At 35.7% G+C, this 68,159-nt stretch overlaps 4 protein-coding genes across 4 annotated transcripts; 1 reads left to right on the top strand and 3 right to left on the bottom strand.

Annotated features, from left to right (window-relative positions):
• Positions 1-4,382: 4,382 nt before the first annotated feature.
• Positions 4,383-17,891, bottom strand: LOC131955758 (DBH-like monooxygenase protein 1). The gene is made up of 15 exons (XM_059320004.1): positions 17,774-17,891; positions 17,190-17,278; positions 13,413-13,526; positions 12,753-12,844; positions 11,287-11,433; positions 10,797-10,982; positions 10,554-10,637; positions 9,334-9,513; positions 8,530-8,632; positions 7,000-7,166; positions 6,689-6,871; positions 6,418-6,477; positions 5,711-5,793; positions 4,976-5,132; positions 4,383-4,626 (listed from the first exon to the last, which is right to left on the bottom strand). The coding sequence occupies exons 2-15, from the start codon at positions 17,272-17,274 to the stop codon at positions 4,555-4,557; spliced, it is 1,713 nt and encodes a 570-aa protein (XP_059175987.1). The 5' UTR covers positions 17,275-17,278; positions 17,774-17,891; the 3' UTR covers positions 4,383-4,554.
• A 4,267-nt stretch (positions 17,892-22,158) lies between these two features.
• Positions 22,159-43,740, bottom strand: LOC131955763 (uncharacterized). The gene is made up of 31 exons (XM_059320008.1): positions 43,709-43,740; positions 43,158-43,231; positions 42,445-42,558; positions 41,943-42,034; positions 40,880-41,026; positions 39,723-39,908; positions 39,204-39,287; positions 38,638-38,814; positions 38,131-38,227; positions 37,639-37,829; positions 35,997-36,179; positions 35,159-35,218; positions 34,675-34,757; positions 34,181-34,340; positions 31,576-31,585; positions 31,247-31,313; positions 30,053-30,138; positions 29,677-29,766; positions 29,211-29,324; positions 29,019-29,110; positions 28,677-28,823; positions 28,279-28,464; positions 27,688-27,771; positions 27,165-27,341; positions 26,640-26,742; positions 25,593-25,759; positions 25,224-25,406; positions 24,982-25,041; positions 24,113-24,195; positions 22,949-23,102; positions 22,159-22,300 (listed from the first exon to the last, which is right to left on the bottom strand). Exons 1-31 carry the CDS (start codon positions 43,714-43,716, stop codon positions 22,232-22,234), a joined length of 3,528 nt encoding a protein of 1,175 aa, XP_059175991.1. The 5' UTR covers positions 43,717-43,740; the 3' UTR covers positions 22,159-22,231.
• A 962-nt stretch (positions 43,741-44,702) lies between these two features.
• Positions 44,703-56,444, top strand: LOC131955757 (tetratricopeptide repeat protein 16). Its single transcript, XM_059320003.1, has 15 exons — positions 44,703-44,843; positions 45,731-45,981; positions 46,212-46,402; positions 46,624-46,722; positions 47,046-47,191; positions 49,333-49,471; positions 50,020-50,210; positions 51,343-51,472; positions 52,022-52,236; positions 53,592-53,839; positions 54,103-54,254; positions 54,543-54,635; positions 54,939-55,102; positions 55,457-55,634; positions 55,967-56,444. The coding sequence occupies exons 2-15, from the start codon at positions 45,828-45,830 to the stop codon at positions 56,171-56,173; spliced, it is 2,307 nt and encodes a 768-aa protein (XP_059175986.1). The 5' UTR covers positions 44,703-44,843; positions 45,731-45,827; the 3' UTR covers positions 56,174-56,444.
• Positions 56,445-58,925: 2,481 nt separating this feature from the next.
• Positions 58,926-64,167, bottom strand: LOC131955760 (uncharacterized). The gene is made up of 8 exons (XM_059320006.1): positions 64,076-64,167; positions 63,192-63,246; positions 62,872-63,010; positions 61,057-61,259; positions 60,288-60,363; positions 59,782-59,830; positions 59,408-59,488; positions 58,926-59,230 (listed from the first exon to the last, which is right to left on the bottom strand). Exons 2-7 carry the CDS (start codon positions 63,199-63,201, stop codon positions 59,432-59,434), a joined length of 534 nt encoding a protein of 177 aa, XP_059175989.1. The 5' UTR covers positions 63,202-63,246; positions 64,076-64,167; the 3' UTR covers positions 58,926-59,230; positions 59,408-59,431.
• Positions 64,168-68,159: the final 3,992 nt, after the last annotated feature.

Here is a 68,159-nt window from a genome sequence, read left to right on the forward strand (position 1 = left end):
GATATTTATCAGAGCTGGGTGGACTCATGGACGCTGTATTGACTCTTACCCGAAATCCGACTCCAGATATTCGGGCTACCATTCGTGTGCTCTACCGCCCAACCACGCATGTTTATATATTTTGATATAAAAATTGTCCGTCAACTACTGATTGTTATTTTTGTCCTGTCTGACCACAACTTACATCAATTGTACACATGATTCCAACAGCAGTATAGGACCTAGCCATATAAAATGATATTTGGTTTTAGCACCATATCCAGCCCCACTATCCCCCACCCCCATCATCCTCGCCCTTTTTCCAAAAAAAAAACTAGGTTGCCACCCTATCATTTCTAAACCTGGTTTTATCTTCTTGACCGATTTTAATGGGGAAAACTCAAAGTACCACTGCGAACAGTAAAAGAAAACGTGTTAAGACGCTAGAGGTCAGACTTTTATTTTATCTGCAACATGTACAAGTAAAGAATTAATTAAAATTAGATTTACTTCAATTGTATAGGAATTCATGTAATTTAGAATGGATAGAAAATTTATTTTTGTTCCCAATCTTAAGCCACGAACCGCTGTTTTAGAGCATATTAAAATTTGAATTTAAATGCCTATTTTCTAAAAAAAAAAACTCAACAACGGATTCAGAAGAAATTGATAAATATACTTTCAATTTCAATTTCAGTACACACAAATCCATAAAAAATATTTTGACAAAGTTTTTCTGAAAATTTTCTATTAAATTGATTAAATTCACGAATGTGACTTACATGCAAAATTTAGCTTGCGTCTAGCTTGAGAACACGAAGCAGCTTTTAAACAAAGGGCAAACACATTTTCATTTCGTTATTGTGTTAGCCCTTGAAAAGTTGCTTCAACTTCCTCTAACCCGCTCTTAAGTTGTGTTAATGTGATCTGTGCCTGGTAAAACTGCTGTTTGTCGCGGTCTCAATTACACTTAATGTTTCTCACTTAATTTATTGATTTAGTATAAGCTTTTTCATCACTGTAAATAACAGCTTCTGCTTAGACATTTTGTTAATACATCAATAGTTTTAAACGCAGTATTTTTGTTTAGTCGCAGGGGCGGAACTACCATACCGCCAGACCCCGCAATGCGGGGGGGCCAGGACGTTTAGGGGCCCAGTTCCGACCAAAAAACAATGATTTTTTTTTTCAAAAATTATGTTTTTCATGCATCTTGAAAGTGGTTTTGTAAAAAAAAAAACAGGTCTACTATAGCAGAGATTGTTGAGTAGAAAAATATTTTAAAATCTACCAGAGCTATAGTTTGAAAGGTAGGTAAACATTCACACTACTTCCAAGCCTTACTGCCCTTCTTTAAAATAGGGATGCCCACGAAGCTCATTTAAATAGTTTTGTACTATGTATATTAAAAAGCAATTGATTCTCTGAATTGTTATTTAAATAAGACGTACTATACAATAGTATGGCTATAAAAATCAATGTTTTCAAAATTGATATTATAAAAGCCAAAAATGAAAAAAAAAATAAACATAACGCGAGAAACCATTCACGAGTCAAGCTAACGTCTTTATATATTTTTGACCAGCATGATGGTGATGATACTTTTCTAACTCGAACTGAGTGTGGACTAAATTTTTCTGTTTTGTTCACTCAGAATGGTTATATATTGGAATGAAGTAGACTAAATTACTCACTCAGGATATAGATTTTGTATATATATATATATATATATATATATATATATATATATATATATATATATATATATATATATATATAAATATATATATATATATATATATAGGGGGCCCTAGTTTTTTCTTTGCGGGGGAGCCTTTGATTTCTAGTTCCGCCACTGTTTAGTCGTACAAGGTATAACTGTACTATATATTTATTGCATATTACGCCTAACATAATTTTTACATTTTTTCCGTACAAGTTATAAATGTACTTAATAGTTATTAAATTTTACGGGAAACATTTTTACATTTTAGCTCTGTGAGTTATGCGACCATTTTTTTTTTTTTTGCTTTTAATTTTATTCTAGACCACCAATGAGTATTTAATAGTGTAAACATTTTTTTTATAAATAAAGTTCTGTCCCTGGATCAGAAGAGATATGTAGTGTTTGCTACTTTAGATTTTATAACTCTGCACACCACAGGCCACTAACGTGTTACAAAAATGTTAGCTTTTGTTATACTAAAAAGTCGTCACTGACAGAAGAGTCTAGCACAGCAGAGCAAAACTTATTTAATTCACACAAGCTTTTTTATTTCAGAGTATCTGTTTGCATAAATTAGAAACAATTTCATTCTTGCAAATAATTTTCTTTTTTTTTCTATTGATTTGGAATCGAACATTTTTTTATGTGTTTGATTAGTCCGAAATAGTTTTTCTATTACTAGAATCTAAAATTTCCAATCAAATAATTCTCTCCATTTAATTAAATACAATTTTAAAGTAAAAGAGCCTATTTTTGTCAAGAACAATCAACTTGTTTTATTCTTCATTGAGACTAGGGTTAGTTAATTTTTAATTTAACATCAAAATATTAAATATAAGATTTACTCCCGCATATAGTGTTTTGTTTAAATTTATTCAAATTAGGAAAACATTTCAAAGTATTTGATCTTTGGGATTAAGCTCGTGATTTATTGTTTAACTGCATTTACTCAAAATGTGATTAATGGATCAATGGCACATAATGGATTATGGCATTTTTTGTGGTGGATTTACAAGACCGGTAAGGATTGAACATGACAGCAGACAAACAAGGGTAATTTATTTTTACGGTTTACCTTTGTGTCTATCTCTTTGTAATAAGAATGCACACAATTTTATCGTCATGAAATTTTTTTTCAATATATTTGATCAGCATTATAAAATATACATATCATTTTTACTTTCTCGATTATACGAAGTATAGAGAAAGTCATGTAATCGTGCAAAAAAAATCGACATTTTTACAAATCTCGACGATTTACATCTCACTGATACGGAAAAACATAATATTGCAATCTTGTCCGTATGTCTGTGTGTCTGTCTGTGTGTCTGTCTGTGTGTGTGTGTAAACACGATAACTTGAGTACCGTTACAGCTAGGTTGATGAAATTTCATATATAAGTATTTTATCAAAATTGTAGATATGCATCAACTTTTGAGCGATTTCCGATAACCGGAAGTGTTACTTTTTCTACTTTGAATTTTTCAAAAGCCTATAACTTGAGTACTATTTCAGATAGATAAATGAAATTTCACATGTAAGTAAAAGATCTAATTTTCTACCTTCTTTCAAATTTTGAGTAATTTCCGTTGACCGGAAGTACTAATTTACGCTATTTCCGATTTCTCAAAAAACGCGTGTAAATTTATAAAGTACTAATAATATTGCGCACTATTATGCACTTTTTTAATTTGCGTTTACTTTGTGTGCAATTCTTTTGTCTACGAGATTTTATTCTATTTTTAAAACTTTAAGTATTTAAAATAGATTAAAAATCATGTCTATAGCCCGAGTTCCCACCCCCTGTTATTTTATATAAGAATATTCGAGAAAGTTTAGGGGAGATCACTCCCGGTTTATTATACCTATTACTCAATGAAATTAACGTATTAAAAATTATATTAACAAATGAAGTTTTGTTTTAGAACCTGTGTATATAGAATCGGAACAATTTGCTCTTGTGTCTGTTTCAAAAGTACAATCTATTTTTCTTTTTTGTTTGGACTTGCTTTATGTTTTTCTCTGTTTTATGTTCAATTAATCAGAACTTGGTTTCCTGTTATTGGTATCGACATTCCAAACGAAATGTTCATGTAAATTGTATTCAGATAACTGTCTCGTTTTTTTTAAATTCACTGCTTCAGCTTTTGTTATGTTGTGATGTATGTGCATATTTAATTAATGATGCAATAATTAAGCTGTTGATTTAAAGTTCTCTTGTCAGTTAATTATTTAGTGTTTAGAATACAAATAACGAAATTAAATTTTAAGTAAACACATTTGGCAACAAATTAGCCAAATTATCAAACTATTTGTAAAACAATTTACTGTATTTATTACTGATTATGTTGTATTGGGGTAGTGTTGTTTTATGGTGCTGTTGTATAAGGGCAGTGTTCTATTCGCGTAATGTTGTCTTAGTGTATTGCTGTATTAGGATAGTTGTATTAGGGTGTATTTTTAGGGTGTATTTTTATTATGGTATAGTTGTATTAGGGTGTAGTTGTATTAGGGTACGGTTGTATTGCGGTAGGGTTGTATTAAGGTAAATTGTATTAGAGTAGAGTGTATTAGCGTAAAATTATATTATGATTCAAGTAATTTTAAAGCTGTCAAAAGAGTTAATATATTTAACAGTGTGCACATCAACAATGAAGAGTGTAAGAATATATTTTTTAAAAGTAGTTTATTGTGGTCAAACTCCCAAATATAAAATGAGATAAAAAATGCAGATTATAAAATATATATGTTTAAAATGATAAAGAACCAAGACGTAAAAACTTTATAAAAAATGGATTGTGAAATAACAATATGTTTGTCAAGAAGATCAAGCTCCGGTGCAGCCAGGATTAGATCGCGCACGGGTTGGGTGGCTGAAATTCTTGAGTAACGGATGGTCGTGGGGCTTTGTTCCAAGTGTACTGAAAGAAAAGTTAAGAAAAGTATTTCATAGTGTTTCTGTACATTCATGCATATAAAGTTACTTTCATGTTAATATATATATATATATATATATATATATATATATATATATATATATATATATATATATATATATATATATATCCCACCTTCCCAAAACAATTTAAAGGCTCAATGTACCTACATAAAAAAATCTAGAAATCCTGATACTGATTATCAGATAAAATAATCTTTTTAAAGTTACTCTTTACTTTATAGAATACATATCGCTATACCACAAGTGCTACATTTACAAAATAACATGTTTTTATGTCCAAAAAAGCGCAAAGTGAAGTAAAATATAATTACATTGCTTTGTCCAGCAAACTCCAACAAACAGGTGTCAAGCATACCAAAGCTGTCAGTCAATCGCTTGAACTCTGACCTTACAGTAGCGTTAGTCCAGTCCATTTGGTTGATCTGATTGAAGTAGTTCTCATCATTGAAGGGTGCCATGAAGTCAGTTCTGAAGAGAAGTTCAACGTTTAGTGACACATACAGCAGTGCAATGTTTAGTGACATACAACAGTACAAGGTTTAGTGACATAAAAAACAGAACAAGGTTTAGTGTCACATACAACAGTACAAGGTTTAGTGACATACAACAGTAGAAGGCTTAGTGACACATACAACAGTACAAGGTTTGGTGACACATACAACAGTACAAGGTTTAGTGACATACAACAGTACAAGGTTTGGTGACACATACAACAGTACAAGGTTTAGTGACATACAACAGTACAAGGTTTGGTGACACATACAACAGTACAAGGTTTGGTGACACATACACAACATTGGTGAAATATTTAACATTAGATCAACAGAACATTACAACATTATACACATCTTAAATGTTTTATAAATCAAATAGATCATGTCAAACATTTAAAAAAATGCACATATGCACAAGCATGCATAATATATATATATATATATATATATATATATATATATATATATATATATATATATATATATATATATATATATATATATATATATATATATATATATATATAAACCATAGGTGACTTATTGTTGTACCTGGTTAAGCACCTTGAAATGGGAACCTTGGGATAGTACATCAAGAAAGATAAACACATCTCATATGTCGTCTTCAAACCACCCTACAACGTGTAGATAAAATATGATTAAACTTCACAGTAGACAACTTGCTGCTCACGGGATTTTTTTCATACAAAAGAAAACTACAGTTAGTTTTAATGGTCAACACACATTTCACACATCGCCACAAAATCTGACACCTCGGCATACCCATCTTCTTTAAATTACAAGTTTCGTTTTTTAAAGTAAATATATCGTTTTAGAATAGTATTTGAACTCTGATGACACTGAAATTTAACTATCAAAATTTTGTTATAATTTAGTTATGTCTTTAATATCTTCGAAACGACAGAAATAACTTGAGCTTCTTTCTAGTCTAACTTCTTAAATTGTCAAATGTTACAGCCACCTCGTAACACATGGTTAGGCAAGTCTAAATATTTATCAATACAAGCGTGACGTGCTTTATGGACGCCCTTACACAGTAGGTGTCATTGAAGTACTAGACTGCAATTAGTTCCTTACTTTAGTTTTCAAAGGTGAAACAGATTGCAAAAATTTCTTATTGTAATTTCAAGTGGCTACTGTCTTCTACAAATTACTTATTGTGATGTTACTGGACAACTGCCCACTACATCCTACTAACTGTAATGTTACTGGACAATTGCGCACTACACACTACTTACAAAAGTGACGGCAGTCCGATCAGAAGAGTCATAGTCGCACTCGACTAGTAGCAAGTCGCCCTAGTGGAGTAAAGGGACATTACTGTAGGACATTCTCGAAGGGAGATAACTGGTAGTGTACAATATTTTAAATATTTTAGAGCGAGGAAGGGAGCTGTTTCATTGACAGCGAATTGTAGTGGATTAATACTTCGACATGAATGGCTGTGGTGTGATTATACATAATGAATGATTATTTCTGTGGACTGATTATGATTAAACGACGCATTACTTTCTTAATCACTCGCTCCTCCTTCAACATCCGGGTCTCTTGATAGTTAAAATCGTAGCTGTTGTCTTCCATGATGGTAGGTAACTCCACGCCATTCCGGAAGTGACGTGTTCGTATTTTCCTCCCCAGAAGGTGAGCGTGTAGGAAGTTGGCGAAGACTTTTATCTCTGTATCTCCAACACCCTGGGATCGAAACCAAGTTGGGAGCATTTTCAATAAAAGTTTTATAATCGAAGATTGTACAAGTCGTAAAAATCATGTAGTGGAAATAATTTAACACAAACGTTGTGGATGTATAAACTGTGATATACCTTTCCTAAACATTCGGTGGAACAGTACCCAGAGGTGATGAAACTTTTTTCATAAGGTGGGATCAGCAGGTAAGGGTCAACGGTGTACCCTGTCATTATCTGTCCAGCATCGTACTGCCTCAGCTGTTTCGTCAAGTAGATCCTTATTCCAGAGTTGTCCACAAAGTCTGAGAGTCACAAAATGTCAATACCGTATTAAAGAAGTCGATCACATAATATTTTGTTTACTATAGATCTATTAATCTGTTAAAACCTAACTTAAATAGCTATTAAATTCATTGAAGATCATATATTTTGTTCAATATAAATGTTTGTGTTGTTCAATCAAGAAAAAAAACACCTAAATTCATTTAGACTTACAAGCCCTATTATTGCTTCACGAGCCGACCCGCGGCATATCATACGCCGCTATTTAGTTGTTGTTTTTTCTACTTTTCAGTTATTCATAATTTGTGAATTCGACACTACCAACGCTGCCACTGAAAATATTTCTTTAAAACACTATAAAGAGCTCGTTAAGGACGATAACCCCCCCCCCCCCCCTCCTGTAAAGTAAACTCAACTTAGTTACCCCCCCCCCTACGTTTAAAATCGTTTCAAACTAAATTATCTGCCCCTAATAGTCGTCATTAAACCCGGCTCTGTTTGTAAACATTTAGAGTGAACCACAGCTCACCAGACCATGTATGGGTGGGGGTGGTAGGGAGCGCGTTTACAGCTTGTTTTCTAGCGTCTCCCAGAAGAGAATTATATATATATAGATAGTTTAAAATAAACCGGGTGTGATCTCCCCTAAACTTTCTCGAATAGTCTTATACAACGTGGAATATATACATGATTTTTAATTACTTAAACTTTTAAAAATAGAATAGAATCTCATAGAAAAAAGAATTGCGTACCAAGCGAGAACGACAAAACAACATGTGCATAATAGTATGCAATATTATTAGTACTCTATAAATTTACGTGCTTTTTTTTTTGAGAAATCGGAAATAGCGTAAATTAGTACTTTCGGTCAACGGAAATTACTCAAAATTTGATAGAAGGTAGAGAATTAGATCTTTTACTTACAAGTGGAATTTCATTTATCTATCTGAAATAGTTCTCAAGTTATAGGCTTTTTAAAAATTCAAAGTAGAAAAAGTACCACTTCCGGTTATCGGAAATCGCTCAAAAGTTGATCAGGATCTACGATTTTTATAAAATACTACTATATGAAATTTCATCAACCTAGCTGTAACGGTACTCAAGTTATCGTGTTTACACACAGACAGACACACACACACAGACAGACACACAGACATACGGACAAGATTGCAAAATTATGTTTTTTCCGTATCAGTGAGGTGTAAAACGTCGAGATTTGTAAAAATCTCGATTTTTTTTTCACGATTACAAGACTTTCTCTATACTTCGTATATACGAGAAAGTAAAAATAATTATTCTTTACTTTTTATCAAACGGTATGTTAATTTCGTTTTATTTTTCTTATTATTTATTTAAATTTTATAACAAGGCAAAACAACTGACCTGATCTAATATCCGGGTTGTTGTAGTGAGTTTCGAGTCTGAAATAGACGGGATCATTGGGTGCACCAAGAGAGTAACCTACATTGTCTGGGAAGTTGAAAGTCTGGGGAATTAGAGTAAAAAAATTAGGTTCACGGTCGACCCTGACGGCCCACGGGGCAGGTAAATTAGAGTGCATCTATATTTGTGGCCTAGGCATCGGAATGGATAGTGTGGTCAGCACTATTCCCTAATGTGCACTAATCTTATCAGAAGAAGAATGTAGAGTGAGGTGTTATGTTGAAAGACAGCATCAACTTCCTGTGAATGACTTACCCGACCCCCCCCCCACAGCCCATGAGATCGTGACTTACCCGACCCCCGACGGTCTATAACTTACACTACCACATCCCCATCCCCCAGCCAATGAATGACTTATCCCCTCCATATTGCCCATGAGATCATGATTTACCCGACCCCCCCCCCACGGCCCATGAGATCATTTCTTACCCGAACCCCTACTGTCCATGACATCATGACTAATCCAACCCCTACAACACATGCGATTATGGCTTACCCGACCCCCCCCCCCTCACTGCCCATGAGATCACGACTTACTCGACCCCCCCCCCCCATCCCCCACATCCCATGACTTACCCGACCCCCCACAGCCCATGACTTACCCAACCCCCCACAGCCCACGAGATCATGACTTACCCGACCCCCCACTGTCCATGAGATCATGACTTACCCGACCCCCCACCCCCACTGTCCATGAGATCATGACTTACCCGACCCCCCACTGTCCATGAGATCATGACTTACCCGACCCCCCACTGCCCATGAGATCATGACCGGCTCGCATTTGTCCAGCTCCCTGTCTGGGGTCTCGTCATAGCACATGTAGGAGACGTCCAGAAACTTGTCGTCCAGCTTCCCCGGGCAGTAGTAGACCAGGATGTGGTGGACAAGCTGCTCGTGGCCGGCCTGGATGATGGGCTCGTACTGTAAGCAACATGTTCACATCAGGCAAGTAGTGGACAGTGGGAACATCAGGCAAGTAGTGGACAGTGGGAACATGTTGACATGAGGCAAGTACTGGACAGTGGGAACATGTTTACATGAGGCAAGTACTGGACAGTGGGAACATGTTTACATGAGGCAAGTACTGGACAGTGGGAACATCAGGCAAGTAGTGGACAGTGGGAACATGTTGACATTAGACAAGTACTGGACAGTGGGAACATCAGGCAAGTACTGGACAGTGGGAACATGTTTACATCAGGCAAGTACTGGACAGTGGGAACATGTTTACATCAGGCAAGTGGTGGACAGTGGGAACATGTTTACATCAGGCAAGTACTGGACAGTGGGAACATGTTTATATCAGGCAAGTAGTGGACAGTGGGAACATGTTTACATCAGGCAAGTGGTGGACAGTGGGAACATGTTTACATCAGGCAAGTAGTGGACAGTGGGAACATGTTGACATCAGGCAAGTACTGGACAGTGGGAACATCAGGCAAGTACTGGACAGTGGGAACATGGTGACATCAGACAAGTACTGGACAGTGGGAACATCAGGCAAGTACTGGACAGTGGGAACATCATGTTTACATCAGGCAAGTACTGGACAGTGGGAACATGTTAACATCAGACAAGTACTGGACAGTGGGAACATGTTAACATCAGGCAAGTACTGGACAGTGGGAACATCAGGCAAGTACTGGACAGTGGGAACATGTTGACATGAGGCAAGTACTGGACAGTGGGAACATGTTTACATAAGACAAGTACTGGACAGTGGAAACAACATGTTTACATAAGACAAGTACTGGACAGTGGGAACATGTTTACATCAGACAAGTACTGGACAGTGTCAAGAACATTTTTATATAAAATATCACACAACGTAAAACAACATTCATACATTAAACAACGCGAGTCCATCTTTGACTTCTATCTTGACTGCCTGGTCAAAGCTTCCTGCGGTCAATGATTGAGAAGAATCGTATTCAAGGGCAACAACTATTAAAAGTTCTTACCTTGAACATGTGGTGTTTCCCACCCAGGTCAGGTAATTTGACAATCGTACACCTGTAGTAGGTGTCCTTGGCTGGTACGGTAAACTGAAATTATTAATAATTAAAATTAATTATTTAAAATTCTTTTAGTAACGGGTTACACTCAACCCGATCCTAACTATACAAAACTCAAAATGAGATAACTGTATAGTCTCAAAGAACTTAATTGAAAACACATGTTTAAAGACTTGATAAATTACGAACATTATTATTCATGAAGTCAAAGGTCACAACGTCATCGGGCAGTGGTTTCTGGTTGGCCTCGCTTGAAGGCGGGTCCAGCATCAAAATGGACTTGACGCCTCGTCTGGACGACCCGTGGTACATGACCGTGGTATCGGAGGCTGGGTCGTTCGGGTTGTAGCTAAAAATAACCCGGGTAGTGCCGTTCTGTGGAAGTCGTGTTATACATACATTATATATAAATGTTTTCTCTCTATTTCTTTTTTAAAAATAATATACCTTTAACTAAAATTTAAAACCTAATTCTCAGAAAGCTCATCATTATACGTTTCACTTAGAAGCGGTTTATCAACAGTCACAATAAGCCCATAGTTACAGTAAGACCCTGTTCATAAAAACCTGTAGTTACAAAAACCCATACTCGCAGAAAGCCCATAGTGGCAAAAACCCATATTTACAGCACCATATTCATAGAAACTCATAGTGAAAGAAAAGTGTCACAAGTACGTACAGTGATGGGCAGGTCATCAGGGTCACAAGTGACGAGTTTCCTGACAAAGATCAAGGTCGTGTATTCCCCAGATTCAGCAGCTGAGACCAGACTCCAGTCCTGGATGGCATCAATAGCAGGCAAGAAGTTTCCTTCGGCGTGACGGTCCTGGGACACGAATACACAAATGTTAGTTTCACATTGATGCCATAAGTTAGAGATTCATAAAGATAAACTGTATTATTTCCATTCTTCATATATATATACACACTCATATATATATATATATATATATATATATATATATATATATATATATATATATATATATATATATATATATATATATATATATATATATATATATACTAGATGTATACCCAACACAAACACAAAACAAACACAACACAAATACAACACAAACACAGCACAACACAGCACAAACACAACACAACAGAAATACAACATAAACACATAACAATACAACAGAACAGAAACACACACAAAACATAACACAAAACAACACACACACACACCACAAACACAACACAAACACAACACAAACACAACACAAACACAACACAACACAAACACAACACAAACACAACACAAACACAACACAAACACAAACACAACACAAACACAACACAAACTTAACACAACACAACACAAACACAACACACCACAAACACAAACACAACACAAACGCAATACAAACACAACACAAACACAAACGCAATGCAAACACAAACGCAAAATAGCATAACGCTTTCCTAGGCATCCGAGCCCAGAGAGAGCTTTTCCAGCATTCTCTAAAAGTCTACTTTCACCATCCGTTTTAATAACACGGAAAAAAACAAAAAACAAAAACAAATAGTGATTTTGAGATATATAAACTAATTAGAAAATAATATAAATAATCTTAACATTTTTCTGTCTTAACTATGAACCTGAACATAAAATAATCAATGCGATAGTAATAAAAAAAAATAACTTAAATTATTGAGAGTGAATTGAATTTCATAATTACCTCCCCTGGCTAAATTATAAAATAATTTAATTTATTAGTTTTTTCGACCCTACTGTAATTAAAATGTATAAATTTTTCCAGGAATATAAACAAAAATAGTATTTGACATTGATTGGTATAATATATTTTAGCAATGTACGTTTATTTAATATTTTCTTCACGTTATCCAAAAGAGTAAAAGCTTTGTCAACTATACAAAAATTTTTAGTCGTTATATAAACAAACCCTTGTCTATTGATTTGTAATAAGTAATGTGGTGCAGTTTAAAATCAATGCATGGTACGATGGTTATTGTTATGGTTCCAAAATCCATAGCAATGACGGACTGACACACTACCTAGCCGCTTATATATATATATATATATATATATATATATATATATATATATATATATATATATATATATATATATATATATATATATATATATATATATATATATGCATGCAAACTTACAGCAAAATGGGATTGTCCATCTTTCACCCAGCCAATGACGACGTCAGAGTGTGTCATGGCGCCGTTTGGGGAAATCCCGAAACCAATGTAGCCTGAGAAAGCGAAAATACAATCAGATGCTGTGGTTTATTTTTAGTCATTGGGACGGCATGATTAAGTTAGATTTAGGTTCTAGTAGTCGAGTCAATTAAGTTAGATTTCGGTTCTAGTAGTCGAGTCAATTAAGTTAGATTTAGATTCTAGTAGTCGAGTCAATTAAGTTGGATTTAGGTTCTAATAGTCGAGTCAATTAAGTTGGATTTAGATTCTAGTAGTCGAGTCAATTAAGTTGGATTTAGATTCTAGTAGTCGATTCTTAAAATGTTAAGTTACTTACTCTTGACTGTGTGTGTAGGGGGGGGGTTGCTTGTCAAGCTAAAACATCTACTGTTAAATTTTAAAAATATATGCGAAAGTATTTTGGAGTTTAGCTTTACCAAAAGACGACCATTAAATTTAACTCCGTCCCATCACACTTGATTCACAATAAGAAAACAAAACCTTGTAATAGTCTTGACAAGAAAACCTACCATTAGAACTTACCATTAGAACCTACCATTAGAACCTACCATTAGAACCTACCATTAGAACCTACAATTAGAACCTACCATTAGAACCTACCATTAGTCCTGACCTGGGCCTTGAACAAGATGTGTGTAGAGTTGAAGTTCCAGTACAGATGGTAGTTGTCGTCTAGAACTTCGTGGTAGTTGTATGTGTCTGTCGCCAGCGGTCCTGTCAATCACATAAGATGAGTTTGTTAGTGTTAATCTGACGAAGACTTCAGATCAAAACACAGCCCTTTGTTTGATTCAGTGTTTCTTCATTACTTTTTTCTCTGAGAGAGGGAGCTTAAATTTTCGGGGAGGGGGGGGGGGGGCTAAAATTTTTGAGGGGGGGGGGCGGATACTGGTAAATCACTGCATAATCGCTCTAACAATCGTATAACTCTTTACAAAATCTCGTGTAATTGATTGTTGGGCAGTTTGTATACACGACACGGTCAATATAGCCCTTTACATATATCATATAACGATTTACATAGCCCATAAAACACATGATATGTCCCATATAACAAATAAGATGTCTTATATAGTAAAACTTTTCCCCATATAATACATTACATGTCACATATAACATTCTACCTGTCCCATATAACTTAACATGTTTTTATATGACATGTTGTCCCATATAACACTTTATATGTCCCAATTCACACTTGAAATGTCCCGCACGGTACGTTTAACCACATTAAGTCCACACATACTTACCATCAACTCCGCCATTGTCTGGTCCCAAGTCCAGAATGGGAAAGGAGGAGGGTTTTGGGTTTGGGCTAGCAACCCACCATGTAAAAACAAAAACGCTACAGAAACGGCAACAGATCTAAATCAAACCATCATGGGAGAGCAACCGAGGACCGAGGCAGCTTTGCCTGATATGACGAGTCTAGGTGAAAGCCGCAAGGAAGTCTCTACTCTGAAACAGTCCTTAGTAACCCCCAAAATTATTACACGAATAGGAGCTTGGAATGTGTGTACCATGTACGAAACTAGCAAAACAGCTCAAGTGGTCAAGGAAATGTCAAGATCAACATCTTGGGTATAAGAGAAATGAGATGAACAGACTCAGGCCTGACTACACTCGGGTCAGGAGAAACTATAATCTATTCTGGGAGATCTGATAACCAACACCAGGAAGGAGTTGGTATTATCATGGATAAAATATCAAGGAAAAGTCTAATAGGGTGGGAACCAATCAATTCTCGCATTCTTAGAGCCAGATTCTACGCCCCGACAGAACAAGCAAAGGATGAAGACACAGACATGTTCTACCACACTCTACAAGATCAAATCAACAGGACTCCACAACATGACATTCTTGTGGTCATGGGAGACATGAATGCAAAAATAGGAGCCAGTAACCAAGGATACGAGCTCTGTATGGGTAAGGAGGGGCTGGGAGAGGCAAACAACAACGGCCAAAGATTTAGAGAGATTTGCTTAGAAAATGGTCTGGCTATAGGTGGCAGCTTATTTCAGCACAAAGAAATGCACAAATCCACATGGATATCCCCAGATAAACGAACCAGCAATCAAATCGATCACATTGCTATAAATAAAAAGTGGAGAAAATCCATGAGGGATGTAAAGGCAATAAGAGGAGCTGACGTGGGTAGCGACCATTATCTAGTCTTGTGCAAACTACAACTTAAGCTTAAGAGAGTCGACAGGAAAGTAAACCACCAGCTATTTGACTCAGCTAAACTAAAAAATCCCACCATTAAGGCAAACTTCGCAATTGAACTAAAAAAATAGATTTAGTCTACTCGAGAACCTACCAGAAGAGGACACCAACACTCAATGCGAGAAGATCCTGGATGTATACACGAAAACAAGCCAATGCATACTAGGACACAGGAACAAACAAAGGAAGGAATGGATCTCAAACGATACTTGGAATCTCATTGAAAAGAGAAGAGAAGCCAAAATCAAAACACTACCTGGAACCATGGAAAGCAGGCTACGGAACGATGTAGAATATAGAAGACTGCAAAAAGAGGTAAAAAGGAATGCTAGGAAGGATAAAAGGAACTATGTAGACACAATGGCCACAGAAGCACAGGCTGCAGCTGATAAGGGAGATAGCAGAACAGTCTACAAGATTATCAGGACTCTAACGGGAGGAATAGCAAATAGATCATCTACTATCAAGGACAAAAACGGGAAAGTTCTTACAACGGAGAAACATCAATTGAAAAGATGGGCTGAATACTTCGAAGAGACCCTAAACAGACCAGACCCAGAAGAAACTGCTGACTTCACTGACATGAACATACATTTTGAAATGTATAGAGGACCCATCCTAGAACAAGAAATAATAGAAGCTATCCAAAAAACAAAAAGCAATAAGGCTCCAGGAGAGGACAGAATCACTGCTGTGATGCTAAAGGCAGACCCGAAAATAGGTGCAGAAACTCTATCAGGGATCTTTAATAAAGTATGGAATGAAGAAAAAGTCCCAGATTCTTGGAAACGGGGAATCATTATCAAATTACCCAAAAAGGGCGACCTTAATGTTTGTGAGAACTGGAGAGGCATTAATCTTTTCTGTCAGTACCAGGAAAAGTCTTCTGCAGAGTCCTATTACAAAGAATGAGGAAAGGAATTGATGGGATCCTTCGTGAAGAACAAGCTGGCTTCAGGGCCAACAGGTCATGTAACGACCAAATATTTGTCTTGCGCACTATAGTGGAACAGTCACTGGAGTGGAATTCGTCTCTCTACATCAACTACATAGATTTCGAGAAAGCATTGGATAGCATCCACCATCCATCATTATGGAAGATACTAGAGTTATATGGCTTTCCAGGAAAAGTCATAAACATACTTAAGGACATGTACTATGATAACCAATGCTGTGTGCGACACGAAAATCAGCAAAGTGAATGGTTCAAGGTAAAAACAGGGGTCAGACAGGGCTGTGTCATCTCACCTGTCATCTTTTTGGTAGTAATCGACTGGATTATGAGAAGAGCCACTGAGGATAAGCCAAGAGGAATTGTTTGGGAACTTACCAACCACCTAGAGGACTGTGACTTTGCTGATGACTTGGCTTTACTTTCACATGCCCAAAAAGACATCCAAGCAAAAACCACAAGAATAGAGCAAATTGCCAAAAGCGTTGTGCTAAAGATAAACTCCGGAAAAACCAAGCTAATGAAAATAAAAACCAAAAGTGCTCTCAAGACCTTTGCGAATGGAGCAGAGCTAGAAGAGGTCGAAGACTTTGAGTACCTCGGCAGCTATATATCAGCAAATGGCAGCATGGAGAAAGAAATTGCCACCAGAATAGCAATGGCAGCACAAGCTTTCAACAGACTCGCTAAGGTCTGGAAATCATCCTCACTGCAGCAGAGAACTAAAATAAGGATCTATAAGTCAAATGTACGTTCTGTACTCCTCTATGCTGCAGAGTCATGGAAACTAAACAAGAAAGGAGAGAGCCGACTCAGAGGCTTTGAAAGAAGATCCCTCCAACGCATCCTCAGGATAAAGTGGGACGACAAAGTCCCGAACAAGGAAATATGGCGAAGGACAGGATTAAACGACATTGTCTCAGACGTTCGAACGAGGAGATGGAGATGGCTGGGCCGTGTCCTACGCATGAGCAAAAAAAGACTCCCCAACATGGCGCTGAAGTGGAACCCACCCGGAAAGAGAAATAGAGGAAGACCACTGGGAACATGGAGGAGGGAGATGGAAGAAGAAGTACAGGCTACTGGCAAAACATGGCATGAACTAAAGTGGCTCGCCCAGGATAGGGTGGAATGGCGGAGATTTGTTGCTGCCCTATACTCCACAGGGAGTGATGAGGATTAAGTAAGTAAGTACTTACCATCAGCACGGGGTGCGGGGGGAACGTACAGCCCATGACATAACGTCACCACGGTGGTGAACAACACAACACAGTACAGCATCATCTCTCTGCAATATAGTTGTAGTATTACAACGTTACTGGCTGAGGTCATGGTATAATTACACATTCTCGGTTACTGAAATAAATGTTCTAAAATATTACACCAAACACATTTATGTAAACAAATATAAAGATTTATTTTCGAATATTTTATTTTGGTCATTTTTCCTGAAACTGATACTTGTACGAATTTTACGCATCTGTTCCTTTTCTGCATGAACCGACGTAAATCAAAGCGATGTTGCGAGTAAGAGTAAATTGAAACTGCGAGAGCTGAGGGCTATCTAAATACTGTTGTTAATCAGCCTCATCCTACACACATTTCGTCATAAAGACAATTTGTATTCTAAAACAGTTTGTCTTTAAGACTATTTGTCTTCAAGTTTTTCTTAAGACATTTCGCCATTAAGACATATTGTAATTGAGAAATCGTGTCTTTAGGACAGTGTCTCCTCAAGACACTTTGTCATTAAAGAAAATCTGACATGTATACATAAGCCTACCTGGTCTTCACTTTCGGGTAGAGCGAAGAGTCTGTTGTTTTCTGTAAAGGGTTTAGTTTAAATAGTGCTGTAGTTGCAGGGTAGCGGTTGGTCACGCCGGTACACTAGTGATGTAAGGTCTAAGTCAAGGCTAGGTCATGTTGTAACACCTTTATCTGGTGCTCGGAATATGGCCTAGATTGGATATTTTGACGTTTGTTGCTTTTTTCTGTGTGCGCTTTTTTCTGTGTGCGCTTTTTTCTGTGTGCGTTTTTTTCTGTGTGCGCTTTTTTCTGTGTGCGCTTTTTTCTGTGTGCGCTTTTTTTCTGTGTGCGCTTTTTTCTGTGTGCGCATCTCACTGGGAACCTAGTGGTATTATACTAGCATTTAGTACCGACAGCAGTGTTATCGAGTACCAATATCTTCAGCACTCAGTACCAACATCATTTACACTGAGCATTCACGGATTCAGCACTTAGTACCCACAGCAGTGATACTGAGTACTCATTGCTAAGACTGAGTACCCATAGCAATATTATCGATTACCAACAGCGCCAGTGCTGAGTACCCACAGCAGTGACACAAAGAACCGACTGCATTAACACTTAGAGCCACAACATCAGCACTCAGTAAACATGGCTTTACACTTAGCACCCATAGCAGTGGCAATGTGTAGCTACAGCACTGTCATTGGTAATCCATAGCAGTGTCACTCGAGTACAATAGCAGTAGCATGTAGTACCAAAATCAGAAATATTGAGTACAATCAACAATAGCAGTGGCACTGAGTACCCACAGCAGCTGCATTAAGCATGGACGAATATACAATGGCTGAACACTGTCATTATTTGACAGTATTTGTTCAGGTGCTTTGTGTGTATAGCAAATATAGGTCAAATGAGAAATATGCGTCTTTATTAGTTGACCTTGAATAGGAGTTCATGAAAAGGTCGTAACTATGGACAACTATAGATATACACATTTAAGGAAGTCCTTTCGTATGTAGTGTGTTACTGAGGTGTAGTAGAACCACGATAGCAAGGCTTCAAAGTAACCATTCATAAGAGTTAGTCAGTGAGCAGGTGCAGCAGATTTATGTAACTCTATGCTTGAGCTACTAAACTTTAGTTTTCATGAATTGTGCAAGTGAGTCTACATATCCTTGCATGTCCATGTGTTTAGTTTGTGATATTCTACTGTTTGTACGTGGATATTTAGAGAAACAGGTGACAGTGAAAATAGTAAAATGACCCGGACTAAAAAAAAAAAATTATCGTTTTGTCCATTAGTGCCTGTTGTCGCGAATTCGCGACATACCGTAATTAGCTTAAAAAATATGTCCGAATTTCAAAACATTAATATACCTCAAATTCAGTGTCAGTATGATGAGAGAAAATCAGCACAAATATTTTTTTACACGCTTAGAACATAATTCAGGCATTAAGGAGTTAAGCCGTTCCTAATTGCATTTGTCACTACCTATACCTAAAGACCATCACCTCCACCCCCAATTTCCCGACTCTCAAAATACAAAGTTACCACTCTCCCGTAAAGTTCCCGTTGAGCTTAGATTATCACCCTTGCTCCACACAACAAGAACCGTTATCAGTGATTCATGTGGCGATGATATCAAGTCAACAACATTGGTTGTGGCCCTTTAGTACTGATCATCAAGTCTTTAGTCACCAAGATTAATTGTGTTGGCCTTTCTGCTGCAGTTCACCTGGTCTTGCAAGTTCGACATTGCGAAATAATACCTAGATGTTTTATCGTACCTAGATGTTCTACTTTTTATGTTAAAATCACTCCAAGAACTTGGTCTATTTAATGAGATTAGTAGTATAACTTTTATTATTTTTAAAATGTCATTTGTGTTTTAAACAAGTAAGTTACACTTTTGGACCTTGTCGGTCCATAGTGCAGATGAAGTAGAGTTAATCTATTTCTGTGACATCGGTATATATACCGATAGTGTGATCATTTCTATACATAGCCGTCTTTACTTTTCCTACCGTAACTGATACTCATTAGAGCAGGGTGGCCTACAGATTCGTGCCTGATACCCGACTCCAGATTTTCGAGCGCTCTACCGCCCAAACACGCCATCACATTTTATATATGTTGATATAAAAATTGTTTGCCAACTACTGATTGTTATTTTTGATCTGTGTGATCACAGCTTACACCATACTGGTTTGCTCAGTATAGCAAATTACTAATGTGCGCAATGGAATAGGGCCAACGGAATTCCAACATAGAAGTAATCTGCTGCATAAGACCTAGCCATCTGAAAGGATACTTGTTCGCTCCATATTAGCCCTCCCCCCCCTACCTCACTCTCTCCTTAAAAAACTGGGTTGTCATCCTATCATTTTTAAACCTGGTTTTCTCTACTTGACCGATTTGAATGGGGAAAACTCCCATTACCACTTCAGTATCCAGCACTCTAGATAACAAAGTACTAAACGCCACTGATCTTAAGACAAGTAGTTATCGCGCTTTAACTGGGAGGAGATAAAACATACAAAAAACCCGTCACTAATGCTATTGTCTTTTTATAAACCAAACCGGCATGTGACGAACTTTGCCAGGTTTATGGGGCAGGAAAGAGTCGAGTGTTTCAAAATGCGTCTACTTTTGACTTTTTACATATTATGAATAATATTTCAAAATTTGATTTTTTTTATTAAACAAATTTATGAACAGCGCCGATTTACACAAATAATAACTAAGAAGAATGTACGCTCTCTTACAGGTTAAGCCTCTGTGGTATTTTAAAAAAATTTCCAAAAATTATAAGGGAATACATCGATTTTTGTTGATATATTACCGTTATTTCAGCGGATCTACTGTGAAGCAGAGGGACATAGTGACTTCTCGTCTTATGGCACAGCAGGTCCATGACATTTCAGTCTTTTTTTGGTCGCTGTCAACTCAATGTTTTTTTATTTCGGCTCAGCTACTTTTTTCTTTCGTTGGGCGGGGAGAGCTGGTGTTGGAGGGGGGGGGGGGGGGGAGATGGTGTTGGAGGGTGGAGGTGGTGTTGGTGTTGGAGAGGCGAGGTGGTGTTGGAGGGGGGAGAGTTGGTGTTGGAGGGTGGAGGTGGTGTTGGAGGGGGGAGAGTTGGTGTTGGAGGGGTGAGGTGGTGTTGGAGGGGGGAGAGTTGGTGTTGGAGGGTGGAGGTGGTGTTGGAGGGGGGAGAGTTGGTGTTGGAGGGGTGAGGTGGTGTTGGAGGGGGGAGAGTTGGTGTTGGAGGGGTGAGGTGGTGTTGGAGGGGGGAGAGTTGGTGTTGGAGGGGTGAGGTGGTGTTGGAGGGGGGAGAGTTGGTGTTGGAGGGGTGAGGTGGTGTTGGAGGGGGGAGAGTTGGTGTTGGAGGGTGGAGGTGGTGTTGGAGGGGGGAGAGTTGGTGTTGGAGGGGTGAGGTGGTGTTGGAGGGGGGAGAGTTGGTGTTGGAGGGGTGAGGTGGTGTTGGAGGGGGGAGAGTTGGTGTTGGAGGGTGGAGGTGGTGTTGGAGGGGGGAGAGTTGGTGTTGGAGGGGTGAGGTGGTGTTGGAGGGGGGAGAGTTGGTGTTGGAGGGGTGAGGTGGTGTTGGAGTGAGTGGGGGTGGGGAGAGGTGGTGTTGGAGGGGTGAGGTGGTGTTGGAGGAGGATTGGGGGTTTCAATCAAAAACCATTTTACTATGTCTTTTTCTCATGTTAGCTAGATTAGATTAATTACCGTTTGCGCATTTGTCGACTTCAGGCCTGTGTAGTTTGGCGTCTTAATATTCTCGTTTGTTTTATTTGGTTTCCTACCTGGTATATATTGGTATTTGGTTGCCAATTCAAAAGCTGATATCTTTTCATTCAACGAATTGCTATAGTTAACCATAAATGTCCAGCTATTGCCTGCCATGCAACTAATTTCCAAACAATTAGCGTATTTGGGGCATTGCCGCCATGTTCGAAAATAAATAAATGAACCAAAACCAGCAGTAACTGTGAGTTTCTCCACTCAAAACATTGAATACTCTCTGCTAGTTGTTCAGTGTAGGTGCTTTGTTAGGAAATAGAAATGATCAGCGTTATGATTACATTGCTCTCATTTACTGATTTGAGACAGGCAATTATCTTAAAATAGAATATTCGTGGTTTTATGCAGTCGCACAACTTTAATTATATAAAACTATTTTTAACAGTACATAAATAATTTTTTAAATGTAAGTCGGCGAGTACCGTTGTCCATTCTTCATAGTGTGCTCTAAAGCATAATTTGCTGGGCTGTCTCAAATGTTTTGTTTAAACGACATGTGATTGTTATTCGATGTCTTTTTAAGCAACCACTTATTACAATCAAACTAAATACAAAAAGTCATGTACAATACTGCATCAAACAATTAGACACTGAGCTATACAAAACAAGATAACTTTGTTTCAATCTTAGTTTTTATTTTTGAGATTATTAAAGTTCAGTCACTTCAAGAGTTTCGACTACATTGGATTAGTTCCCGCATTGGTTAGTGGGTTGATAGGTCTGAGTAATGGTTGGTCTTGTTCTCTTGAACAGGCTCTGGAATTGAAAAGGGAATATAAACCTCATGAATTTAATATAACTTATGTTTGTTATATACAAAAACTAATTTACAACGGTCATAAATCTTATACATAAAACTACATGACCACATATAACGATGACACCCACTAATTATTTGTACACATAGATACACATATTTAAAACAAACCAATACTTCACACTTCCAAATACATATTATAAGTACATCAAGCATACACATTTCTTAAAACAATCATTCACAATCATACGCTAACATCTCTAAAAACTTCAAATATACACAATTATGTCGTTAACTATTTTTAGAATACAGCATTTATGTATATTGATTGAAAACATTTTAATACTACTCTTCAGATTGGGCAGGCGAATACACGCCCAATGTGTTGGGAAAAAGTAAAGCTACTCTTTCCAAATTGGAAATCGCTGGGACAGAATTAAGTAGGTAGCCTGTTTTTGTGACTTCGGCATATGAAAGAATAGTGAGGTCCGTACAATACCTTCCCGCCTGTACTTTTCCTAACATGTTTCAGGTACCCGTCACAGGTGGGTGAACTCAGGAACGTCCTACGAACTTGAGGTAAGCTTGACAACATGTTTTACGGATTTGTTTTAAAATAAACAGTATCTAGGTAAACCAAACACTACCTGTTGTGTTTTGCTATCGACCCAGCAGATGTCGTATAGATCGGAGGCGTCAATAACTTGTTTAAATCCGTCCCTAATGGTGGAGTTTGTCCAGTCTAGCGTGTTGACCACCCCAAAGAACGCCTGCTCAGTGAAGGGGGAGATGTAGTCTATCCTGGTAGAGGAATAAGTCAGAATTAAAGACTGGCTATGGCATTAAAATTAGCACATAGTTAAATGTTGTAGTCCAGTTTGGCTGTGTTTGTGGCCCAATGAGGCTATCTTTGTGCACCAGTTTGGCTGTGGTGTGTGTTTTAAAATATAATTGTTGTCGTTTTTAATAACAGATAAGATATAACTCTAATTATAATTATTGTACGATTGTTTATATTATTGTTGTAACCGATTAATTGTGTGCAGAGTTTCTTCCAGACACCTCTTCGGGGGGGGGGGGGGGGGAGCTTACCCCGAAGAAAGTCTACCGCCCCCCCCCCCTGAACGAGATGGATTTTATATAGTAAACATACACTTTTACTAGTGTGTGTCCCCCCCCCCCCCCCCCCCGAAAAATGTTAAGCGCCCCCTCCCCGAAAATTTCAAGTGCCACCCCCCCCCCCTTCCGGAGAAAAAGTCTGGAAGAAACACTGATTGTGTGGTGAGTAAAATAGCTGGATAAATAAAAGGTTTTTTGTGTGATGAGTGAAATAGCTGGGTAAATAAAAGGTCATTTGTGTGATGAGTGAACTAACTGGATAAATAAAAAGTTTTTTTGTGTGATGAGTGAACTAGCTGAATAAATAAAAAGTTTTTTGTGTGATTAGTGAACTAGCTGGATAAATAAAAAGTTTTTTGTGTGATGAGTGAAATAGTTGGATAAATAAAAGGTCATTTGTGTGATGAGTGAACTAACTGGATAAATAAAAAGTTTTTTGTGTGATGAGTGAACTAGCTGAATAAATAAAAAGTTTTTTGTGTGATTAGTGAACTAGCTGGATAAATAAAAAGTTTTTTGTGTGATGAGTGAAATAGTTGGATAAATAAAAGGTCATTTGTGTGATGAGTGAAATAGTTGGATAAATAAAAAGTTTTTTGTGTGATGAGTGAAATAGTTGGATAAATAAAAGGTCATTTGTGTGATGAGTGAAATAGTTAAATAAATAGTTTTTTGTTTGAGGAGTGAACTACCTGGTCAGACATCGAGTGAGTGGAGCCCGGGGGTAGTACAGTAGGAAGGACAGACACATCTCGTAGGTCGTCTTCAGACCTCCCTATAGGTAGATACATGGGTACACTAACAGGAACAATAACTCTATCAGCAGGAACAATAACTCTATTAGCAGGCAAAATAACTCTATTGGCAGGTAGAATAACTCTATTAGCAGGAACAATAACTCTATCAGAAGGAACAACAACTCTATTGGCAGGAACAACAACTCTATTAGCAGGGACAATAACTCTATTAGCAGTAACAATAACTCTATCAGAAGGAACAACAACTCTATTGGCAGGAACGACAAATCCATTAGAAGGAACAACAACTCTACAAGGCGTATAACAAATGTATTACCAGGCACACAAAAAACACTATCAGCGAAAACAATACATATATTAAGAAAAAATTCTTAATTTTGTTAAACTTGTACAAAACGTAGCAGGATATACAACATAACACCAAACACTACCACAATAAAAAATACACATTGTGAAAATATAAATTTCGTTCGTTCTAGCCCTTGACTTCTATAATTAACAACAGTTTAACTTTAAAACTTGTGTAGCTGTGTTGTTTGCCTAGTTTGCACACCTTATTTTAATCTAGTTCTTATTCCATTTTATTTTCTCCCTTTGATTATTATATATGCAATTGATGTTCATTGTTCATGTCTTTGATGCTGTGTAAAATCTATCAAATATATTACTATTACTGATTTAAATGTTTAAAACAAAATTGAATTAATAAAAAAAATAAAAAAATAAAATAAAATAAAGTATAGCTGTGTCTAACTTTATATAAGCCTCTAACATAGGTGTAATCAACTTGATGCATAACTCACATAGGTAATTCCAGTCCTCCCTGTTGAGTCGTAGTCACACTCCACGATCAGCGTATCTCCCTGTGTGATAGCAGTAGAAAAATTAAACTAGTAAAACAGGAATTTAGACGCAAACTCCTTACGGCTGAGATCAAACCCATATCTACTTCGCTCCTCCCCCCATTCGTAATTTTGTTGAAAATTTATTTTCAAGTACAGAAACATTTACAATATTTTAAAATTACATTCTTTCTACCAGTTACCTTTTTGATTACTCGTTCTTCTTTCAGCATCCTTGTTTCTTGGTAGTTGAAATCGTAGTTGTTGTCTTCCATTAAGGGAGGCAACTCGACTCCATTACGGACGTGGCGTGTGCGCAGCTTCCGGCCAAGGAGGTGGGCGTGCAGGAAGTTCGCGAACACGCGAATCTCAGTGTCACCCAGAGACTAAAATTGGAAGGTTTGCCAGATAAAACAATAAAAAGGGTAGCCAAATTTAAAAAAAAAACTATCAATATTTTTTTAAAGACCAGCATTACTAAAGTATAGGAATAAACATGCAACCATTGAACTAAAAGGTAAATAGGAGTACTTGTCTATTGAGACTATAGACAGGTAAAAACGAGTACTGACCTCTTCTATACACTCGGGACTACAGTAACCTGCTGAAAGGAAACTTTTCTCGTAGGGAGGGATCACATGGAAGGGGTTCACGGCGACCCCTGCCTCAATCATCCCTGCGTCGTACTGTCTCAGTTGCTTCGTCAGATACATTCGGATTCCGGAATTGTCGACAAAATCTGGCACAAAATAGTACGGTTTAGGAATAAAATCCACCACAACAATAGAATATTAAAGACACAATCTGACCAATAAGTTAACGGGGAAGAGATACCAGATACAATCTGTCACACAAAAACAGCAAGTTTAGAGATGACACCTGTCATACAGAAACAGGAAGTTTAGAGATGTCATCTGTCATACAAAAACAGGAAGTTTAGAGATGCCATCTGTCATACAAAAGCAGGAAATTTAGAGATGACATCTGTCATACAAAAGCAGGAAATTTAGAGATGACATCTGTCATACAAAAGCAGGAAGTTTAGAGATGACATCTGTAATACAAAAGCAGGAAGTTTAGAGATGTCATCTGTCATACAAAAACAGGAAGTTTGGAGATGTCATCTGTCATACAAAAGCAGGAAATTTAGAGATGACATCTGTCATACAAAAGCAGGAAGTTTAGAGATGACATCTGTAATACAAAAGCAGGAAATTTAGAGATGACATCTGTCATACAAAAGCAGGAAGTTTAGAGATGACATCTGTAATACAAAAGCAGGAAATTTAGAGATGACATCTGTCATACAAAAGCAGGAAGTTTAGAGATGACATCTGTAATACAAAAGCAGGAAATTTAGAGATGACATCTGTCATACAAAAACAGGAAGTTTGGAGATGTCATCTGTCATACAAAAGCAGGAAATTTAGAGATGACATCTGTCATACAAAAGCAGGAAGTTTAGAGATGACATCTGTAATACAAAAGCAGGAAATTTAGAGATGACATCTGTCATACAAAAGCAGGAAGTTTAGAGATGACATCTGTCATACAAAAGCAGGAAATTTAGAGATGACATCTGTCATACAAAAGCAGGAAGTTTAGAGATGACATCTTACCCGTTCTGAGGTCAGGGTTATTGTAATGGGTTTCCATTCTAAAATACAAGGGATCGTTGGTCGCTCCCAGAGAATGTCCAACGACATCAGGGTAGTTGAACACCTAATCAATTAGTATGGTAATTAGTGCATGCACGTTTATCTAAACTGTGTGTTACATGAGTGGAATCGAGAAAAAAACAATTTCTATGATGTCAGCTAACCTTTACGTTAAACACAATGGATCAAATAATCTCACCTATCTTAAAATAGATCAACACCTGTCTAACTAACTAACCCACCAGTCTAATTAATCAACTCACCTGTCCAACTAATCAACCCACCTGTCCATCTAATCAACTCACCTGTTTAATTAATCAACTCACCTGTCTAATTAATCAACTCACCTGTCTAATTAATCAACTCACCTGTCTAATTAATCAACTCACCTGTTGAATTAATCAACCCACCTGTCCAACTAACCAACCCAACTAATCAACTCACCTGTCTAACTAACCAACCCACCTGTTGAACTTATCAACTCACCTGTCCACCGATGGCCCAGGAAATAAACACATGCTCACACTCGGCCAGCTCCGCAGGTGTGTCGTCATAACACCTGAATGACGTACCCAGGAACTTGTCGTCGAACCCCCCGGGGCAGTAGTACAACAGGATGTGGTGGACCAGCTGCTCGTGGCCGGGCTCGATCACTGGATCGTACTGGACGGGGGGAGGGGGGGGGGGGTTAAGTCAGTCATTTTTTGTTACATTTTTTTCAGAGTTAACCACACTGAATATTTATTTTTCCTTATTTCTTAACGCTGTTATCAGGAACGATAACTCTTTTAGAAGGAACAACAACTCTTTAGACAGGAAAACCAACTATTAAAGTATCATAAAAATTGTTGCACTTATTTCTCTATCATAAATAACTTCAAACGTAAAAAAATAAATCCGTAGCTTAATCAACATATTGGTTTACTGTTTCAAATATTAAATGAGATTTTAAATCGTGATTGTGGAAGTTGTGTCAACAAGCCCGGGGGTAGAGATGTGACAGACTTACCCTGATCATGTGATGCTTCTGTCCCAAGTCCTGTAGCTTCCACATGGTACACCTGTAATAGGTGTCTGTCGCAGGTACGGTAAACTGGTCAAACAAGGGGAGGCAATTATCAGGAGGGAAAGGGGACATAAGTAGTTTAAAATATAGGATGAAATGATTAACTTTGAACTGCTTTTTGTAAAAACATTTTTCTCTCAACATGTGCAGTGCTTAGCAATAAAACTAGCATAGTAATATTGTCTCGATATAGGCAAATGTTAATTCAAAACATTTTCTGTGAGCTCGCAGTTTTCTTACACTATCTGACTACATGCTCAGAAAAAGCTGATATATTAATACAATATACTTTTATTGGACATGTTTATATATACACATAGGCCTTTAAATATTTATATGTATTTATTTTTGTCTGTATATTGCCTATGTGTGTGACAGTATTTCAGTGAATGTGCGTATGTGTGTGTGTGTCTCAGCGTGTGTGAGTTCGTGTGTCGTGTATGTATACACCATTGAGTGCGTGTGTCCTGTATGTATACATAATTGTGTGTGTCCTGTATGAATACACCAGCATGATAAATGAGCACAACTTACATTGACGTTCATGAAGTCGATGGTGATGACGTCATCGGGCAGTGGTTTCAGGTTAGTCTCGCTTGAAGGAGGGTCCAGCATCAAAATGGACTTGACGCCTCGTCTGGATGACCCGTGGTACATGACCGTGGTATCGGAGGCTGGGTCGTTCGGGTTGTAGCTAAAAATAACCCGGGTCGTTCCGTTCTACGGAATACAAGTTATCGAGTTAATAATCTCTAATATGATGATATAAGCAACTGGTAGGTTATTTTAATTTTCGTAAATGGGTATATAACTTAAAACACCACGGGTTCAAGTTTTTATGCTACTATCGTCTCTAAAATACATCAACATGTTTATGTAGGTGTGAAGCACTTATTATTAAGACCGGGCGATTATTGTCTGGGAACACGTACAGTGATGGGCAGGTCATCAGGGTCACAGGTGACGAGTTTCCTGACAAAGATCAAGGTTGTGTATTCCCCAGATTCAGCAGCTGAGACCAGACTCCAGTCCTGGATGGCATCAATAGCAGGCAAGAAGTTTCCTTCGGCGTGTCGATCCTGGGACACAGGCATATGTGGGATTTGTTATTTGCAGAATTGTAACACATTTATATACAGTTGTCTATGTAATTATAATTTTTCAATATATTAATAACATTTATATTAATGTGCATACATAACCACGGATTTATATACACAGTAATGCTATCGACATATATTTTAGAATGGAAAGACAGAAGCTTAAAAACTTACAGCAAAATGAGGCTGACCGTCCTTGACCCATCCAATCACAACGTCAGCGCCTGTCATGGCGCCATTGGATGAAATACCGAACCCTATGTAGCCTACAGCATTCAACAAAAACATTCAATAAATGTACAATCAATATTTCATAGCAAGAGTATATATAGTGTTTTTTAAAAGCTATGTTCTACCAAAACTGACCATTTGTCTTGACCACTGTCTTAAACATAATGTGCGAGGAATTAAAGTTCCAGAAGAGGTTATAGTTGGGGTCCAGTTCCACATGGTAGGTCAGTTTATCAGCGGACAGTTGACCTAGTGAGACAAGACACTGTATTTATTTATTGGTCTCTAGACATGACAGCACAAACAACATTGTGTTTATTTACTGGTGTCTAGACGTACAAACAACATTGTGTTTATTTACTGGTCTCTAGACACGACAGCACAACACGTACAAACAACATTGTGTTTATTTACTGGTGTCTAGACGGACAAACAACATTGTGTTTATTTACTGGTCTCTAGACACGACAGCACAACACGTACAAACAACATTGTGTTTATTTACTGGTCTCTAGACACGACAGCACAACACGTACAAACAACATTGTGTTTATTTACTGATGTCTAGACGTACAAACAACATTGACATTATAGAGCTCACCGTCAACAGGGGGTGCTGGGGGTAGGGACAACCCTGCACATGACGTCAGTGTAAGGAGTGTTAGTACCGCACAGTAGTTCATTGCCAGATCTGAAGATTTGTGTATATGTTAAGACGATTTATTATACAAATATATATATATATATATATATATATATATATATATATATATATATATATATATATATATATATATTAAAGTTTTAAAAGCTTTTTTTAGCTGGAGAAATTGAACGTAAAGACCTATGCTTCCACAGTCACTGCATTAATGCAGCATTCCCTGATTCGACCAATCGAAATATTGTATTACATTCTACTTGTGTTTGTGTTTTACCTTAAGATTACATAATTAAACTATCAAGAAAAATGACTTTACCTGTCGTGACAAGCGTCAAGAAATGAACTGAGAGAAAATTTTGAAAGCAGTAGCAAAGTGTGCCTTTAAATATCTCCGAAGTCGTTCTTGAGTGGGCAAGAGGAGGGGGGGGGGACTTACAATGGTTGATAAGAAAATAAAACTAAGTCAAAGGTAATTTATTGTAATAATTTTATCAGACTGCCAATTTAAGGTTTGAAAAAATTTGAAGCTTACTTGCGATTTATTTGTGTGCTACATTGACTTAAGTATATATTTAACATTTTGTCGGGGAAAAAACATTTGTTTTACGACATGCGAGGTTTCAGTACCATCCGTGTTTGAAATGCTGACAAATGGAGTGGGCGTTTTAAACTTGAGATTGGAATAATAACTGTGGTCAAACTACTTTATAAATATCAAAATTAGTAGTTTTTCGGCTTAGAAATATAATCTTTGATTTCTGTTTTGAAATGTTCTAAATTATAAAGCAAAACAATTTAAAAATAATTAATACGCCCATTAATCCCAATATGTATGGCTATGTAAGAAGCTGTATTAAATTAATTTATTGCAGAAATTATCAAATGTATTGCATGATTTAAATAGAAACAACAAACATGCGCAATGTACGTTTCAACGCATGTATTAGCAAACATGTGTTAAGATCAATCTTTCAAATCTAAACAGTTGTAACCTTTTAGTTTCTCTTCTTTCACCATCCTTTGTTTAGGTTTATTATTTGTACACGGAAATAACTTTTTTGGTAGTAAAAGTTAATTTAGACTGTACTCAATTCTCAGCCACTGGTATACAGCCTATGAGTTGATGCCAGGTATAGCCTGTGCTCAGCGCTTCTTCTTCCATCTCTCCCCTCCACGTTCCCATAAGGCCTTTCTCTCTTTTCACTCAGGTGGATTCCACCTTAGTGCCATGTTGTGGAGACTTCTTTGACATTCGCAAGCCTGAACAAACCATCGCCACCTCCTTGCTTTTATTTCACACACAATATCGTGTAGTCCGGTCCTCCTTTTATCTCTTATTAATATTCGACCTTAGAAGAGAAGGCAATATCTAACCCTAATTTATGTAAGTTGGTTATCAAAATTTAGTCGCAAAGATGTGGGGTCAGATGCTGGTACTGTATAGCTGTAATCTGCTTCAGAAAAAAACAAGTTATTAAGCAAAGATTAGATAATCTTTTACTTCTTTCACAATGGGTTCAGGCCAACGACCCTCGAAATCTCTGAGAGGCTTTCTGTCTTGTTCAACTTCTGCCTTTCTGCAACACAGATGACTGCATGTATGTTTGGTTTTCAAATCTTCATCTAGGATTTTTGCTGCGGTTGGGATGGTTTCAAGATTTTTTTCTGAGTCTATTGAAGGCCCAGGCTACGTCAACTAGTCTTGATGCTATTTCCTTTGTTTAGTTCCATTAGCATCATTGTATTTGCCAAAGTATTTAAAGTCTGCAAACTCTTGCATTCCACCAGCTCATGTCGTAACTGTAATTTTAGTTTTTATTTTCATCAGTTTTGTTTTACCACACTTGATCTGTAGACAAACACATAAGACTAGTAGCTCAATTTTTGTAGTTTTCACTTACATTTCTTTCAGCTAAAGGTGCAGGAATCAAATATTCACGATGTCATTTCTACACAAAATTTGTCCAAGTCTAAACACGCTTTTTTGTGTATGTCTTAGTACTTATGTAAAAGGCTATACACAGTGATGATTACAACATAATTTGAGACTGGTCAACTTTCTCAAAAGAGTAGAATAAAGTAATTTATGTACGTTTGATAATAAAACTTTAGCCGCCAAGATGAGGGGTCAGAAAATGGTACACCATAAGTGTAATCTACTTCAGAAAAACAAGCTTTTTCAGCGAAGATTAGATAATCTCTTTCTTTTTTCACACACACATACACAGACTGATTTATCTTACCCCCCCCCCCCCCCCCCCCCCCGTCTATCTAGAACTTCACTTATCTTCTAGAGCCAAACATTATCACCAAGTACCCCGTGAAGGTGAAGGTCATTGGTCTGGGGTGATGAGACAAATTCTTCAAGCTGCACACGTCACGTAATGATTCTCACACCAGCGAGTTGTGTCCCCTTCAAATATGGGTAGTCAAGGGGGTCGGCGTGGTCGAGTCGGTAAAAGCTCATGGTTGCTAAACCGTAAGTCTCGAGTTCGATCCCTCTGGCAGATGAGGCTCGTTAGCTGGGGACAGCCACTCTTCTAGGAGAGACAACTCCATAATCAAACAACTGATGCCTTGTAGTTTGTTCTTGGTTGGACAAAGGTTATGGAAGCAATCCAAAAAGAAAAGCAGGCTGAAATCGGAGTCAATGGCCTCAATGGCGCATAACCAGTTAACGTAACGCTTAATTGTGTTGGAGGCGTGGTCGAGTCGGCAATAGCTCATGGTTGATAAATTCGAAAAAGTCTCGAGTTCAAACCCTCTGGCAGATAAGGCTCGATACCTTCCAACAATAAATTAAGAACGAAGAAGAAGAAATAAGAAGGTGGTCTGTCTTGATGATTCTCAAACCATACTGTTGTGTCCCCTTCAAATATCGGGGGTCTTTCTTTCCCCTTCAGCAAGTTTTGACCTCTCCAAACAATGCTGATCTTTATTTTAAACTCTCTTAAATTTTTTCCTTATAACTCGTTAAGTTTTATCCGTATAACAACGATGGTTTGTTTTTCTTAAACTAACTTACATGGTTATCTATCTATCAACCCTTTCTTTATTCTTTCATTCTCATCAAGCTTCAATCTTTAGTCATAGTTTTACTACAGTTTAAAATCTCTTTTAGGCAATAGGTACTACACTGGTGGCTGTTTATCGGTGATGGATTTGTTATTCTTTCAGTAACAAGGCTAAACACCCACACTTTCCAACAGTGAGAAACATGAAAATATTGAGACAATTGGTTACAGTTTGAGAACCATTCACTACCTACAACCTCCAGCTCTCCCAGGGTCAAGATCATATCACCTGACTGGTCCTCTGGTGAGACTTATTTCGCAATAGAAAGTTGAGCTAGTACTACAGAACCAAAGCCCATATTTGAGACTAAAGTTCTCTGCTTTGGGGACGCATTTCGCAATAAAAAGTCGAACTAGACCTAAGGAACTATTGACCTAGTTAGTACGAAATGTCATATTCACGTGACAATCTTTATCTTTCAATATTTTGTTATTTTCTTAGAGGAACTAAAACTGGACCAAACCTGGAACAAATTTGAACCAAATCTGGACAAAACTGGACCAAATCTGTATAAAACAGAACCAAATCTGGAAAAACAGGACCAACTCTAGACTGAATGCAAGTCGCTAATTAAACAGTGAAAGCAAACTATTTTAGCTCACGAGATTAATAAAAATTTTATTATGTCTTCACTAGATCAGCATTTAGTGAGGAACAAATCTCTAGACAGGGCAGACGTCAGGTGGTGTGTACGTCATCTTGATCACAGGCTTCCTGTTGATGCCGAATGTGTCCTGAAAAATAGTGTGTTATGTCAGGTGTTTTACGTCAGGTGTTTTACGTCAGGTGTTTTATGTCAGGTGTTTTATGTCAGGTGTTTTATGTCAGGTGTTTTATGTCAGGTGTTTTATGTCAGGTGTTTTATGTCAGGTGTTTTATGTCAGGTGTTTTATGTCAGGTGTTTTATGTCAGGTGTTTTATCTCAGGTGTATTACGTCAGGTGTTTTATGTCAGGTGTTTTACGTCAGGTGTTTTATGTCAGGTGTTTTATCTCAGGTGTATTACGTCAGGTGTTTTATGAATTGGTATTTAACGAGTGGTAGCATTTGAAAATGTGTAATTGAAGTAAGATATGACCATCGATTTGTTTTTCCCCAAAAACCTCCCGTTTGATCATCTTATAAATTTTACCACGTACCTATTTAACAACACAACAATTTGACCTTCACTACTACACCACAGACACTATTGTATCAACTTTACCCATACACATACATTCTCCCATATACAAAAAACAACTGTACCCAGTACGAAGTTTTCTCCCATATACAAAAAGCTACTGTACCCAGTACGGAGTTTTCTCCCATATAAAAAAAAAACAACTGTACCCAGTACGGAGTTATCTCCCTTATACAAAAAACAACTGTACCCAGTACGGAGTTTTCTCCCATAGACAAGCACTAGCCACCCTAGTGTCGTCCACCTTGGTCTGCAGCGCCACCCCCGCGTTAGGGTCTGTCCAGTTGAGTGTGGACCCATAGTCCAGCCAGCTGTACAGGCCCAGGGATCTGTCGCGTATAAACACGGGGCTGGGGGGGGGGGGGGGGGGTGTAGGTCATGGGTCAGTACATTTGGTCAAGATGGTTAGAACATGGTTTGTTGTAAGGAAATGACAGTATGAGGTATATGTCTATTTTTTATGTGATTAGAGGAAATAAAACTGGAAATTAAATTATTTGATTTTATTTAAAATAAATATAACTTTATTTATGACAGATTTACATGAGATAGATTAACCTGAAATTAACAAAAAAAAACAGATTAACCTGAGATTAATAAAAAAACAGATTAACTTGAGATTAACAAAAAATCAGATTAACCTGAGATTAACAAAAAATCAGATTAACCTTAGATTGACTTTACCTATTAGTGCAGGCTACCAGGCCCACCCGAGGATAATACTCGAGGAACGCCGTACATTTTTCAATGCCAGTGGAGTCTTGAACCTGTAAAACCCACGACACATGTCATTAATGTCACAACACGACACATGTCATCAATGTCACAACACGATAGTTGTCATTTATCACATCATAACATTTGTCATCTGTGTCACAACATGGAGCTTGCTATTTATGTCACAACGCGATACTTGTCGTTTATGTCTCAAAATGACACATGGCGTCAATGTCAAAACACGACACATGTCATCTATGACAAAACGCGTCATTTGTTATGTATGTCACAAACGACACTTGTCATCTATGTCACAGCTCGATATTTATTTAATGTATTAACAACCCTTATGATGTCATTATACAGTTTGTTCATAGATTTTAACACGTATTATTAAAGTTTTTACAGTTTTTCTAGTATAAGTTAAAAATATTTTCAACTGAAATCTTACAAACGTAATGTTGTTTTTGGTGGTAGAACTGAAGTCACACTCCAGGATAAGGAAATCAGTCTGATGAGAGAAGCAAGATTAAGTTTTAATTAATTAGGTAATAAGTCTGGTGAGAGAATCAAGATTTAGTTTTAATTAATTAGGTAATCAGTCTAATGAGAGAAACGAGATTTAGTTTTAATTAATTAGGTAATCAGTCTTGTGAGAGAATCAATTTAGGTTTAGTTAATTAGGTAATCAGTCTGATGAGAGAAGTAAGATTTAGTTTTAATTAATTAGGTAATCAGTCTGATGAGAGAAGCAAGATTAAATTTTAATTAATTAACGCAGGAGTTCTAATCTCACATACACAAACTCACATGTGTTCTACGTCCTACAACAATCACATCAAACAAAAAATGTTGTAACAATAATCACCCCAAACACGCTCCCGAAATAACGGTTGATGTTATATAACTATTCAACTTGATTCATTCGTTTATCTAACCTTTGAGAATTACTAGGGTAATTACTTAAATAACCTATGACAACTATCATAATTTTTAAACAGGTTTAAAATCCTCAGATTTCTATTGTCCATAGATCAGACTGGGGGGGGGGGAGGTCTTAGGCCGATCTCAGATGACCAGCTTCTACACTTTTTTTTTAGTATGTTGTTTATTTTTTTAGTTATTTAATCACTAGAGCTTCTCAGTGCTAAATTACATTTTGACCGTGAATCAATCCAGTTCAATCACTAACGTGTATTACACACTGTCTATCTGCATACTCATATAGACTGACCATATATATGAGCAAAATACTTTGGGTTTTAGGAAGCTTTGGAAAATACACTTACACTTTTTATGGTGACCTCCCTTGGCAGCACTCTGACCTCTTGATTATTGAAATCATAAAACTTGTCATCAACAATGGGAGGCAACTCCACGCCGTATCTAAAATGGCGGATCCTTATTTTTCTACCAAGAGAATTTGTGCTCAGACCATAAGCGAAGACGTGAATGTTGGTCCCTGCTAGATACTGAAAAACAAGTTTACACCATAGATTTACAGACTAAACATGTTTCAGATGCATCTAACATATATACCTTAGATTTATTGGGTGAATATGATTCAGGTTCATCTAACATACACCATAGATTTACAGGCTAAGTATGCTTCAGTTAATTTAACATATACACTATAGATTTACAGGCTAAATATTGTTCAGATTCATCTAACATATACACCATAGATTTACAGGCTAAATATGCTTCGAACTGACCCCACTAACAATTTGTGTCGGTGTCACGGAAATAGGTGAACTCTACTTCATCTGTGCTATAAACCGCCATGTGAGAAATGGTAACTTAATATATCAACCATAGTTATAGTTGTACCGTCGTTAAGGGTAGAGAATTTTAAATTATTAGATTTCTTTTTCTCTTTTGTCTCCTTCTTTTAATAACAAAATTACCTTCAAAGATTCAAGTAGTCGTAGAGGGACAATATACGTTAGGCTAGTGATGGCTGAGGTTAGATAAACAGCCAGAAATAATTGTTGCACATTAAACGTTTGGACACTTAATTAAGTGCATGTAAATGTACTGTTGTGCTAATTCGTGTAGTATTTGGTTTGGTTTTTCCCCACTCTTTTACCTACGAGGTGTTTCCCTTTTTTCCTTGAGGTTTTTTGTGACATTTTTCCATGCACGCATCAGCAACAGATGCCAAAGTAAATTGTGGGTAAGACTAATTATAAACGAACAGGGCTGTATAATAGTGCTGTACAAGAACCAGTAGACTAACGAGACAATAAAGGGGTATCAAACGTGTTGACTTGCCTTCCTAAAACAGTATCTGTGGCAGTAGATCCTGGCGATGAAGCCAGAGGCGTAGCGATGGAGGGGGGGGGGGCAGGGGGGGGGGACATATGTCCCCGGGCGCCGACTTTAGGGGGCGCAAAAATGGGTTGTAAAAACAAATTAATATGTCATTTTAGCTGCACATTTTTGCAGTTTGAGGTGGGGGGGTGCAAATCGAAAGTTTGAGGGGGGGGGGTGCAAATTGAAAATTTGCTCCCGAGGGGGGCGCCAAATTGAAAGTTTGTCCCCGGGTGCCGGGAAGGGTCGCTACGCCTCTGGGTGAAGCGAACGAACTAAAGAGACAATAAAGAGGTATAAAATGTGTTGATTTACCTTCCTAAAACAGTATCTGTGGCAGTAGATCCTAGAGGTGAAGCTCAGTGTTCTACATCAGCCAACGAACTAACGAGACAATAGAGGTATAGAGTGTGATGATTTACCTTCCTAAAACAATATCTGTGGCAGTAGACCCTAGAGGTGAAGCCAACGAACTAACGAGACAATAATGGGGTATATAGTGTGTTGATTTACCTTCCTAAAACAGTATCTGTGGCAGTAGATCCTAGAGGTGAAGCTCAGTGCTCTACATCAGCCAACGAACTAACGAGACAATAACGGAGTACAGACTGTGTTTACCTTCCTAAAACAGTATCTGTGGCAGTAGATCCTAGACGTGAAGCTCGGGGTGTTGGGTGGGAGGATGCGCGTGTACCAATCATCGTATGGCGTCACCTCACTGTGTAGGGGACTGAGCCCCAGGTTCCCACCGTCATGTTCTCTGAGAGTCGAGGTCAAGAACAGGCGGAACCCGGAATTGTCAACAATATCTGGGAATGTATGTCATTCAAGAATGTGTCAAAACAATGAGAATAATTTGAGACGTTTCTAACTTGTGTGTTTAATCAGACATTGCATTGAGCCTCAACTGCGCCAGACTGGTGTATATCTAATTCTTGTCTAATTCCTTGCGATGTTATGTCTAAAACTAGTTTTGGCTGGGAGAAGTCAGATCATAAACCAAGTAGCCGATATCTAAAGCCTACAGTAGTACCAGTGGAGTGACGCTAGTTTGAGTTTGAACAAGTTTGAGTTAGTTTAAAAATGATGTAAAAATATAATTATAATCACCTGTTCTTAAAAGGGTGTTGGCGTATTTTATCTCTAACTTGAAATATACAGCATCAGTTCCAATAGACCGCCCTACGTGTTCAGGGAACTCAAAGGTCTGGGGAAATAGTACGCATGTAGATTAATGTATAACACAGACAAACTTGTGTAGTTTAATATTTTTTCGTGGCTTCGGTTAGACAAGTATAAAAACCACAATATTACATTATATATGGTGGCAACTTTAAAATTATATTATCATATATTAATGCTTGCATTTGACTAATCATTGTTTAGTATTTAAAGGAATTTCTGTTACTAAGATTTATTTCAGGTTATTCTTAAATGCATTGAACTCTTATAAAGGTATGTAACGAAAAGTGGTAAAAATGAAAAAAGAAGTATCCAATTAAGTGTCTACGAAATATTCGCAAAGACCAGTTTCCCCGCTTTGATTTCAGCTCAACACCAGAAAACATGATGCCAACAAGATAAAAAATAGTGAAACGTGTTAGAGGTGCTAATTACCTTGGCCCCTGGCGCCCAGAAGGCGAAGATACCCAGACATCTCTGGCTGAGTTCAGAGGTTATGGCACGACACTCACTGGTGTAGCCCTCGTAGGTTGGTGCCTGCAGGTCTGCGCATGCGTACAGGATCATCTGCCGCACCGTGTTCTCGTTCCCGGCCTGGATCACTGGCTGGTACTGGAAGGAAATATGTTAGTTCCCTGTGAGTTCCCTGTGGGTTCCCTGTTAGTTCCCGGCTGGGCTCTTATTTTTAGGAAATGTGTTAGTTCCCTGTGAGTTCCCCCCTAGTTCATGGGCTGAATGAGCTGCTTCTAATTATCTTGATGCCTTATCAATTCTTTTGCAAAAATGACCAGCCTTACACTTTACAAAACAGACGCTTTTGTTTTCTGGAAAGCTTCCGGTAAAATATATCTAAAATCTAATAAGATGTTACTCAAGATCCTCATATAACTGCATAGCGTATATAAGATTCCTGCAGAAAATAGGACAATAAATTTTTCCTTAATACCCCCTCCCCCCCCCCCCCCACACACACACACCCTCACACTTGACAGGTGACTTACCCGAATCATGTGATGTTTCATCTGCAAGTCTGGAAGTTTTAAGATCTTACAGTTAAAGTAGGTTTCGGTAGCCGGGACTTGGAACTGCAATACAAAATTAAGTCATTTTTACCAGACCTTATAGTGTGTATGTTTTATTGTAGTTTATCGCGTTTACTAGTTTATTGACGGTACATTAGTGTATGCGTATAGTGACACAAAGAGGCATAGACTTATGTGCGTTATATTCAGTGTTCCTTCCAGACTTTTTTCTCCGGGGGGGGGGGGGGGGGCACTTGAAATTTTCGGGGGGGGGGGGGCGGTAAACTTTCTTCGGGGGGGGCGGACACTGTTAAAAGTATATATTTTCTATATAAATCATATAAATTTCATTCCGTTCGGGGGGGGGGGCGGTAAAAAATGTTCGGGGTGCTTTGCCCCCCCCCCCCCCCCCCCCGAAGAGATGCCTGGAAGAAACTCTGGTTATATTCTGCATAGAATGATATGACTTACTCTCTGCATACACTGATGTATACTCACATTGCCGGCTAGAAACTCGACCGTGATGACGTCATCTGGCAGCGGGTTCAGAGTCCGAACACTTGCAGGCGGCTCCAGGAGAGGGATTGACCTGGTGCCCCGTCTGTTGGCGCCGTGGTACTGGATGTTGTTCTCGGCCACTGGGTCGTTGGGGTTGTAGCTGAAGATGATTCGGGTTGTACCGGGCTGACACAAACAATAAAAAGTGTTTTAAAATTTATTATAACAAGTTTTTAAATGCAATAACAAGAAATAAAATAAGACAAACTTTTGTGATTTTAAATGTGTCGGTCTCTGAAGTATGTGAGATTTCGTGACGGACGAAATCGAAAGAAATCGATTCATTTGAAATGTGTCAAAGTTAGGTTACAAGTTTAAAACATCAACCCGCCCACATAATCCTTAACCAAAATCGGGCTAGAGATTTCCTTTTAATAACCTTATTTAGAGTCTGCGTGTTTAGCGTGAGGCAAACCTGCGACCTCTGACCTAACTCAGGTACCCATTAGAGCTTTGTGCACGTTCATCTTACCCAGTTCTGAACCAATACTGAGGGCTAGCAGTTATGTGCTCTACCACTGGACCATGCCATAAGAGATTGATCAGATTTATGTGTTGACGTTGTTTAAATGTAGACCCGCTGTTGTGTATTGCAGTGTAGACAGAATTAATACAATTATACAACGAGACTTTTGACGCATATTATTTTAACGTATCATAAAAACACGTGTCGAGTAATATAAATTTATAAAACTATGATTTTCTTGCTCTTTTTCTTTGAGTTAGCATTAGTATTAAGGTTAGGGTGTAGGTTAGCTTAAGAAGGTATAAAGTTGTAAATATGTAATTGCTACAATAGTTTGTAACCAATTCACATGCAATTATCATTACAGTTTTGAACCAATTTACACATGTAGTTATCGCCATAGTAACAAAATAATATACATACTATCAGCATACATTAAAACCAATGCAAGCCAACATAAACCAAAATAGTTTTGAACCAAAATTCATATAAATATAATCATAGTTTTGAACATAAGTACATATACATATAACCAATGTTTTGAATCAAAGTACTTATAAATATTACAATAGTTTTGAACCAAAGTTCATATAAATATAATCATAGTTTTGAACCATGTAGCAACGTTTACCACTATGGGCCTATCGTCTGGACCACACAGCCATAGACTCCTGATGAACACCAGCGTGGTGAACTCCCCCACCTCCGTGGCACTGATCAGAGACCAGTCCTGACGGTCGTCCAGTACTGGCATGAAGTTGCCCAGAGCATGCCGGTCCTGATGGAAACATTACAATAGGTCTGGTAAGTAGGTCACCAAACAGCTCTACGGCTCAATAAAACCTGATTGAGCCATAGAACTGGTTGGTGACCTAGTTACCAGCCCTATTGCAGCATCAATATAATATAATTCGTATTACTTTTACCTTTATATCTTCACCAATATCATTTATTTCACCTTAATATCATTAACAAATTCATTTATAGCACTTTAATTAATGTCATTACCAATTGATATTATTTCACTTGAAGATTATCAATAATGACAGCATATCGCGTTAATTTTATGAACAAAAATCTATCTCATTTTTAAATATACTCTGTGCTAGGCAACAAGAAAAATATGAGAGAATTTCGTATATAAATATAAATCAAGAAATAAATAATCAAATCGTTTAGCCACCTTATAACAAAAGGTCCTGTTTGTATGTGACTGAATTGATTTTAAATCGTCTACAGCTCACCTTAAAGAATGCTTGACCATCGTGTACAGCTCACCTTAAAGAATGCCAGACTAAATCGTGTACAGCTCACCTTAAAGAATGCTTGACCATCGTGTACAGCTCACCTTAAAGAATGCCTGACCATCGTGTACAGCTCACCTTAAAGAATGCCTGACCATCGTGTACAGCTCACCTTAAAGAATGCCTGACCATCGTCTACAGCTCACCTTAAAGAATGCTTGACCATCGTGTACAGCTCACCTTAAAGAATGCTTGACCATCGTGTACAGCTCACCTTAAAGAATGCCAGACTAAATCGTGTACAGCTCACCTTAAAGAATGCCAGACTAAATCATGTACAACTCACCTTAAAGAATGCCAGACTAAATCTTGTACAGCTCATCTTAAAAAATGCCAGACCATTGTTTACAGCTCACCTTAAAGAATACCAGACCATCATGTACAGCTCACCTTAAAGAATGCTTGACCATCTTTCACCCATCCTATGATGACATCAGATCCAGTCATAAATCCATTTGGGGATATTCCAAATCCAGTAAAGCCTATGGAAGGATATTTAGTACTTCAAAAACCAGAATATTTTCTGTCCAACAATTAAAGGTGACAAAACAAAGGCAGGGCAACAGAACTAGAGAAAATACAAGTTCAAAGCATGAGACACAGATCTTTTTCTGAAATAGTTCTCTCAGATTGTCAGATACGGGTCTTTATCCGACAGAGTAAGACACAGATCTCTGACAGGGTAAGACAGATCTCTTATAGAGTAAGACAGATATTTTTTGACAGAGTAAGTTGTGGCTGTCGATGGACTACGATATATGATAATTTCGCTAAAAGTTCCAGGTATTTCTGGTGTTTCGAGATCGTAATTTTACGTCACTTGAGTCAGCCGAAGCTAATGTAGCACATTACATGGCTAACTGTTATGTAACAAAGCTATAATGTGACGTACCTTTCGTCTTGACCACTGTCCTGAAGATGATGTGAGTGCTGTTGAAGTTCCAGTAGAGGTCATAGTTGCTGTCCAGCTGCTGGTGGTAGGGGAAGACGTCTGGTGCTAGACTGACTGCTCAGGTGGATGTAGTGAGACAGTGAGAACAGTATACAGGTAAAGGTGAGACTGAGACGACAGTATACAGGTAAACGTGAGGCAGGTGACAGTATACAGGTAAACGTGAGACAGGGGACAATATACAGGTAAACGTGAGACAGGGGACAATATACAGGTAAACATGAGACAGGGGACAGTATACAGGTAAAAGTGAGACAGGTGACAGTATACAGGTAAAAGTGAGACAGGTGACAGTATACAGGTAAAGGTCAAAGAGTGGAGATTGTATAGGGGTGAATGTGAGACAGAGCGACTACAGTATACAGGTCAAATTGAGACAAGAAGACGTCAATTTACATGTAAGATTGAGACGGTGAAACAAAAGTAAACAGGTAAAAGTGAGAAATAAGATGATTGTATAGAGGTAAAAGTAAGACAAGCCATCAAACAATGAAATAAACAAAATTCCTAATTAAATTTATATAAGAGATTCTTAGAGTCATCATTATTATTATTATATATTATAAATTATTATTATTATAATATAATTAACATAATTTTCATCCTTTTTATCATCCCATTGTAGCTAGGGAAACGGAGCTAACTAACATCACCTTGTAAATCCTCAGAGCTCGTTAAGACGATTAATAATGAAAGCAAAACGACAAGACTAAAAGCCTGAAGTAATCTGCAATGAAGAAAGGTTTTGTATTTAAACATGGGTATACAACTCTCTGCCCCCAAACGACCCCTGTAATGTCCCCTTTCTCTCTCCAACCCTATCTCACATACCCTACCCCTATAATGTCTCCTCCCTCACCCACTCTACCCCCGACCTATCACCCTCTGCTTGACCAGAGTGACTTGATAGAGTCGAGCTAGACGATGAGTAGTGGACAGGCCAAACCAAGTTCTAATAAACGTCTAATTAGCGGGTTTTTTTAAAATAATTAAACCCAGACTACTTTAAGTATAAGTATAAATGTTAAGATTTTTCTAAAGGTATTTTAGATCACAAGCTTCGTCATCTTGGTTTTTAATTTCGGACCGCTCATTACATTTTAGTACAGCATAATTACGTCCCCTGCTCAAACTTGCAATTAAATTAAATCTATAATATCCTACTTGCACTTTAACATAAACGAGTGAAATATTTGTATCTTACCTCTCCATCGCATCTGATACTGACTCTCTAAATTATGAACACGAGAAAACATGTTTATGAACTTCTACTTCATCGATTTTCACCGTAAACACTTCAAATTCTACACTCATTAAAACGCCAAAGACAAACCGAGACGTTAAGGGTTAATCGATGAATTGGGCCGGTAGTTAATGACATAGAAAGCTATTTATTATTAAAATTGTGACTCTTTAAGTAACTGTTGTGTTAATGTTAGCTCCAGACAGTTTAAATGTACCTACAGGTAGTGTATATATATATATATATATATATATATATATATATATATATATATATATATATTATATATATATATATATATATAATGTCTAGAGGTCGGTTAGTGTTGTAAAACATATATGAATGTGGTCAATCGATTGAAAATTTTGTTTGATGTCCGATATAGTGTATGATTAGTCATCGCATATGGTCATAGACCGCTGATATTATTATAAATGATAATAATATCAAGCTCACAAACTTTTCCAGTGCACAGTATTAACCCACATATGCCCTGTGTGTTTACCATCTGCCACAGTATAAACCCACTTCTGCCTGTGTTAAAATCCCTTCGACCCACAGTGTAAACTCACTTCTGGTTGATATGTATAAAAATATTTGTAATAAATATTCATTCATTAAAAGTTTTGAAAATGCTTAAAAGGTTGTACACATTGTTCAATTTCTAATATTTACTTATAAGTCTTAAATAAAAATGCGAAACATCTGCAATACTTCAGTATAAAAAAAAGTTTTAAATTTTTTTTAAAAATGTATGTCACACTTTCTTAGCCCTTCCCAGATCTCATTGTCAGGTAGATGTAGAATCTAAGTACTTCCCACTTCCTCTGAGTTTACGATAATTTTTTCAACCATACCTATACAATTCTATAGATATATATTTTTGTAAAACTAAAGTGCGAAACAATCATTTCATTTCCGGTATCATTTAATTATTTATCCATGGATACATAAACAATATGGCGGCATACTGTTCCGAAAGGCACATATTTAAAATTTAAACGATTACATTTTTTTTGCTATCATAATGTTAAATGCTTCATTTAATCTAAATGAAGCGGCATTTAAATTAAAGGTGTCTCATAATCTTCCAGAGGTAGTTATCTTCCTTTTTTCCCTCCTATTAAAACGTCTTTATAAATTATTAAATAAAAAAACAATTAATTAAATTATAATTCATTTGTGAAAACAGAAATACAATACAAAAAATAAATCGTGTTTTCCTAATGTTTTGGTGTGTTTCGGTTGTTATAATAAAATACGCTCAACTGGAGGTAAACAAGCAACGGAGAATAAAATACGCTGAAATGGAGTTTTACCAATAATTTATTAATTAGTTACCAACGATCAAGTTATCAAATAATCAAGTCTATACTATAATCTATACTACTATACTAGTATACTGTAGTGACATAGTCTATAGTAGACAATGCTAATTATTTTATCTGGTCTATATAATCTATTTAATTTGTTTTATTTTATTAGGCCTTTATTTAGATTGAAAAGATCTAGTTGTCGCAAATCTTTGGCAAGTTTTCATTTCTGTGTTTCTTTTTTTTTTAAATATTTACTACACTCGACTTTATTATTAATATCTTGATCTACTAATTAGTCTAATTGTTGCTAATTTTCTGTCCATTAAACTGAAAATTTAGTTAGGCTAAAACATTTATTTAATACACTCAAATTTATTTATATTTCAACGGTTAAATGCTATGGTTTATAGTAATGAATGTTTACGAAACTTAACAAACATTACCAGATTACTTCCGATGCTATATCGTGAGATTACCCATTTTTTTAGCGTAACTTTTGTATTGTTGGCCTATTGCTAACAATTTTTAATTTAGGTAAGCTACTTTCATGTAGGATTTTCATCAATGTCTGAAGTAGAATTCTTCGCACCTACAAATGCATCTAGTAACTTTGCCATAACCAACGGAATTGAATGAACAACTCAGTAAAATAATTGGTTTTTTTTAGGTCTGTCCAAGTATGAGATTGAGAGCATTTGGCCTCAACTGAACTAAAGTAACTTAGGAACAAGCTGCTTTAGATTTTGTATACATTAAAATAAAGAATGTCTGCAAATGCCAGTACTAATGAGGCACCTGACAGTAACCAAATCCGAATTAGGGCCTTCCTTTCAAGTCATTCAGAATCAACTTCAGATACACCAGAGGCTGACAGTTTTTTTGGAGACTATGACACATCTCTCTCTCCTGTCAGTGTTGGTGAGTAGAAGCTGTTTGTTTTTATTTGGTTTGGTGTGTCCTTAATTATAATAACTAAATTTTATGAGGGATTTTGCTAAATACTGTAATTATTTTTTATTAAAATCATTTTTTCAGTTGTTTTAAAATGTCACAATGTGCTTTAAAATGTCACGATTATGTTTTTTAAGATGTCACAATTGATGTGCTTTAAGATGTCACAATTGATGTGTTGTTTTTTTAAATCTCAGATGCAGAGACCAAGCCCCAGGTTTACTCACAAGACCCAGGCGAAATAAACATTCACCAGTTCTACCCCATTCTAGAACATTCCTTCAGCAGAAAACAGATAGTCAAAGAAGACAGAAGCCTACTTGCCATAGAAGAGGAGGACTCTAAATTTGATCACAGCGCTGATGAGCTTGCTGAAGAAACTGACGAAGTAAATAAGGGGGAGGTCATTCATTGTATAATGATACTTTTATTAACCTTTCTTCCACAATATGATCACAGAAAGTTAAACATTTGAAGCTACAGCTCCATATCCTTCTTCTGGCAGCATTGTAGCAAGCTAGGGTTTATAATTTTAAGATTTATTTAAAATTTTAATAATTATTTAAAAATTTTAAATATGAAACTCTTATTCTGATGCTTAAATTTCAGCAAAGTGATGACAATGAAGATGTTGAGAATGATGAAGATGCAGCATTTGATCAGGAACCCACTGACCCTACAGAGAACCAAGTTGACGCTGAAAAACAAGTAGGGCCTACATTTTTTTAATCAAAAGCACATAATCTCTGTGTAGAACAGAATACTAAAATTCATTAACTATATGAACCTAAAGGATGAACAATTATAAATTGCATAGATTTCAGTTTTTTTTTAATATATTAAAAACCTTGGCTGTTGTGTTTCAATAAAATGACTAGGCGAAAATTCAAATGATGGATATCATGTTAAACACTATAAAAAACAGTTTAAAATGAAATAATAAACCTGGGTTACTATAGATATTTATAAAATTGTGTGTGTATTGTTTTCTGCTATGGCATACAATAATATAGCAAACCTTTGTGTTATAGGAAGGAGTTTTCACCACAGCCGTTGATGAGGAATCAATCAAGGCGGCCATATTGAGAAGTCAGGGTTTGTTTACAGGAGGTGGCTACAGGGAGAAAGAGCAGAGTGTGGGACTTTGTGAGCTGGTTAATGAGAAGGCTAATGAGCAGTAAGTAAACCAATCTAATCAATGAGCAGTAAGTAAGCCAGTCTAATTGTTAAAAAGTAATTGTATTTTAACTATTAAATGAAGCTTACTGAATTGTATAGGTTTACCCTTGTTTAAACTGATCAAACTGAAATGTGTTTCTAAATTCATTTGATAAAATAATTTTCATTTGCTTTCTTAGGTGTTATCTATGTAACTTTACTACTATGTATTGTATTGTTGTGCTCAGCTGTTTAGATATCTCACAAACAGACTACTCTGTGGTCAGAGGCGTATCCAGGATTTCGTTGTAGGGGGAGCGAAAAGAGTAAAAAAAGGCGCCGAATTTTTAACACGTTCTATATACTTGTATTATATATATATATATATATATATATATATATATATACATATATATATATATATATATATATATATATATATATATATATATATATATATATATATATATATATATATATATATATATACACACTACAACCAAAAACAATGAACGTAACACAATCTGTTTTGTAATTCTTGTAAGAAAAAATTCTTACATAATAATTCCTGGGAAATTATTTAAGACAAGTGAAATAGCGGAAATAATCACTCTCTTAATAAAAATATGTATATATCTACACATTTAATTATAAATGTCAAAACAAATAAATAATTACTTTAGAATATAATGAAATTGTTTAACACTATTCGTGTTTACAAAATGTTTTTGTCTATAATCAGAATTTAATATATCGTCATCATAAATGCTAAAGTATTACAGCATAATGAAAGTTTTTCAAATCAGAGTTTGTATAAAACCATGCTTTTCGATATAATAGAAAAACATTTGGAATAACAGCCTACATTTAACTAAATATCGGTCTTTTAGTTCAGATCATATATTTTAATTAAGTACTGCTTCTTTGTGTTTTTTAAAGACCATTTTTTAACATAGTGATAGGTATGGGTTAGATCACTGTATTGATCACACACCTTTTTACTGGTAATTGCAAAAACAATAGTCACAGAGTTTTACGTTTAATAAGCTAATTTTCTGGCGGCATGGTACTTTGGTACATCATTACACGTTTTTCTACATGTACTTAACAGATCAGTTCGGGGTGGGTTTTGGGGGGGGGGGGGGGATGGTTTCAACTTCATTCACCACTGTCCGTTCACTTTAGGTCAATTATCCAACCCAGTGTATACCTAGGTGTGACATTAATGTCGCTCTACACAATTGTGGTGGTGAGGTGTGTGTGTGTGGGGGGGGGGGAGATAACCAACTCAGAGTGAACATAGCGTCAGTTTTTAGATGACTGTTCTAAACATACATATATATTACACAAATATATGTTAAAGAAATAGATTTAAATAAGTAGCAGTGGTATTATGACAATATTCTTTTTACAGAGGGGTCCATTGGGGAGGGGGGTTGTAACTGTTTCATATAATTTGTAATCGTAATCACTATCGCCCAAACTGTAAGAATACTACTACTTCATCATGATGAGGTTGTTGACCTTGTTAAAATTTCCCCACCACTACGCAGTTTGCCCAATTTAAATAGAGGTGCCACATCAGTTGTATTTGTTTCTGTATTGTAATTTTTTTAAAAATTAATCACACGATTCAAACTGTATATATAAAGTAATTATGTGTGAAGTTTTATGTATAACATTTTCTAATTCAATTATGCGTAAGCAAATACATTATACAGTTGCCTTAAACTTAACACCCCCCCTTGCCAAGTGGTACTACCATAGAGGTTTTTTAAACATTGCAATGCATCGTAATGGTTATTTTAGAATGGCAAACTGATGCAGTTGTTAATACGTGTTGTAAACGTAGACACTACTAGACTAGTACAATAATGATTAGTTGCTACATGAAAAGAAATCTTGTGATTTACATAGATGTGCCGACCAAAAGTATTTTTTAAACAAATATCATTGTTTAAAACTTTGAGTTTAAAAAGTTTCCAAAAAGGCGCCACTTTGCTGAAAATGGCCAGAGGGGGAGCGGCTGATCCCCCTGCTCCCCCCCTGCGTACGCTACTGTCTGTGGTATTGTTTACTACTGCTAATACAAGTTAACTCTTACAAATAGACTACCCTGTGCTATTGTTTACTACTGCTAACACATGTTAACTCTCCCAGCTTTCAAAACTCACTGGATAAAGACAGAGACCCAGTCCGTGTCATTGCCAGCCTGAACAAGGCCATCAGCTTGAAGCCTGATGACCCCGTGTTCTACGCACAGAGGGCTGAGGTGTACATCAAGCTTTGTGATTTCCAGGTTGGTTGGCTAGTCATAGTGTTGACTATAGTTGACATATTTTTTAGTTTTGTTGGCATTTTGTAGTGTTGAGTATAGATAACATATTTTTAGTTTTGTTGGCCTGTCGTAGTGTTGAGTATAGTTAACATATTTTTAGTTTTGTTGGCTTGTCATAGAGTTGACTATAGTTGACATATTTTTAGTTTTGTTGGCTAGTCATAGAGTTGAGTATAGTTAACATATTTTTAGTTTTGTTGGCTAATCATAGAGTTGACTATAGTTAACATATTTTTAGTTTTGTTGGCTAGTTGTAGTGTTGACAATAGTTATAATATTTTTAGGTTTGTTGGCTGTAGCTAGCTCATTTTAATATTTCTTGTTGAACTTGCACCATTTTTAGGTTTGCTTATCATAGTTTGTTTTCAGGAATTGTTAGATTTTATGGTAACTTTAGCTAATTAGATGATGTTTTGTTTATTGTGTTTTAATATAAAATTCAAAATGTTTCCAATAAGTTAATATTTTAATGTTTTAAACTTTCAATAATTTGTTTTTTCAACCTTCAGTCAGGTATCTTGAACTACAGGAAGGCTTGCCAGTTGGACCAGCAGAACCAAGAATACTATAACAGACTGGCCTTGACCTACTACTTTAAGGGTCAGGCATTGTTTGACCTTGGTTTGTATGAGCAGGCCATGAGCTCATTCACAAAAGCTTCAGATATGGTGCCAGGGAATGTTGGATATCACATTAGAAGGTACTGACCAGATAAAATAACCTAAGGTACTGTCCAGATAAAATAACCTAAGGTAAAGGCCAGATAAAATAACCTAAGGTAAAGGCCAGATAAAATAACCTAAGGTACTGACCAGATAAAATAACCTAAGGTAAAGGCCAGATAAAATAACCTAAGGTACTGGCCAGATAAAATAACCTAAGGTACTGACCAGATAAAATAACCTAAGGTAAAGGCCAGATAAAATAACCTAAGGTACTGGCCAGATAAAATAACCTAAGGTACTTGCCAGATAAAATAACCTAAGGTAAAGGCCAGATAAAATAACCTAAGGTACTGGCCAGATAAAATAACCTAAGGTACTGACCAGATAAAATAACCTAATGTTCTAGCCAATTTAAAATAACCTAAGGTACTGACCAGATAAAATAACCTAAGGTACTTGCCAGATAAAATAACCTAAGATTCTGGCCAGATAAAATAACCTAAGGTACTGGCCAGATAAAATAACCTAAGGTACTTGCCAGATAAAATAACCTAAGGTACTGACCAGATAAAATAACCTAAGGTACTTGCCAGATAAAATAACCTAAGATTCTGGCCAGATAAAATAACCTAAGGTACTTGCCAGATAAAATAACCTAAGGTACTGACCAGATAAAATAACCTAAGGTACTTGCCAGATAAAATAACCTAAGATTCTGGCCAGATAAAATAACCTAAGGTACTTGCCAGATAAAATAACCTAAGGTACTGATTAGATAAAAAAAAAACCTAAGGTACTGATTAGATAAAAAAAAAACCTAAGGTAAAGGCCAGATAAAATAACCTAAGGTACTGACCAGATAAAATAACCTAAGGTACTTGTCAGATAAAATAACCTAAGGTACTGGCCAGATAAAATAACCTAAGGTACTTGCCAGATAAAATAACCTAAGGTACTGACCAGATAAAATAACAAAAGATACTAGCCATTTAGTCTAACCTCATGTGTGGTCATTTTAGAATGACAGAAGCTTCTAGCCATTTTACAATGACCTTTATTATTGAAAGCATATTGGGAATATCATATAAATGATTTTTAAAATAGAAATATTATAATTTATTATATTAAATTATATTATATTATATCTCTACACTTCTGTTTTGGTAGCATAACTTGCCTGGCAGCCTTGAACAGACACTCTGAATGTCTGGCACTAGTCAACACTAGACTAGAGACAGACAGGAACAACCCTGACCTTTATGTACTCAGAGCAAGGCTGCATAAATTGTTTAGGAATGTGAGTACAGTAGACATTTCTTATTGTTAAGTTTGTGTGTGTAATTTTTTTTTCATAAACAAGTCATACCTCTGGAATAAAGACTATTTCTCATTATTAAATGATCATTTTTAATGAGGGGGTACTAGACTGAAATGAATTAACACCCATGGTTCATCATTATCAGCCATTGGTCCAAATAAGACCCACTACTCTAACTTGGCATCTTGACAGTGCACTAATAAGTACAAACATCTCAGTACACACTTGTTTGACTTGTTGATATTGATGCTGGGACACATGGGATAGAATTTTCATGTTTTTGCATGTTTATTAATACTGCATGACTCAAAAATATAATAATTACTACTCAACTACAACTGTATGATAAATTTTGTTTTAAAACATTGATTTACTCTTCTTTAATTTTTTTTTCTCAATTTAATTAGAATCTCATTCCAAAATTATTATTTTGTTCTCCATTTAATTAGAATCTCATTCCAAAATTATTATTTTGTTCTCCATTTAATTAGAATCTCATTCCAAAATTATGTTATTTTATGACACCAGAGCACCTTATGTTTCTATGATGTCAAGAATGCCCTTAACCTTGACCCTGACCACACTGAAGGTCGGGCCATGATGGACGCCATGGTGATGCAGGCCAACTCCAACAAGGCCGAGGCCATGCAGCTCAACATTGCTGGCAAACACAGGGAAGCTCTGCAGAGGATTTCCATAGCCATAGATATTAACCCTACGGTGGCTGACTACCATGTCCTCAGGTAATAAATCTTAACCCACGGTGGCTGACTGCATGTCATAATGTAATAAATCTTAACCCCACGGTGGCTGACTACCATGTCCTCAGGTAATAAATCTTAACCCACGGTGGCTGACTGCATGTCATAATGTAATAAATCTTAACCCTACGGTGGCTGACTACCATGTCCTCAGTTAATAAATCTTAACCCCACGGTGGCTGCCTACCATGTTCTCAGGTAATAAATCTTAACCCCACGGTGGCTGCCTACCATGTCCTCAGGTAATAAATCTTAACCCCACGGTGGCTGACTACCATGTCCTCAGGTAATAAATCTTAACCCCACGGTGGCTGACTACCATGTCCTCAGGTAATAAATCTTAACCCCATACTGGTTGACTACCATGTCCTCAGGTAATAAATCTTAACCCCACGGTGGCTGACTACCATGTCCTCAGGTAATAAATCTTAACCCTACGGTGGCTGACTACCATGTCCTCAGTTAATAAATCTTAACCCCACGGTGGCTGCCTACCATGTTCTCAGGTAATAAATCTTAACCCCACGGTGGCTGCCTACCATGTCCTCAGGTAATAAATCTTAACCCCACGGTGGCTGACTACCATGTCCTCAGGTAATAAATCTTAACCCCACGGTGGCTGACTACCATGTCCTCAGGTAATAAATCTTAACCCCATACTGGTTGACTACCATGTCCTCAGGTAATAAATCTTAACCCCACGGTGGCTGACTACCATGTCCTCAGGTAATAAATCTTAACCCTACGGTGGCTGACTACCATGTCCTCAGGTAATAAATCTTAACCCCATACTGGCTGACTACCATGACAACAACCCCAGATAACAACAAAAAATATGAACTGCAAGGAACATAGATACTGTCCCTTTGGTTACATAGAAATAAACCCCAAAGTTGCAGACTGCCATAAACTATGGTATCAAATTTTAATCCCAGGTAAAAAATATATTAACCCCAGGTAACAGCTAGTAAACAGTGTAACAAGCATGTCTCCAGGTTATAGATCTATATTTTTCATGCCAAAAACAACAACGTTTTTAAAGAGCTTTGACCACTGTTCAGTACCTGTCTGGTATCTGTAGCTTGGTCAGTATGTTAATCCCATGATTGTAGATTGTAGTGTTTTCGGTGTAGGTCTTGGATATTTGATACACACCAATCAAGTAACCTCATGTTCTCTTGATGTTCCCAAATGACCAGGGGAGCCCTATAAACTGATGTTTTCTTGATGTTCCCAAATGACCAGGGGAGCCCTATAAACTGATGTTTTCTTGATGTTCCCTGTTGACCATGGTAGCCCTATAAACTGATGTTTTCTTGATGTTCCATGTTGACTAGGGGAGCACTGTACCGCAAGCTGAATGACTTCAACTCTGCTATTGATGAGTTCCTGATGGCGCTAGACAAGGCTGACCACAACGAAGATGACCCGGTGTACACAAAGTCCCAGAGACAGCTGCTGCTCACCTACAATGACTTCGCTGTGGAGTGCTTCACCAAGGGCTTTTATGATGAGGCTATCATTTTACTCAACAAAGCAATCAAGGGAGAGAAGAACGAGAAGTCACTCTATGTAAACAGGGGAGGTAATGGATTTGAAATACCATTTTGTCTTTCTTTTTATATTTGCAAATGTACATTTGTTACATTTTCATTAAGTAATACTATTTATTATTTACTAATACTATACTATTAGATTAAAACATTAAATTATAGCATTTTTTCTCTCTACTCTAAAATTCTCTGTGGTTTTGTAAATATTGTTTCTTATAACTGTTGGAACAATTAATATTTTTTGTTTTAGTTAGGTTGTTAAAGAACACATTACAGATAGTTATTTTTCCCTCAGATTGTTTCTACAAACAAAATGAACTCAGCTTTGCTCTAGAAGACTACGACCAAGCCTTGGAGCTGGACCCACAAGACAGCGCCATAAAAACAAGAATTGCTGCAATACATAATGAATTTGGTTCTAATTTTCTTCAGGACAAAAATTATACTGTGAGTCTGGTATTTGTCCTTCCTGTTACATGACAGCTTAGATCATATTATGTTTCTAACTCAACAATATAGTGGACTATCAAAAAACCTGATTAAAAAGGTGTCTTCTTTAAATATGGAACAGCCACTGTTAAACTCATTTTATACATTAAAGTAACCCCACAATAAAATTACTACAAAATTATGTCAAGTTGTCATAACAACACCACTATCACACCAATAATTGATAAAACACATTTTTTAACTATAAATATATTTTTGATTGCTGTGTTCCACATTTTCCCCCAGGAAGCAGAGGCTGAATTCACCCTAGCCATACAGAACAAACCACATGAAGGACAGTATTACATATCTCGGGCTCGCACACGCTACATGCTAGATGTAATGTTTTGTTTAAATATTTTTTCGATTTTTAAAATACTTGGGCAGTGTTATTGGGATGTAATTCTAAAATTAAACTTTCATAGACACAGCTAAAAGGAATTTGTTTTCAATTATAGGGATTTTTAAAATGTAATGTTTATAGTAAAAAGTGTTCATAGACTATGACTAAAGCTTAAATCCTTATACACATTAAGGAAATGAATTTATTAACAGTAGGCTACTTATTGATAGACTATGTTTCTTGTTTGTAAATAAAATTTAACATCCATATAGGCCTACATGGTATAAATTATTTAACAGAATACAACAGGAGCCAAAGAAGATCTCTTGCATGGTCTTCTGCTAGCGCCATCTAGTGAGGAACTCATGTCAATGATGACACGACTCTTCCCTGGCAAATCTGTTGCCGACATCATGAGTAGCCCGGCAGCTCTAGCAGTAAAAAACAGTCACTCAAATCTCAGGTCAGTTGCACAGAGATTCTGAACATTTAGCTTAAAGTAGTACTGGTTAATCCTCATGTTATACTGATAGAGGCTTATCTTCTTACAAAGTTTTAAATCACATTTTTTGTGAATGATTTGAAGTTACAGCAAAATCCAATTCACACTTTCTGTTCAAATCTTAAAAAACCAGTTCTTAATAGTGATGGACTTTAAAAAACCTTACATACTTGAATGAAAACAGAATGGCTTCTCCTGATTCCCATCTCATTCTATAGGCCTATTCAATAATAAAAAAGAGAAACTACTATTAAAGCTCACCAAGAGTTTACACAACTAGTTTTACAACATTTAGGGGTTAATTTTTGTTTTCAGTGGACCTGCAGGTACAGAAAATTCTGAGATGCAAAGTCTGGCATTTGTACCCAGCCACTCAGAGCCAGTGAAGAAAGCAGAGAAACAAACATGGCAGCCAACAGATGTAGGTGTGATCTACAGTATGTGTATGGAAGAAAAAGAATTCTATGTGCAGCAAGTCAATGAGAAGAAAAAGGTCATTTCCTTTTTGTTTTTTATGTATACAAAATTTTTATAAATCTACCAAATCTGAAATAATTTTTATTACTTTTAGGAAAGCATCACTTAAAAATATAAATTACAAATCTTAAACAAAATACTTTTATTGAAAAGAATTATTTTTAAAAGGGATTAATTTATAGGTTAACAAGTAGATTATAAATAGTCATAATTGAAACACACATAGCTCCTACAAATATAATTTATTCTAAAAATATAAACTTAAATGTTTCTTTCCTGGAAATTTTTCTGTAAAAAAGTGTTTGTTGTACTTACATCCACGCTGATGTTTTTTTTTTTTTATTTCAGGTTGAACACAAGGTCAAGGATGCTTTAAGGAACCGTAAATCTTTGCGCTACAATGGTGCCAGACTCCAGCCCCTGCCTCCACCATTACCTAAACTGCTGAGCAGACAAAATCCTGACCAACAAAAACTTATCCCCTTGTCCACACATGCCAAGAAGAAGAGCAGCACAAACTGGAGGACATTCAGTCTGGGGGTTGGGGGGGTGTAAACATTCAGCTTTCATTGTGGGAGTCACATTTTGTGTCATTTGTTCTTGAAAGCATTGTTCAGATGATTCACTGGATGCCTTTTTTGGGCTGATTCAATAACAAACTGAACACTTCATTACTCTGCATTATTTTTTCATCAAATTAAAGAGGACTTAACAGGTTATTTCAGCGATGTAGAGAATAGTTCAAACGCTGGAGTTTTGGGCTGTTTTTATTTATTAAAATGAGCAATCCTTTGTTATTGTTTTTATTACTGTACATTTTATCTGAGAGTCCATTACTAAATGTAATTAATTAGATATTTTTATCCAATGTAAATGTAATTAATTAGATACTTTTTATAAAATGCTAATTAATTAGATATTTTTAGGAAGTAAAATCTTTTGTGGTAAACACATTTCATATTAGTATTCTAACAGCAGTGTAAAGAGTGCTTGAGTGGTATTGAATATTCCAATAGGTTTCAATGATAAAATATTATATTATTATTTTATGCCTTAATGTTAATCAGTTGTTTTTAAATTTTAAGTTTTGAAAAATGCATGTGGCAGTTTTTTTTTTTAAATTCTGAAAATGCAATTTAAGAAATATTAAATAAATAAATGTAACACTTTAAACAAGATAATAATATCTTGCAGCAAATTCTTCATAAAATTGTTTTGGGGCTCTCAGAATTTTTGGTTATTGAGTAATTCAATATTTACTGGAAACTTAATGACCTAGAACTAATTTGTAAATAAAATAATTTTTACAGTGTTTAGTTATACTGATTCTTTTTTTGTTTGTTGCCCAAATCCTGCTTCTGTGTTGAATATTAGTTGCTATGATAGCCTTTTGATTCACTGAATAATTTCTATTGCTGGCAGGTACGTGAAAAAATACCGATATCTAATATGTTTTTCTGTTCATGTATTGCTAAGAAACATGTCATTAAGCATTGCACTGCATTGTACATGGTCTGGCATAGTATTGCCCTGATTTTTGGGGATCTTACAACAAAGTCAACATTTTATCATTGTTGTGGGAACACTGTGGTACAACTTATGTTTGTGTGCTACAAAATGTGAACATAGACAGCCATAAAAACAAAGTAAACAAAAACTAGATTACAAAAGTAAAAAAACAAATTTTATTGTTTAACATTGGAATCTTCAATCACTTTTCTAAAAAGGTTTTAGAAATAGACTATTTACTGAATATATATTATTTATTTAGTTAATAAAAATTATTCTTTACAAACCTAACAGATAATAGTAAAAATCCTCCTAACAAACCTACTCAGTCGTAATGTTAGGAGAAAGCACACAAATACATGGCTTGAGTATAAATGTATAAATGCATGTAGGTTGAATGATAGGAAATAGCAAGATACATAAAACTTTCTAAAAACTAGTAAGTGATGCATAGCTCAGCAAGGGAAGTACTGTTGAGCTGGCTAGACCATAGAAGGTGCAAAAATTGGACTTTAAAAAATGCAACAATTTTTAAAGTTAAGTAGTTAACCTACAGTCTGCTTAGTGTTGGACCTGCTGTTTTATATTGAATGCATCAAAGTAATCATGTGTGATTTAATACATCGTAAGTAATTATTTTATACAAAAAATATTTTTCTAGAAAATAACAATAGAATAAGATACCAACACATTTCAATACCACAAAAATACCGTCTTTGTAGTGATGTTTGTATCTTATTCAACGTGAGGTAGACAAAACATCTGAGACATGCACACGTAACTCCCCCTTCATACATTGTTCTGATAAGTTGTGCGTTTTTTCTATAGCTAAAGGAACAGGTAATACATGTATATCATTTTTATATTATAACTGATGTTATTTATGTTTTAAACAAATCAACGTAGAACACATTTGTAAAAATATAAGTAAAAAACAAAACTAGCTAAAAAAATGAGCTTGTTTTAGCACCAATAAAACAGCAGCATTAACAAAATGGAACAGGATATTACTTCAGTGTCAATTAGTCTCATATATATTACCTCACCAAATAAACTGCAGGACATCACAACCCTGTGGTAACATTGATACTTAATAATTAATAATAACAGTTTTGATGCTATGCTTAATAATAATCAATTTAGTATCAATCATCTTAGACAAAAGCTGTAAGGTTCAGACCTTATTTTTTAAAAATGCATTTATTGGTAATGGCCACATTTTTATGAGTGGGAATCCTTGGTCAGACATTACTTTTTAAAAATGCATTTATTGGTAATGGCCACATTTTTATGAGTGGGAATCCTCAGCACTAACAGCAAAACTAAAAATGAAATCCAAGGCACAAAAATAGGATGCTACTTTAAGTTACTAGGAATCTCATACAAAGATCACATCTTAAGTGATGTAGTGCATCATAAAATACATGGCTGATCCGTCAACATGATGATCTTTAGACAATCATCAAAAATTAACAGCTCAAATTGTAAGGACACAAAATTGCTAGCAGACACTACCTACAAGGAACAGTACCATGAAAATTTAAAGGAAAAAAACCAAATAATTGATGGAAAGAATGGATGGGTTTAATACTGAAAAAGGCACTTGAGATAGTGGAGGACATAGAGTAATGAAGAAAGCTGATCATAAGGACACTTGCGGCATCCCAACGGTCCACCTTGATATATATTTTTTTATGTATATATATAGATAATGTATATACGTAGAGATCTTTATAACTAAATACATATACTTTTTAAATGTTTAATAGAAAATATTTCTGAATTAACCAAGAGCCAACATATTTTCATTCAATTTCCACTTATTAAGAGTTTCTCATCTACAAACATTTTAAAGGAAGACAGAATTTCAATTTTAACTGTTTAAAAACTACAATCTAGCAATCTATACTAGAATTTTTTAAATGCACTGATTAGCCAATCACATAGCCACACACCAGTTCTAACATTAATAGTCCACTCATGAAGTAATACATTGCACAATGTTCACAAGGGGACACACCACAGTTATGAAGAGGAAAGTAAACATTTTTAACTAATAACTGTGGGTGACCATATACATTTTTACTGGTAGATCTCTAATAGCTGAAAGCAAGAAAGAAAATCGAATGAGTTGAAATATAAACACAAATAAAAATTAAGGTTAAAACGAACGAATTATTTATGAGATTAAATTTATCGTTTGATTTTTAACTATTTTAGTCAAATATGGATGAAAGTTTGAAGATAGATAAGTTTTGGCATACAAAGTTTTGAATTTACTTTTGAATAAATAATTGTTTGCCTTCATGAGTTAGAAGCAGCTTCTAAGTTATTTTGAGTTAGAGGTAGATCTACTCCTTCCTAAAATAAAACAAAATAAAAAAGTCAAATTTTCAAATGTATTTATTTATCTATTTATGGGCAACTTTAAAAGCTGAATGTGATGCAATGATGCAAACAATGACACACTGATTTCAGTGTTCAGCATATGGTGTCAGTTTTTTTGTGTTTTTAGTCTTATAACTACATGATAATAGTTAGCTTTAAATAGTGATATTTTGATCTAAAATAAATACATTATGTTTTAATGGACAGGAAATTAATCTTAGGCTTTAATATTTTCTCTTTCAATGTTAATCTATTGGTGTAATTACCTGGGCTTGATGCTGTTGTTGATCTACCCTTAACACTCTTTTCTTCAACCTGTTTAGAGAGGTTACAGTTTTCAGTAGATTTAAAATTTTTTTTTAAAAAATAGCATATTTAATCTGAAGTATTTATGCCTGATGGTACTATATATGGCTTTAAAATAAAAATGTGGGTTATAGGTTCTACAAAACTAAGCCTAAAGATAGTCAATTATTATTTTAAATTGTATTTTTTAAATAATAGCTAAATGCCCTATTTTAAGACCATTATGTATGCACAGTGACTATATATATGCATAATTCAGCCAGATGATATTACTTAATCATGAAGAACAGAAGGTTGCCTGCATCTATTAAATCTGAAGGAATTGATTAGTTAAAAATAAAAAATTACTTGGTTGGTTTTGTTAGGTTCTGTTAGGTAAGTTTGCTTAAATAGTATTAGATTTGATACAATTTATTTGTAAATAATCCCAGAACACAGAACACAACACATAGTTTATTTAACTTACAAACAGTATATCAGGATAACAAGGCCTGTTATTATTATTATTAGAACTGCAATGACAGGAAGCGTAATGATAATCACTGCAAAAAAAAATATTTATTTTTTATTTTCAAGACATTTTATTGTATTGATTAAGTGTCTTTTGTTTTCAATAATTTCTGTGTTATGGTATGAAATGTTGCTATTTACATATGGTAGTCAATGATTAAATAAATTATAGCCTACTTTATCTGTTACATTGATGGGATTGTCTGTTCAGCACAAGGCCTATGGTTTGCTACTTTTACTTTCCATGATTAGAGTGAGGTAAGACTATCCATCACTAAACCATTGTGAGTAAACCATATCATATTTTGTATAAGCCACTAAAAAACTGTATTATTCAAATTACCAAACTATTCATAACCCTCCTCATTAGTTATTGAGGTTAAGGAGAGAGTTAAGAAATTCTGAATACAAATATGTCCAAAAAAAAATTAAAAATTTAAAGTTACTTTACAAAAAGACATTTTAAAACTTTATAGAAACCAGAGGATTTTTTAAGCTTCACTTTGGGGGTTCCCCCCCCCCCTCTTCCCCCTCCCTCAATGAAATAAAGAGTACATTTTTACATAGGAAATAAATATACTTTAACCAGTGCCTCCCCCCCCCCCCACTGAAAATTAGTTCCCCCCGCCCCTGAATAATATTATGTAAAGTATAAATAGATATAAGGCCCAAGGTATTGTTAATGCCAATATGTTTTTTTTTTACAAAAGAGTACAGTGAGGTACCATTATCATTAGACTGGGACTGCTTCACTTCCTCAGATGGTGATGCATTAAAGATATCTGAAGTGTTACTGTTTGTGAGCTCCCAAATGTTGTCTTCAGTTGTAGTTCCTGCTTGCAGTAGGTGATAACTCTGATGGTTACCTGTGGGATTTGCTGTGTGGTTTCTGCAGAAAGGAGATCTCCCAATCTCTGGCTGAAAAGTCCTTTTTTTAAAAAAAAAACAAGTTAATAAAAAGTCTAGTGACAATTTAAGCGCAATTTCCTTATGTTATCCATAACAATTTTAAATTGAGATAAATCATATATTCAGCAAATAAATAATGCAACACAAGTAGTTTTAATAATTCAAAACAAAATAGAAACCAGTATGGAAATTGCGCTAAAAAAAAGACAACTATATTAACCTATATCAACGGAAATAGTTTTATTTTAACGAGTAGGCCTACACGATGCTCAGTTTTTTAAAAAAATATCATCCTAGGCCTACACGATACTCAGTTTAAAAAAGTGGTAATTAATTTTTTGTGACCGAACGAAAGGATATTTTTGAAAATTTTCTTCGGCAATATTGTTCAAAATTATGGCAGGAATCGATTGCTAAATGTTTCAAGTAGCTAAGTGGTCTGGTTGCCGAGATATGGGCCAAAAACTGCATTTTTTTTTAGGTTTTTTTTTTGGCTTTTCCGGGAAATCCAGGAAGCAATTCCGGGAATTTTTTTGGCCCACAATCATCCTCGGAACTTGCTTAACATATTTGCTTTTGGAATTAGTCCTCGATATTGCTTCGTTGAGGATGAGATACGACTTAAAGCTGCGGACACACATCCATTCATTCATTCATCCATCCAGAAATGACGAGTTAATAATCGCAATTGTCCATATGGAAATTGCGCTAAAAAGACTATTGTATTGCTTAAAATAATAGTATCCTAATAATAATATCCTAATTAAACATTTGTTGTTTAAACATATCAGTGTGTTGACAAATTTCAAAGCTGTGCAGTTTTTACTTTTAATCTTAGATTTTTCTAAACTGATCCATATACCAATTACAACACTGCCCAATTTTCATATTTTTTTTTCATTTTGAGAGTTTTGTGGCTGTATTAGTATAGTAGCATTATGAAAGTGTCAAGAGTAGTGTGCCAATAACCCTTTCAGGGTTATGGGTGGATAGATAGATAAATAAATAGTAGAAAGGTGTGGGATTGTTTATGAAAACAGTTGTTCTCATGTAAACTAGACTCACTCACATACAATTTTTGTATCTTAATAGTTTTTAAAATGATGTCAAAAAAATCATTTGTATCACAGGTTTTAAAATAAAATATTCATTTTAACTGATATTTTTAATAACATAATATATACTCTACTGTTCTTGTTATTTTTCATCAAATTTTGTCAACACTAACAATATTTAAATATATTAAAGTGTTAAATTTTTTTTTAAATATGTATTTGACAGCTATCCTTATAAATTTGGTGGGGTGAAGTGTGTGTGGAGAAGTAGGGGTAGCAGACTTTAGGGAATGTGTTTTTAGGGTAGAGGAGGTTAAAACGTAACAGCACAACTTATCATTTTAAAAAGTTAATTTTGAAACTGAATTTCCACATTCTTTTAATTCATTTTGTAAATTGTTATTTATTTCTTTTACATACATGCTCTTGATCCTGATTAAGTTGTACTGTACATAATATTACAAATGAGAAAAAGGGAGTGGGTGACATCATTTCATTGGAGATTCTTGTTTTTTATAACAATGGGGGGGGGGGGGGCACATTAAAATTATTTACCCAGAGTGTTTGGATATTTACCCGCTAGGACAATCCAAACAGATGAACTTTTCCTGGTGGCAGAAATATCCTGGCTGGCAAGGTTCACTGTCACATGAATGATTTGCGCCAACAGACAAGAACACCCATGATGCTATCATGATCTTGATAGTGAATTTCACTAAAAACAGGTAATGTCAAATTAAATAATAGATCTATATGCTTTTAAATAGACCTACATGTTCAGTGGGGCTTTTTTTTGTCAATAACTTAGTTATATAACTTAGTAGTATAACTTATTGCCACACCTTTAAAATTGTAAACTAAATTAAGTTTCTAGAAAAAAAAAATCAAGTATTTACCCCACATCATGAAGCCGGGTCTTCTCAACACCAAGATGGCCTATCATAATATTTTCTATAATGGTAAAGAACACTTGTTTAACAAAATTATTATAAAAAGCTGTAGTAGTTAGTTTAAAACTTAATTAATTATTTCCTCAGGACTATGATTATACAGGCTAGATCTATTCACAAATTAAAAACCTAATAAATGTTTTATCATTAATAATGGGCCAATTTTAAAGTTAGTTTAACAGACAAATGAGTGTATTTCATTTTCAATATTGTATCATTATCTCCTTTAAAACTTTTAGCCTATTCTTATTGATATTATATGCTATTCATTTGGCTGGGGTTTTTTTCTATTACTAAAAGGCAAAAGGGAAGAATCAAAGAAGCAGTCATACCTATACAAATCCATTTAATTGAATTTGGATTATCTCATTTAATCGATTTGCTTATCAATTTCATTATGCATCATTCAACTTAATATAGGTCTAGAGTCTAGATAGATCTACATGCGTAATTCGTAAGTCTATAAGTACTAGATTCTAGATCTATTACGATTTAGGCCTTTCATATACATAGATTCTAATTCGTTATAATATAATAATAGACAAAGACATAGATCTATGTTTAGTCTACTAACGGACTTAAGGCACCAAAGGCAAAGCTTAACTAACTATCGATGTGTCATCTTGGTTGCTGTTTGTGAAAAGTGACTGAAATATTATTTTTTTTTTAAATGCGGATATTCAAATGATGCATTAAGTGATCTAAAGACTTTAAAAATTAAAAGACCTAGATCTAGGCCTAGATCTTTAATCTACACTACATATCAAGATATTAATTCAAGATAATAAAAATGAGCCATTGTTTCCACGCAATACCAAGCATATTCAAACCTTCTGTTAGTGATGGTCATCGAGTTATAAAGGCCCATTAATAATCATAAAGACGGGTCACCCCATAAAGATACACGGTGGTTAAGATCTAAGCTCGATATTTGTCCCTATCTAGATTCTAGATACTAGAATCTAGTAGATATCGGGAATTCAAATTACGTGGAGGTTAGATCTAGATCTAGTATTAAAATTATATTTTAACTTAAGCTATTTTTATCATCGTCTGGGAGAAAAAAAAAAGTGATAATTATTGTCAATTGCTACGGTACGAAGAAATATTTTTTGTTGGCTAATAGATGATCCATCACTTTAATCTCTAACTTAGTATCAAAATTAGGGGATTAAATATTTAATTAACGGGCAATGTGAAAACAGACCTCTGTACCTACTGTTGGTACCGTTATTAAAATAAAAAGTTTAATAAAAAGTTAACACTCTTCGGAAGGAGTGTGTGTGTGTGGGGGGGGGGGGGGGAAGTAGACTATTAACAAGTAGGGCAAAACTCGAACTTCCAATGTCAAAATTTGATTCAAATAGTCGATTGTGCGAGATCTAATAACTATTAACTATTGGCATGCACAGCTAACTATATTGTTGCCTTAAAAAAAAAAACCAATTCAACAAATTTGGGCTTTTAAAAATAGATCTACGTCCACGTGTTCTTACCAAAACTACTAATAGCTTGAGTAGCAGGCTACACATAGGATAGGGCCTGTTAGAATAAATCTTCTTGTCGGTGGAGAATAAAATCGCTTGCTGTTTTACTCATAAGTTCGTTGCTTATCAAAGCATGCCTTTTTCAGTTTTAATGAAATCTTAAATTCAGTGCTGGAATTAGCAGGAAGAAATGTAATGAAATGATGAATTCACATAGGAAAATAGGATCAATACTTATTTATTTGTTGTTTCCAGATTTTGACGACAGGGGAGCGTTGATTGCAGTAAAAGGCGCCACTAATATATATATATATATATATATATATATATATATATATATATATATATATATATATATATATAAATGACGTCACACTCGTAAGAGGGAGCGGGGGTCCGCAGTGACGGAGCTAGAAAAAAAAGGGCCACCCCGCAAAAAAAAAAATGTTTAGCCCCCCCCCCCCGCCATATATATATATATATATATATATATATATATATATATATATATATATATATATATATATATATATATATATATATATATATATATATATATACAAACACAAAATTCGGACATAGGATACTCATCGTCTTACAAACACACGTTTGAAAACTAGGTTAAAGTTTCAGGATTTTCCCGACACTGGTCTCTCAAGCGGTAAAAACCGCATCTAAAAATAGAACTATTGTCCGTGGGTTTTAAATATATGTTTAAAGCACCTGGCCGTGCACTTTATTGTAGATCAAGTTGTTGAACAACGAGTTATAAAATATGAGGGGACTTCCTCAAACGATGGTTTCCTTAGTGGTTAGGTTTTATGTATCGAAATCGAAACTCCACGAATATTATTATGTTGTGCGCGCTTAAATAAAACGAAATTTGTCTATCAATGGGTGTATTAATAAGCATTGCATTACAGATGGTGTGACGTCAAACTTTTGTATTACAAAAAAAATGCTAGAAAACGAATTTTAACCGTTATTTCGCGTTTTAGAGAACTCTGTTGATTAATTGTCATAGTAATTGATTAAAATACTCTATATTGATATATATATATATATATATATATATATATATATATATATATATATATATATATGTGTGTGTGTGTGTGTGTGTGTTTGTATGAGTGTTTAAAATAAAGTAGCCTGTACATATTACCACTGATAGCATAATTTATATCGTTTTATGGCTTAGGACTTAACATTTTTAAAAAAAAAATTGATCTAAGATCTAGATCTAATTCAGAACACAAACTAATTTACTTGCCTTTTTATTATTTTAATGCATAAAATTTCGAATTATTGCTGCTATGTTTATAAAATCAATATATATATATATATATATATATATATATATATATATATATATATATATATATATATATATATATATATATATATATATATATATATATATATATACATATATATATATATATACATATATATATACATATACATATATATATATATACATATATATATATATATACATAAATATATATATACATATATATATATATATATATATATATATATATATATATATATATATACATATATACATATACATATATATATATATATATATATATATATATGTGTGTGTATATATATATATATATATATATCTATATATATATATGTATATATATATATATATATATGTATCTGTATATATATATATATGGTTCCCAGAAAGAACCGCAACGGAAAAAAGCGCAACGGAAAAAAGCGCAAAACAAAAAGCGCAACGGAAAAAAGGACACACGGAAAAAAGCGCAAAGAGAAAAAAGCGCACACAGAAAAAAGCGCAAAGAGAAAAAAGCGCAAACGGAAAAAAGCGCAAAGAGAAAAAAGCGCACACGGAAAAAAGCGCAAACAGAAAAAAGCGCAAACGGAAAAAAGCGCAAAGAGAAAAAAGCGCAAACGGAAAAAAGCGCAAGAGAAAAAAAGCGCACACAGAAAAAAGTGCAAACAGAAAAAAGCGCAAGCGGAAAAAAGCGCAAAGAGAAAAAAGCGCAACGGAAAAAAGCGCAAACAGAAAAAAGCGCACACGGAAAAAAGCGCAAACGGAAAAAAGCGCAAACGGAAAAAAAGCGCAAACAGAAAAAAGCGCAAACGGAAAAAAGCGCAAACGGAAAAAAGCGCACACAGAAAAAAGCGCAAACAGAAAAAAGCGCAAACGGAAAAAAGCGCAAACAGAAAAAAAGCGCACACGGAAAAAAGCGCAAACGGAAAAAAGCGCAAACAGAAACAGAAAAATGCGCAACCAGAAAAAACACAACGAAAAATGTGCAAAAGAGAAATTTAGCACAAAGACCATATGGACTAGATGACACATTTATACATGACTGTTAGGGCTGCTGTGGGAGTGTCGTGTTTGATCACGTGATCTACTACCATTTAAAGCGTACCACTACCATCTGCATTCCCATCACGGAGGTTGTTAGGTGGGTATGTGGGTAGTTCATTGATCCTGTTGAGCCCGACATTACATAGTTAATCAGTTTAACAATGTAGATGCAATTGGAGTAGGTGTAAGTCAAAGCCTGATGTTATTATAAAATTTCATCTCTCTTTGTTTCTTTATAAAAAGGTTATGGAAGGTTTTTTAAGATATTTTACTGAAATGTTTACCGGACGAATGCAAAATGATATAAACAACCATAGCTCTTCTGTTATATAGGCTACATGCAGTGTTTCTTCCAGACTTCCACCCCCCCTCAAACTTTCGATTGTACCCTCCCCCCCCCCCCCCAAACTTTCGATTTGCACCCCCCTCATACTTTATATATATATATATATATATATATATATATATATATATATATATATATATATATATATACCGAGGGGTCTATGGGGTGGGGGGGGGGGTTATGACCCCCCTAACCCCCCTGCCTACGCCACTACATATAAGTATTCGCATAGATTTAGAGTAGCGTCCCTTTTGTTTACATGTTTTCATTACCCTTCAACCAAAGTCTATTTTAGTTATATTGAGATTAAAGAATGTAAATAAATAGTATACACAATTCTGTAGAATAGGAACGATTGTGAGGGAAGTGTAATTCAGCGCAGGAAATTTAGAGGTTAGGTAGGGTATAATAAATGGTGGGGTTAGGAAAGTTAAGAGAATGCTCTAATAGGCAGTCTATGTCTCTTTCGTACTTTCGTGTTGGTTTATTGTCGAACCTGTCTTCACCTCACATCACAACAGTTGGGTGACGCTTACCGTGTAATGTTAAAATAAATAGCATGTAATTGAGTTAGTTCGAAGTGAGTTTTCATACAAGCCCAACGCACTAATTAAGGTTGTCGCAAAATGTAACATATATGTCAATGATGTCAATGAATTTTCATTAAAAAAAAAGTTGTCTAGTACAGTTTACGAAACTTACGAACGAACCTTACGAAC

This window comes from Physella acuta, unplaced genomic scaffold (assembly GCF_028476545.2).
Source record: "Physella acuta isolate Inbredline_101_S28 unplaced genomic scaffold, ASM2847654v3 ptg001100l, whole genome shotgun sequence".
NCBI classification, from domain to species: Eukaryota; Metazoa; Mollusca; class Gastropoda; family Physidae; genus Physella; species Physella acuta.

Coding starts and splice junctions, on each gene's coding strand:
- LOC131955757 (XM_059320003.1), top strand. CDS start 45,828: ATGTCTGCAAATGCCAGTACTAATGAGGCACCTGACAGTAACCAAATC. Junction 50,211..51,342: donor GTTGGATATCACATTAGAAG/GTACTGACCAGA, acceptor CTGTTTTGGTAG/CATAACTTGCCTGGCAGCCT. Junction 54,636..54,938: donor GCACACGCTACATGCTAGAT/GTAATGTTTTGT, acceptor ATTATTTAACAG/AATACAACAGGAGCCAAAGA.
- LOC131955760 (XM_059320006.1), bottom strand. Junction 61,260..62,871: donor TGTTTGGATTGTCCTAGCGG/GTAAATATCCAA, acceptor TTTTAAAAAAAG/GACTTTTCAGCCAGAGATTG. Junction 59,489..59,781: donor AACAACAGCATCAAGCCCAG/GTAATTACACCA, acceptor GTTTTATTTTAG/GAAGGAGTAGATCTACCTCT.
- LOC131955763 (XM_059320008.1), bottom strand. Junction 37,830..38,130: donor CAACACCCTTTTAAGAACAG/GTGATTATAATT, acceptor ATACATTCCCAG/ATATTGTTGACAATTCCGGG. Junction 23,103..24,112: donor CTCACTCGATGTCTGACCAG/GTAGTTCACTCC, acceptor TTCCTCTACCAG/GATAGACTACATCTCCCCCT.
- LOC131955758 (XM_059320004.1), bottom strand. CDS start 17,274: ATGATGCTGTACTGTGTTGTGTTGTTCACCACCGTGGTGACGTTATGT. Junction 11,434..12,752: donor ATGGACAATCCCATTTTGCT/GTAAGTTTGCAT, acceptor TTCGTGTCCCAG/GACCGTCACGCCGAAGGAAA. Junction 6,872..6,999: donor CCACCGAATGTTTAGGAAAG/GTATATCACAGT, acceptor TTTCGATCCCAG/GGTGTTGGAGATACAGAGAT.